Genomic DNA, 72,089 nt, shown 5'->3' with positions numbered 1-72,089 from the left:
GTGCGAAAGAATAAAAAACGTTTGAGAAAGAAAGGGATATGAATTTTGATTTCATGAAATTTTCTGGATCTAAAAGGTGTACCGGGGCCATTACTCCCAAAATCTGACTCACCATGAAATTGTACAATTTTCTTTGCCTTTTTTCCAATTTTTTTTCAATTGGATATTCAAATAAAGAATTCTCAGATGGAAATGAAACTTAATAATAAATTAATAAGAATAATAATAATAAATATTATATAATTATTAATCATTCAGTTTTTTATTTATAAAGTTGTCAACAGAATTTAAATCGTACTTGTTTATATAGGGCATTGAATAAATGAGCAGTAAAAAGTTAAAATTGATCAGTAACAAAAAAATTTGAAACAGTGATATTATCGTCCAAATTTTGGCAAAGGGAAAATAAAGGGCTTTTCACTCTATATGGAACAATTTTAAATGTTAAATATGTAAATTAGGCCCATTTTTGTAAAGATTTAAGTTTTTTACTGACCATAATTAGATATTTTACTGATCATTTTTAATATTTTACTGCCCATTTAAAATTTTTTACTGATCGTTTGTTTTTTGCCTTTATATAGCAAATTGAATCTTGAGTTATGCGCCTGTAAATTTGAATAAGAGATTTCAGAAAGAAAAGGAATCATAAGGATCTTACTAATTTTTTTCTATTGTTTTTCAGATGGATCATCACTGTCGTAAGTTTTGAAATTTTTCGTTCTTATTTTCTTAATTTACATAATACTTATGAAAGTTCATTATAAGTTTTTTTTTATAAAAAAGAAATGTCTTGCAAACTTCTAGTTTGTTGTTGTTGATAGGCATCAGCGATGGCAATTCTGATTTAAAGGGGCGTCTTGAATGATAATCTGAAAAAATCGATTTTTTTTCTTAAATCGATAGATAAACTATTTAAGACTTTACTATAAGAATTTCAATATGGGAGAGTCTTGTAGATGTTGTACACTTATGGAAAACTTGCAAAAATCTTAAATTTTTACCTAAAACAGATTTCGAAAAATCACAAAATTGTTAATCACATGTCTTTTATGTAAAAATTTAAGTTTTTTTGCATATTATCCATAAGTCTATATAGCTAATTCGAACTATTTTCGAAGATACAGAGATACAAACAAAGGAGTTCTGACCCCGAGTAAGCTTACGCCCCCTCAAATCCCTCAAATAATCATCCAAAACTTTGAAGTCCAGTTTTTCAACATTTCAATTTTATGATTTTGTCGAATTGGCTCTAAAGATAACTAAAAAAAACTTAATTGGCCGGTTAAAATTAATAAAGGCTTATTCTCTTCAGACTTAAAATATTGTTCTAATTGACCTAAAAGAGTTTTTAAAAATGTTTTCTATTTCCCTAAATCGGTTTTCAGACTAGAGGTTTAGCCCAGTTCCCATAGGTTTCAAAATCATAAATAGCAACTAATTTTATTACTTTTTCAGAATTTAATAAGTCATTTGTCCTTAATGTCCTTAATAATCCAATAACTAAGTTAAATTTTTCCAAAAATTTTGATTGTTGAAAAATTAGAGCACTTAAGCCATATGGCTAAGTCTCAGGTCTAAAGCCAGTATAACTGAAAATAGGATTGCCCCCTTTACAATCAGTGTTAAACTCAATATTTCTTCCCTGAAAATGTCTCTTCAAAAAACTGTAATAAAAATTCTAATTTCACGAATTGGTTCACTTTTTAATAATTTAATTATGAAATAACATTTATGAAAATTAGAATTATTTTCCTGAAATTAGTTTCACACAAGAGCAATACTAGCTGCATTTATCCCATCGATTAATTAGAGCCTTCTGTGGCAAGGCGCTCCAGTGAACACTTTAGTCCGCTATTATATGACATTTTTTTTTTTACGAAAAAATGTAGTACCTTCAGAATGTATAAAAATAGGGTAAAGTGGTACAAGTTGGACAGTGGTACAATTTGGACAGGGCTTTTTGCCTTGATAAATTTAGTACTTCATTTTTATTTGTATATTTTTAATGCTTTAGTTTTATAATTTGGTTCCTTGTGCTTAAAAACAAATTTTGTACTGTATTTATCAAGAAAAAAGACATGTCAAACTTGTACCGGCGAATTGTCCAACTTGTAACACTAATTCCAAATTATATCACTTTACCCTATACAAAAAGTTTTAAGAAGTTTGGTAATTTATTTTTCTTCGAAGAAAAAAAAAACACGAAAACAGCTAATTTCTGGCCTTCTAGTTCAGGAAACCCCCTTGCGCTTTTAATAAAAAAGAGCTTTAAAATTCTTATCTGAAATGGTAATAACAGGAGTAATAAAAAGAACTTACAGGAAAGGCATCAAAACTCCTTTTGGTACTTTAATTTTGCTATCAAATTGTACATTAAAAATTTAATGATAATACAAACAAATTATCGATAAAATACGCTTTTAGACACATTATGTTGGATTTTTATTATTATTTATATGGTAACTTTATGAGAAACCATTCTTGTGATTATTTAAATCTAGTTTAAACAACATTTTGTAGGCCGAATCCGGCTTTTTCACATTGATTAAATCAAAGTTTTAAAGTTAACAATAATAACCGTCAAAAAATATTTGAGTATTTAAATAGGTGTGAAAGCAAGGATAAGATTGACAAGGTATATATTTCTGTGTGTGTAAAAAATTAGAATAAATTAGGTCGATCAACAGATTTATTTTTCAACAAAATCAAAATATTGCGCCTCATATTGACTTGACTTTGAGAAAATATAGTATTTTTTTAATTTTTTCCTTCGAGAAATTTACTTAAAGTGCAAGAGACATAGCCAAAATTTTATTAAGAAAGTGGCAAACTGAATAATTTTATCAATCAAATAAATATTTTACAAGTGCAAAAAGGACAATAATTTTTTTCGAAAAATAGCAATGAATCATTTCTGCACCGATTTAACGATTTTAATGGATTAGGATTAGACAAAGGTACAAAAACGTTCTCACGGATCTGAATAGCTTTTGATTGAAGAAAATTGCATTTTTAGGTTTGAAATGTTACAAAAGAAAATTCTTAGCCTAATGTAAACCTTTACTTAGTTAAATCACCATAAATCAGATTTTTGACCGATTTTCATAACTTTTAATTTGCTCAAATATCTGATAAACGTTTTTCGTTAGTATAGTTTTTAAATAGAGAATAATAGCTTTGTTTTTAGTTTTAAGAAAAAGGGATCAAAAGTAGTATTTTTCTAACCAAGAAAATAAGAAAATTGATTTAAAATTTAATGGAAAATGTTCTTTGTGTGCCACCAAAACGTTTTTGCAGTTTTTCAAAAAATCTACTTTGACGATTTTGGAAATATATAGAAATCTTGTAAATTTATCAAATTTATACAAATGTAGATTTATCACATTTTTTTTGGGGGGGGGGGGGGTGATATGCGCAGAGCCGTAGCTAGAGTTGAATCTAAGGTAAGGGCATTTGCAGTTAAATAGAACATTAATCAAAATTTTTGATTGATCTTTTTTGGTTAGTCGATTTCCATCCACTTCACTTAACCCTCTAACGGTGTTTTCTTTAATATGCGAAAAAAAGTTCTAAAACAATGTTTTCTGGGATAATTATGATCCAATAAAGTCGAAAAAACCATCCATTCTTCAATATCTCTTTTAGTTTAGGCGCTAGGTGAGAAAATAAAAAAAAATTTTGAAACTCTTTGCTTCTAAAATTCACATTTTTAGTTTTTTCAATTTTTTTAAATAAAATATACAAAGTAGAATGACATATCTTTCAGTAAAAAATAAATTTATTTAAGTCAGATAACTTTAAATCTGTATTTTTATGGAAATTGAAAATGAGTTTTTTTGCACAAATATTTTTGTTGCTTTTTCTCTGACCTGTCACACAAAACTGGGAATAGCTATAAAACGAAGAGACAAAATCAGTTCAAACTTTCAAGAGATGTTTATAAGACTATTACCGAGGACACTATAGCACTTTTAAATAAATAAAACCTTTATTGTCGCTGTAAATGTGATTTTTGTGAACACCGCCTGGAGGCGGTCTTACCCGTTAGAGGGTTAAATGTAAGTGAATGAGGTAAAAGAAAAATATTCAAAAAGACAAATTAAACAATATACATTATTCTAATTCTTCGATACATTATACTTACGGAGTTACGTGGGTCAAAATTGACAAAATTGATAGCAGGTTTTCATCTAATTTCTTTTCAGTATAATAAAAAAAATATAATTAATTAAAGCTCTTAGGCATATAAAAGTACAACATTCAAACTATAGGGTAAAGTTTTCGGTAGATAAGATTTCTCGGAATTGGTTCATCCGGAAACCAAAAACCAAATATTTCCTGCCACCTGATGAGTTAAACTAGTCTTTGAACGAAGAAATTTTTAAAAAATTAAATTTGAATTTTTAAGAAAATTTCATACACAAAAATATCACTTTTGACGTGTTTTACACTATGTTTCGTCTTGTAGAATGTAGAATACGTTTTGATCAAGTGAACATAAAATCTTTCGTTCAAGGATTAGATACTTTCACTTATCAACTAACAGGAAATATTTGTTTTTTGGACTTTAGATGGACAAATTCCGAGAAAACTTCTTCATCGAAAAGTATGTCTTTTTTTCAAAAAAAAAATCTCCAAAAAAAGGTTGTAGGGTAAATTAGGCTAATTCAAAACCTGCTACAAATGGAAATTTTTCGCTATTTCAAATGAAAACGTCATTGTTTTTACGATAAATACAGTACTAAATTATTATATTTATATATTTTCCATACCTCAGTCGTCATGATTTAGTTAAATTTGCTCCAAATAAAGCGAAAATCCATTCATATTCACAAATTTTAATTTGTTAATTTCTTAGAAAAATTAACAGTGTACCTTTTCACCATCGAATTTTTCATCGATCGACCATGTTTTCCAATGAAAAACACAATGAGGTGACTGTTGTTTGTTCGTTTTGCTTATTATTTATGTCATATTTCTGGCTAGTTTTAGTTAAATTAAGTGCTAATCTTTATTGTTAACGGTACGTGAAGATTTCAAATGAAATAATTACCTATTTCGTGAAAAAAAAAGGGTTTTTCTGAAGTGTCTGCAAATGCTTCAATAGGAAACCCCGGAAATATGATATTTTTGGAGAGATTTTCTTATTGTTTTAGATGAGAAAGGCGAAAAGACCAGGAATAAGAACAAATCCTGCACTCAGAGCAAATCAACAAGGTTTTGGAAGCCTTTCGTCGCGGTGTCACTTACACTGTTTGTCTCCAATTAGAAACTTTCCATTGTCTCCATTTGGATTAAAATGTTTCCAATAGAAGCATTTTACGGTCGCGTATTTTTCTTGTATTTAAGGTATTTAAGAAGTTTTCAAATTATATTTAAAGAATGTTCACTAAACAGTAACATTCTAGAAGAGTCAAGGAGCAAATTTACGTAATTTTCTTCAGAAAAAATATGAACTTAATGTGTTGAATCTTCTGACAAACTTAAAGCGTCAGGAAATGGTTTTGAATTAGGACAATTACCCTAATGACTAAATTTTTAAAAATTTGAAATGAAAAATTTAGAAAATTTAGCTTATGTTAATGTATTACTTTTATATGCCCAAGAGCTTAAATTAAATTTTTTTTTAATATGCTGAAAAAATTGAGAAATTATTATATTTTTACAGTCTTCTTGATCTACGTAACCCCTTAACTATCTTGAGAATGCGTAAATGAGAAAAGGAAATATATTGAGTTTTTTATGTAAGAAATGTAAGAATCTTTACGCTCGTTTTGCTCAGAACCATTGAAAAACGTTATTTCATTTAATTAATATCAAATAATTGCAATTTCAGCTCATTTATAACAATGCAAAATTGATGTATAAATATTTTTTTTTTTTTTAAAGATGTTTGAGAAAATATTTAAATTTTTCTCGAAATTATCGTTTGACTTAACATACGATTTTAACCAATTGCATTAAGCACTTCAATCGATAACTCTATGAGATTAGATGTATCAGGCCATTTAATAGGAGATTAATTTCTTCTCTACCATATCATACTACGGACAGTCTACTTAGAGCATTATCTTAGTTTCTGGTTTTTAAGGTAGGGCATTGCAAGTTTTAAGGTAGGGCATTGGAAGTTTTAAGGTAGGGAATTACCCCCTCAATGCCCTCCCAGCGCTACGGTCGTAGATATGCATTCACTAAAAGAGCATTACATGAGTTATCTTCGAAACTTTCTCGTGTAAATAAATTCAAGAACTAATAGATAATAAGAAAAAACTATCTACATAATTCCTGAATAGCTCTGCCTCAGGGAATCCCTTTGGCACTATTGACTATTGGAAAGATTTTAAAAATAGGAAACAATTATTTTTCAGCTTGGATCAATAATTGCGTAGGTTGGGCGAATCACGCATATTTTTGCTGTTTTCTGGGTTTCGCCGTGATCGGCTGCCTACATGCCACTGTTCTTCTCAGTGGATCTCTATATCGAGGATTGAACCGGCATTGGTACATAATGCATGGACGAGAGTCCCTAGCCACAGTTCACCTGACACTGTGGTCACTGGTGTGGTGTGTCTTTAGCTTGGGTCTTGCCATTGGGGTAGTGATTGCAGTGGGTATGCTCCTGGGATTCCAGATACGAGCAATTGTGCGAAATCGTACAGGAATCGAGGATTGGATTGTCGAAAAGGCCAAATATCGACGTGAGGGTACTGATGAGACCTTCCGCTTCCCCTACGATCTGGGCATTCGCCGGAACATTGAGCAAGTGGCCAGGTGGTCATGTGAAGCCGTTGGTGATGGAATTGTGTGGGAGGTGGCAGAAGGATGTGACCAGTATACTTTAACTAGGGAACAACTTTCCCAGAAGGCAGATAAGAGAGCTCGAACCAGACGATACAGTATCGTCAAGAGGGCAACAGGCAGTTGGATTCCTCTTTGGTCTCAGGGCTTTTGTGTTGCAGTTCAGCCACCCTGCACAGATGAACCAAGAATTCAATTGGACGTTGGGGATATTGTCAACGTGACGAGATGGAGGAAGTAAGATCGAAATTTATATTTTCCTGAATTTTTTTTAATTTGCAATCTCGTAAACATTTCAGATACTGGCTTTTTGGCGAGAAAGCCAATTCAACGAGTAAATCAGCCAAAAACGGTTCCGAGAAGGCGGTCAGGGGATGGTTCCCCAGGCGGTGCGCCATGGAATTGGTGGAGAGTGAAGACAATATTGAGATGTACATTAACAAGAAGAGTAAATAGTGACAATGTCCAACCCAAAGAGACTTTCATGTATGAAACATCTTTTTAAGCTTTTTAACAAAAAAAAAATGAAGAAGAAAAAAACAATCAGGAATATTGATTTTATCTCTCAGGTGTCACAATTTCATCATCATGTAACTATTTTACCGAGTCGTGTTGGATATGATTAAGCCGAAAATAAATGTTATCCGAGAGTATTCTTTTTTCAAATTCACTGTTTTGCTCAAGGGCGTAACCACATTTCAGGAGAATATTTTTGAATACCCCATGAAAACGTTTCTTGAACTGAAATAAAAAGTCATCTTGAAGCATTGCAAAGAAACTAATTTTAAAGTTCAAAAAAATCCTCTATTAGAACCTTAAATCTTTAGAAAACGACTTAGAAAACGTGTTAACGAATTTAGGCGAAGGCACAAGAATGTTCTTTTGGATCTGAGTAGCTTTTTTTGGAGGAAATTGCGCTTTTAGCTTGAGAATAATATCTCAAAACAAGGCCTTTTAGATTAAAAAAAAACCCTTTATACCCAACGCACAATCACTTGTTTTGAAAACATGTTTTTGACAGGGCGAAGCATTCTAATACATTTTATGTATAAAAGTATGGTATCTTTTTTCTTAAGTGATTTTTTAGTTTTAGTATAAAACCAAATGCAATCATTTTAAAACTTTTACCAAATGATTGCACGAGGATAACAGTTCCTAAAACCCTTATGAAAAAGACGTAAAATTCGTAATTTTTTGAATATTTATGTCAAATTTTCTATTTGTAACACCAGTAACATTTTAAATTCAATAAAAATATTCTCTGTACATGTGCCTACCATTTCGCGTTATATTTATTTTTTTGGGATCTAAGACTTAAAAATTATAAAGAATTTAAGAAAAATATACCATTTCTGAATTAAAATGCTCGTTAGTTAATCATCCTAGGTTTTTGACAATTCAGTTAGAGTGAATGAAACCAAGATCTATAGTTATATCGCTCTCTCTCATAGGAAATTTTGAAAACAAGTTTACAAATAAAAATTATTGTGTGCTGGGTATTTAGATAGACTTAAAAATCGTCATTCGGGTAAACTGTTAAAATTTTTCATTAGTTTATTAGCTTTTTTTGGTTTAAAAAAAGGCATATCAAAATAGCTTAAATTTCCATTTGAAACATTCTTCCAGAAGAATATTATAAACCTTTCGTTCAAAATTTACCACTATCAAAAATTAATTTTTTTTGTAAAGACGTGAACATTTCCACATAAAATTCTCTAAAACATTTCTCATTGATGAGCTTTTTTTCTTGCTTGAAATACCGATAAAAATGTTCTTTCAAGTGTTTTCTTCTTGTAAACTAATTCAAATCTAATCTTAAAGAAATCTTGTGGATTTCGTCAGCTGAAAGCTTGCTAAATACACCAAAGACATTTTTTTTAAAAGAAAATTAGAGTTCCATGCTTTACTGTAAAAGTTTCTTTTAGAAAATTACCAAAAAAAAAGTTTAATATTGCACCGATTCGATTTTGATTATTTTGGGACAGACGTGGAAAGTTTGAGCGATTCCATAAGAGGTGTTTTTCAGACAACATTGCAGCTGTTTTTGCGAAAAGCTGATCAAAAGCTTCTCCAAAGTCCCAAAAATCCACTTTGATTTTCTTAATGTAACATTTTGTGCAACGCCTCTTTAAGAAATTCAACATAAATTTATTTTCAATACAAATTAAATGATTTTGAACTTTTTAAAGAATTTCTAAGATTTAACAAAAGGCGCTTTTCTTCGGTGAAAATGCACTTAGACAGAGTGAGCTAAAAGTTAATGTTCTTAAAGTGTTGAGCTTCTCTTTTTTAATTTATTGAATATCGTTTAGGACAAGGGGTAACTCATTCCCATTTTTTCTGACATAGGTTTCTGGTTTCTCGGGTTTCGCGATGCAGAAATTGGGTTTCTCGGGTTTTGCGATGCAGACACTGGGTTTCTCGGGTCTCGCGATACAAAAAGTGGGTTTCTCGGGTTTCGCGAAACGTTTCTCGGACAATTGACGAGGGTTTTTCAATATGAGTTACCCCTTGGTTTAGGAGCACAGTGTGGTGATGGCATTGCTACCCGTTCCTGGCTGCGTTCTTGGTTTTGCTAAGAGCATATTTTGACGCCTTTTCACAAGAAAGATCAAGACTAAATGGTAAGTATTTTAATGAAAATTTGCAAAACAAAAAAATGCTATGGGATCCTTCTTTAAACTTCATTCCGCACCCCTGTGCCGCTGTGCCATTACGTTAGTTTGAAATCAATCATTTTGTAAAAATAATATTGTATGTAATATGTAGCCAATGCTTATACAGCCAGTGAAGAAGCATTTCCGATGTTTGGCTTCGGAGGTTGGTCACCAAAGCTGAGACGGCAGTGGAAGCATTGTACGGGGGGTTATGCGAAGTTTAATTTAAAGCGACCTGGGGCAAAATGTGACAAGTCGAAAATTTCAAAATTCGTTGTTTTTAGCTAACAGAGACTAATGTCCTAGGGCTTAGACACACGACTTAAGCAGAGAGACGGCTTAACGTAATAATAATCAAAATAATGATTAGACTATATTTCCATTAGTTTCGCACTAACTAAGCTGTTTCTTGGCTTAAGCCAAGAGACGAATTAGTCAGAAACTTAAGGCGTCTCTCGGCTTAAATCGTAAGTGTGCCTAGGGCCTAAAGACCCAAATAGACTCAGACTCATCCTCGATAATATTTGAAGCGCAATTTGGCAATAAATAAGTAAAGTAAATTAATGTAAATAACCTCTAATCGATGATTCAATCTGTGTGTGACAGTTTAGAAATAAATTTAACCTATAAAATTTTAAAGGCTAAATTGAAGATTAGCTGGAGTCTATTTGGGCCTTACAGCTTAATTTTTCTTTACATAGTCTTTATAAACATCGGCAATCTTTCACAAAAGAGGACTTTGCAAGGAAAAATTTTGTAAAATTATTTGAAAAGCACATTTTTCATGATTTATTGAATGTAGGTACAGTAGACTCTCGCTCAATCGGCTCTTTTCAATCGGGCGAAAAATTTTGTTGACAATTTTCACATTTAATTATGAAACTGATTTGCTCAAATTCACTGTAGTTCTTCCTATTTTATCGTGATTCTTTATAATTGAGCGCTTTTTGCAGAATTTACAAAGGCTTTGACGCCCAAATCTATCGATAAACCGGATGACATTTCGCCCCAAATGCCCATTTGTGAGAGAGTCTACTGTATTAGAAACTGGTGTAGTAGTATACATGGGGTATTTTTAAACAACGCAATTTTTGTAATTTAGATATTAGACTTCAAAGACCGGGGCCAATATAAATTCACAGAAAGCATAGGGATCCTTATTCACTGAAGAAATGATCGCTAAGACTCTGAATAATAGACACATAAAAATCAGTGTTTACAACTACCCCATGTGTGCTACTGCCGTATTTTTCCCTACTGATTAGAAATCTCTCAGGTTTCCTTGGGTTAATGTGAAAAAATATCTGTTTTATCACATCTGACCCATCATTAAATTTGATAATTAGGTAAGATTATCAAATTTAATTATTTTATAATCACCCGTCACTTTATCTAATTGGTCAGAACTTGAGGCATTCAATATTTTATAAGTGTTATAGTAATTATTATGCGATGATTTAAATAACGAATAAACGATTTGAACACAAAAATGTTATGTTGTTTCTCATTTTTAGACGTTAGGATTCACAAAACTGAATTAACAACAATATAGAAAATATTACCGGTTGGATCAAATTCGAAATAGTTTTTTCATAGTGGAATAAATAAAAGTATAATGGTTCCATATTTTCCTGAATATGAGGAGCTGAGAGCAAAAAATCGCTATTTTAATAGGGAAATGCATATATACGACTTAGAGTTTTTTGCTCTGAACGCCTCATATATTCCAAAAATTTAAAATTATCAATAAGCGCATAAAACTGAAATGGGAAGAAAACTACGTATCCGTGTTACAGGAATTCTTGGATGTATTTCCGTCGTTTTAGAAGCGTTTACGGGCCAGATGTGTTGTGTATTGTATTTCTATTAATATTCTCAGTTTATTTTGTCATTTTATTTAGTATTATTATTATTAATCGTATCGAGATATATATTACAAGGTAATCATTTTTTTTTTTTACAATGCGTTATATCCCGTGTTGGAAGAATCTGCGAAGTCCATTGTAGACCGCCCAGGAGCGCCTTCCCGTAGTATGGTGAATGCTTCTTCCATGCTCCCGGAGTTGTTGGGCGAGGCGGTGCATTTTTATTACGTTATATCACAGTGAAAATGTCTTTTTCTAAACATTCAGATCTTTGCACCGGGCGGGACTCGAACTCACAACAGTGAATCGAGCCAGGGAATCGATCCGCCCAAGAGTCAACGGTCTTGCCTATTGCGCCACTGATTCCCCCATTTTATTTAGTATATTAACGTAAAAAACCTATTCCGTAAGATCCTAAATATCTGATTTATATAAAATGTTATTTTAGAATTTTGGAAAATCAATTTGTTTTTCCCCTAGAAAGCATATAAATGGTACTAGTATGTTCTATAAAAAAAGCACTTAAGATTAAAAAAAATCAAATTTTACAATAAAATTCATTTTATGTAAAAGTATTTTTAGAAGTAGGGTAAAATAATTACTTTAAAAGACTTTTACTACCTTGAAAATAGAGAATCGGTAAAGCATCGGTATAATTTTTTAAAGTTAATTTAAATGTTAATGATTTATAAAAAATACTCTGTTTTTGATCAATTTTCAAGTTTAAGATGGTTTTATTATGATTTTTAGACAAATTGAAATAGTCATTAATTTTATATTCACAAAAAAAAAATTGCGAAAAAGGATATATCTAATTTATAGGCAGAGCTTCGTCATGGGAGTTCGAGTAGCTCACAAAGTCTCGGACGCTTGGCAACCCCTTTAATTTTAAATTATTATAATAATTGTAATAATTATTTTTCAAGGTCAAAATTTTAAAAGGCTCTAGAGAGCGCATTTCTCAATCGAATGTTATCATATTTGGGCTTGTTGGAAAGGCCTTGGAATTTCTGACAAGACTGAACTGGTTCCAATCGGGTTTGAACTGGTACCTAATTTAAATCCTAAAATAAATTTTAATACTCTGAAATGTATTTTGTGAGATCTTTTCAGTGATTTATGAATCCGTTCAAATTCAAATCGATTGAGAACCAGTAAATGATAAATGATGCGCGAAAGAACTTTTGGGGTATAGACATCTAAGTCATAAGTCCGAGCACTTCGCGAAGCCTGCGTTGCTTTGGCACCCCTTTTACAGCTCATAAATTTTTTGACCATATTTTCTGCATAAGAATATCGTATAAATATTGAAAATATTTAATTATTACGGTAATTTCATGATCACTTACAAAATTGTAAATCTTTTATTAATGAAAAGTGATTTTGGTGAGTTGTCTGCCCCTTTGTAAATAAAATTTCTTTTTTAAAGGGATCTTCATGATTTTGTGGTAAACTCAACGGTATAATAAAGTAAAAAATCTTACTGCAATTTTTTATTATTATTTATTCAAACCAGTTAAACTAATAAAAACCATTAAAATGCTTTATTTCAGCATTTTAAATATCAATAAAAAACACAACTCTAAATTATTTCTTAATTACAGTTACTAGGAAACGTCTTGAGTGAATGTTGGTCCCACTAGAAAGAATAAAAGATAGGAAACGATTTACCTTTAGATGGATTTAATTACGGGTTTGCTGTGCGGAATCGTTGTTTGTCCCTCGAGAGTCTTTCGTTGTAAATTCTGAAAGTAATATGCTTTCAATTGCCCATTAAAAAAAAGATTTTCAATGCCTTTTGCGCACCTTATTGAACATCATCTGGATCATTTTGATATTTTCCTTATACGTTTTGGTCTTCTGAAGTTCCCTCTTTTTCACCTGCTCAGCCAGATTGTTATACTTTCGCCTGGTTCTCTGTTTGTACACAACAGATGAATTGCTTTTTGGGGAATGCCGCTGAGGTTCTACGGGGGCGATAAAGGAAGAAAGAAAAGAAAAAAAGAAAACGAAAGTTGAGTGGGCACGTCAGATGACACAAGAAGAGCGTCTGTGATTTACTTAATAGCGAATGTAATTTGTGCATAGGAAGAGTTTTGGCTTTCAGCAACTTTTCCCTCTCATCATTTTTCCTCTGTCGCTCCTGCCTCTGTAATTCAATTTGATTTTTCCTTTCATTGGCACTCCACACAAACTCCGGTCGATTCTCCTCCAAGTACTCTTGTACATGCTTCACCCTGTCATGCCCTTTGTCCAGGGTTATTATGTAGGCGATTGATTCGAGCTTCGTCTGCTGCTGCTTATTCATTACTGCATTATTGATACTGCCAATTGAATCATATGTCTGGGTTTGGGCACTCTTTAGAGTGCTCCTGGTGGGTCTGCTGCGGACAACTGGAGAGCCAGAGAGGAGGCTGGAGAAGGTGCTTGAAGTATTTTTGGAGTTTGACGCTACTTTTCCCTGATAATTCAATTCAACTGGTTCTGAATAGTATTTTCCGCTCGAAGTACTAGACAAATTATTGCTGACCGGAATGTTTCCTTGGCCTTCTGTGGAGCGGTCAGATGGGGTCTTGAGTTTGGAACGATTCTTCACAAATTGCTTCATATTGCAGTGAGAGTTCCAGGAAGAAGTTCCAGCAATGGAAATTTGAGAAATTTCATCAATTGGAGACTCCTTAGGAGTTTCTTCAGCAACAGGTTTCTTCGAGCGTTCCTCCACAATCATCCTTTTAATCTCCTTGAGATGCTTAATCTCCTGGTCTATCCTCAATAGCTGCAACTCTTTAGCCAAACTCTCCTTCGATACTCCTTCATCAGCTGCATTTCCACTGAATTTCGCTGAAGATTTCCGGGAGATTCTACTTTCATGAGATACCCCAGATGTCTCAGATACTGGCCTGGAGTGCTCCTGACTCTGGACAATTGAAGCATTTTCCGGAGCCTTGTACTCTCCACTGGAATGAGTCAGAGGTTTTAGCCACTCTTTCAGGAATTCCGACTTCTGAAACTCATCCACGTAGAATCTCCGGGAGTGTTCGGAATTAGACTTAGTTTGCCCAGAACTCGTTGAGATCTCACTCCTGGAATTTGAGCGACTTTTCTTGTAACTCTTTTCCAATTTGTCAAAAATCTTCTTCACCAGGTCCTTCTTCGTTCCCGCCGAAATTGACTTGGAGTCCATCAGTAGAGTAATTAAAGAAGTTGCCCGATGGAGGCTCCTCTGGAAGTCATCTCCGTCAGATCTCAGAGAATCATCCAAGTAGTTGGAAATGTGAGCTCTCAATTCCTCTCCAGTACTATTCTTACTTGCTGAGCTCTTGACAGTGGACGATGGGGAAATATTTTCCTTGTTTCTCTGGATTTGAGGTGGAGCAAAAAACTCAAAACTTCCTCGAGTTTCCTGCAATCCCGTACGCTGCTGGGCTGTCTTCTCTTGCTTCTCAGACAATTCTTCTGAGTTTTGCTCATGCAGGGCAGATTTTTCAGCCTGAATGGATTTGCTAATGCACTCCTTTCCAGTTGTCTGAGACGATTTTTCCAGTAGAGTTGTTGGCTTCCGGAGGGGAGTACTCTGAACAAAATCCCCTTCAGTGAAATTAATTCTCGAAACAGCTTTCTGTGGCTTCTCCTTCTGCTCTTGCTCATTGTCATCCTTTTTCTTGGATGCCCCAATATTTGGAGAAAGCAGTATCAGAGGATGATTGAGCTGCAAGCCCCTCTCAGTGAAGAATTTCCTAAGTACTGCCTTCTCTTGTGCACTCATTTGTGCCTCTGTCAGATTGCAGAACTCATACCCCACATCCGCCAGGGAATCCCACTCCAGGCGCTGTTTATTGGAAATAACACTACTCGTGGGTGACGTGGAAACGGCCTGTTTTCTCTCCAATGGCATCTCCTGCATAGGAACACTCACAATTGGTTGGCGACTCGTACTCGGCAGAGGTTCTGGCTGTTCTTTGGATTCCACAGTGGCAGGGGGATTGAAAGGAATTGTGATATTCACATTGGAATCAATGACAAATTGATATTTTCCTTTCTTGCGTCCCGATTCATCTCCCTTGTCTTTGGGCTTCTCCTCTGCCTCTGGGACTTTTTCCTCTTCACCCTCACTTCCAGACTTACCCTCCTTATCCTCCTTATCACTCGAATTGTGCAGCACATTGAGATTCTCCAGAGATTTAGTCAACTGGCTAATGTATTTGTTTGTAGCAACGGAAAGGCTTCCTTCGCTTGAAGATTTTGAACGGGCTGGTTTGAGATACTTCTCTAAATTCCTATTCTGACCATATTTGAAGTAATAATTGAGAATCTGGGTGCTCAGTGGGTACTTCTCTTTATCAATAGGACAATGGTGGCTCATATTTCACGGAAGAATTGGATTTCAAGGCACTTTTTTTTTTTGGAAAAAAATTTTTTACTCCGTTTACTCCCACTGTGACATTTAAACTTTTGTTTACAGCGGCTGGATGGGCGTTTTTTCATTTTTCTAGCAGTTTTAAATTAACGGATTTTGTAAAATTTTGAAAGTTGAAATATCATTTTTCTTTTTTATTTAAGAAAAAAAAGAAAAAAAAAATAAGGATTTGTAGTGTGTATCTGAATATTGAACTTAGAACATCATTCAATATATTTAAATGAATAAAATTTAACTATTTTATTTTACTACTTTCTCAAAAATCTCAAAAAGAACTATACTATACCCAAGAAGCAAAGAAACAAAGAAATGTTAGTCATTTGACGATGCAATCGATGCTATATTTTTTTAAAATGATTTTAATGTTATTTTATGAAGGATTATTACGAGGACATATGACCATGTTTCCCAAGAATTATTATGTCATATTATTATATTATGCTTTAACTTAACTCTTTCGCGTCATTAGGGTCATATATGACCCGGGGAAAAAACAAATTTTTTGACTATTTACATTAATTGAAATCTATCGGTTTGTGCACGACATCATAATAGAAGTATGTAAGATTCTTGGCTAATTTTCTCAAGACTCCAGATATTCAGGAAAAGAAAATATTTGAGAGCAAAAATCACGAATTTCGAACTTTGTGAAATGACTTTTCTTTTTCAAAATTTTTTATATTAATTTATTTTTTTCAGCAAAAAGTTCTCTAGAAATAAAATATGCAATATACAATCTTTGGATATTCTATTTTGTGATATAATAAACTATTCTTAATTTTCCAGAAAAGCATGTAGAATTTTCCGGGTATGACCCTATTGTCGGCAAGGGTAACAGTGTTTTCGTCCCAAACCTATAGCGAAATGTAGTTAGGACATTGTTTTTCTTTGTAAAATGCAGGTGGAACATCTTGCTCCTGGACATTTCATCTTATATCTGATGAATTATAACATATTTTGCAATAATTTAGAGTATTCTGCAAGCGTCTCATATTGTGTAATTGTATTGGGTGTGAATAAATATGTGGATAAGTTTTTTTTGCCAAATACCACTCAAAATATTGTGACAGTGACAGTTCAAGGGATTACCAGGAAGATTCCTTGAACACCAGGAGTACAGTGTTCATCAAGACAATCCAGTTTTCCATGGTTTTGGCCAAATTAATAACTTCAAGCAAAAAAAAACTCTTAAAAAGCCCGTAATATAGATTTTAAAAATGGTATGTACACTTCCCTTGAGGACAATAGGGTCATATATGACCCGGGGGTGTTCCGAGTTTTCACGCAATGGAATTTTTTTTTTCCTCTCTGAACTATTATATTTGATCATAAAGCATTAGGAAAAACTACATTTTGCATGAATTCATCTGCTGAATAAAAGTGTGACGCGAAAGAGTTAAAGCTCTAAAGTATTCAGTTCAGTTGTAAGGTTTACAATAAAAGACCTTGCGGTAATGTCTTAATTCAAAACCATTTCTAGACACTTTAACTTTGACAGAAGATTCAACACAAAAGTTCAATTTTTTCTGAGGAAAATTACATAAATTTGCTCCTTCGCTCTTCTAGAATGCTACTGTTTAGTGAAAATTATTTAAATATAATTTGAAAACTTCCTAAATACAAGACAAATACACATGTGCAAAATGCTTCTATTGGAAACAAATTAATCCAAATGGAGGCAAGGGAAATTTTCTAATTGAAGACAAACAGTGTAAGTGGAACCACGACGAAAGGTTTCCAAAATATTGTTGAGTTGCTCTTGAGTGTAGGATTTGTTCTTACTCCTGGTCTTTCCTCCTTTCCTATCTGAGATAATAAGAAAACCTCTAAAAAAAATTGTATTTCCAGTGTTTCTTATTGAAGCATTTGGAGACACTTCAGAAAAACCCTTTTTGTTCACGAAATAGGTGATTATTTCATTTGAAAACTTCACGTACTGTTGCCAAAAAAATTGACACTTAATTTAACTAAAATTATTCAGAAATAATATTACATAAATGTAAGAAAAAAACGAATAAACAACAGTCATACTTTATTGTGTTTTTCATAGAAAAACATGGTCGATCGATGAAAAATTGGATGATGAAAAGGTACACTTTTAATTTTTTTTAAAGAAATTAACAAATTAAAATTTATGAATATGAATGGATTTCTGCTTTATTTGGAGCAAAATTAACTAAATCGACGGCTCCAAAAAAAAAAAAAACGACTGTCGGGAGAAAAACGAGTACAAAATAAAATTTTAATACTGTATTTGTCATGGAAAAAATGATGTTTCCATTTGGAGTAGCGAAAAATTTCCATTTGAAACAGGTTTTGAATTAGCTTAATTTACCCTAATAAATTATTCTTAAAGAAGAAAATTGTAATGGATAGTGGGCAGTATTTTCCGTGTTCTACAGTAGTAGATTATCAGCGAATAAAAGTGTACCCAGGAATAATGCGACTTGATGCTCAAAAATTAAATGCAGTATCTGGAAGGCTTTCTTAGTCAAAAATATTTAGAAGGAGAATGAGGAGTCTTTGGGATGTATAGGACAATAATTATTGTCCGCTTAGATCGCTATGATAGTAAAAGACAGTAAAAAAATTCAAATTTTTTGAGAATGAGGTTTTTCTGAAAAATTATCGAAAAATTAATTTCCAAAATCGAATATATCGTTTCAAAGAAAATAAAATCTCCTTTCAAATAAAAGAGAAATAAAAAAATCTCAATCCACTTTTGAGATACAACAATTTTAAAATTTTCGTCAAAAATCGAAAGTGAGAAATGAAGCATGAGACGCCATCTTTGATACCTTGTATCTGGAGTCAGGAATCTTTTTTTTGGCAAAAAAGAAAATTCGTGTATACTATTTTTGTGTGTGTTTTATCATTATGTAAAATTCAAAAACATGTAAAATCATGAACACAAAATAATAAATATATAGTTACCTCTTACCGTGTCTAGTTTGTTAGTAAATTAGACACGTTAAAAAAATTGAGAAAATCGACATAATATAAATCCGTATCTCAAAGATTCTACGACAATGGTCAGAAATTCAATTCTGAAGCTATATTCTAGTCACAAATAGTAGGGGAAAGCGCGCTACCTTCGGACGATTTGTGCTTCGCACAAATCATTTTTTTCATTGTGTTATAAATGAATTTGCCCCATTATAATATTATATTTCAATAGCTAATTCAATGCCTCATATTTTCAGAAAAGAGCTATGAGTGAAATCCATAAGGAACATAGAGAAAAAATTGAATTGTCCGAAGCTTGAGTCGTCCGAAGGTAGCGCGCTTTCCCCTAATTCTAGTTTCACTACTAGAGGAAGGCTTTCAGGATTTGCATATACTCTGGCTTCAAACACTAATTTACTATTTTTCCCGTTTTGTTTTAATGATTCTGACTTAATTTTTTTCAGGAAATTTGTGATCCTAGTAGATTAGTTACAGTAGACTTTCTCAATTTCGGGCATTTGTGACCGAAATGTCACCCGAATTAGAGAGAAATTCGGACATCAAAGGCTTTGAAATGCAACGATTTTTTGTTCACTTGCATACTCATATTAAGTTTATATGCTCATAATAATTCTAAATTTCATGAAAGCCCCTCAATAATACAAAATCACATCACAACTGAGACAAAGCATGGCAAATTTGAGCATATTGCTTCATTCGATAATCATAATCGAACTTGAAAAATGTCGACAAACTTTCTTCAAATTTAACTGCTGCCCGAATTAAAAAGTAGCTCGATGTTAAAGGAAGCCGAATTAGCGAGAGTCTACTGTTTAAAAAATATATTGCCATAGGTAAGATTCATCAAAGGAATTTGAGAAAAATACGAAGTGTTCGAAACCGGAATGTGTACGTTAATCCCTACACTGGTAAACATTTTTAGGAAAAATAGTAATATTTAATTCTATTGAAAAATATAACTTTGAAGAAATGTAATTGTTGTACTGGAAATACTGAAATATTCTTATTTATCTTAAAAATGTACAGCTGATAACGAGATTAGAGCTAGTTATGACTAGAAGCGCACCAGAAAGAATTGGACCCCAGAATGAAAATGTTTCTTGGGTAAGCAACGTGGTAGCGGTTTAGTAGACAATAAAGGCAGCGATCAGAGCAATCACGGCAATCACTACTATTTCTTTTTGTATTTTCTATATTGTAATTACGCAAGAAATTTTAATATTGGGATCCAAAGTTACCTAATCTCGACAATAATTAATTTTACATCAAAACTAAATTTTTGAATTTTGTGTACTTACTTATCTAACGGTTTTCTAGCACTTTTCACACATAAACAAAAAAGGCCTATTCGTACGATCCTATTCGATATTTTGCTGTCGCCTGCAAAGAGATCGTCTTCATTCAACTCCAGTGTTTTGTTTCACGCGTCTCGTGTCTGCTTTTCTGGAAATTTGGCCTGTAAAAAACTCAGAAAAAGCCCTACTTTTCTGTGAAATTTAACTAAATCCGATTCTCTTACGTATTTCTTATTATAATACATTAGTGCAAACATTATTTGTCTATCAGATTTTGGCCTAATTTTGTGCAAAAAGTGGGCGATCGTGTTGGAGAATGTTAGAAAGAAGTTGCTGAAAAAATTTTGCTATCGACGATTGCTGTGATTCACAAAGTTGGTGTCACTTGTGTTATCTAGTCTGCGACTATAAATACCCTATGATAAGGTTGATGAAAATAATGACAAAAGGTGTGATAAAAGAATATCATCAGTGATTCCATCAAAAAAAAAATAAATTTTAAAAATTTTGCGCAAAAATATCTTGTTTTTGTTGCCATCGCGGTGTATTGTGTTTGCATTTCAAGTAAATTCTCATTCACATTTAGTGTGTCCGATATCTATTGCTAAAAAAAAGTGTATTTGAGAAAAGAGTGTCAATCATGTTAAAAGGCAAATCATTTGAGGAAAAAACGAACTTGACGACGCTCTTGTCGACCCAGCAGTTGCCAATAATTGATTTGGCACACATGGGTGAGTAAATTATCTTGCGGATATTCACAGAAAATCTTCCCCAAGTCACTTTGATGGCTAAATTGATCGATCGTCACAATCAAGATCATCACATGATCGAACTTTTGGCGGATTCCGCAACTGATAAACGATAGACGCACGAATAGGAATTTAGTCAATATGATCTGACCGGCCTAGAATTAGCAATTGCTCTGGGATTGTTCTTTGAGAGACAGGGGAAAAACACCCAGGAGATTAGAGATTGATGATCGGAGGTATAGAATGACGTAGGGAATTCTCGGCATTGCTTAGCTCTCAACTTGCCTGAGATATCACTCTAATCTCAGTTACTTACCCTTGGTGAATTTCCCGAGAATATAGGAGGTATTATGATTAGTTGAGAGCTGAGATCGTAAATTGTTGAGATTTTTGTAAATGTTTTGTTTGCGATTGTAATTTCGTTGGAATTTGTAAACAAAAACCCCACAATTAGTGTATTTAAAATTTCCTTTCATTTTTTTTCTTCTTTGAAGAGGAAAAGCTTAAAATTTCAGTTGATTCAAGACTTTCTCTGTTGCTGAATTTTTATAACAAACTTTCATGATCAACCTAATGGTTATCTGGACAAGTTTACTAACATTATACATTTTCATTGAGAAAGAGGTTAAATTATTTGTAAGAAGTGGCCGAAATGTCTATCCCAAAAATAGTTGTTATGCGAAGGGATTAGAATCTAATTATAAATATTCAAAAACGGAAGTCTATTTATATCGATTAAACGATAGGAGTGCACACACCTAGTTTGTGCACTTGAAGTTCTTTGCCTGATAAACAATTTTAAAAGAGAGCTTCTTAAATGCAATCATATTTCAGCATTTTTTTTTTAAAAGATTTTTCAATGCTAATTAGTAAAATGTTGTTGATTATTTTTTTATTCAGGCTTATGAATGAGAATGAAGATTAAAGTTAAAGCCACAAATGAGAAAAAAGACCAAAGCAAATTGAGATAACATTTAATGTAAGTCGTGTAAAGTGCAATATTGCTAATAAGACTAATAAAAAACAATAAATACAATATATAATTAAATAAAAATAAAAATAAAATAAAATTAAATTAAATTTGCTTGCAATCATGTTAGATGTAATTTTATAAATTAATTATACACATTTTTGTAAAGATTTAAATTTTTAATGACCGAATATAATTTTTATTGCCATTTTTTGTCTTAATTGATGAGCAATTAAGGAGTTATGTAGGTCAATAAGACTAAGAAAAAAACACAGTATTTTCTCTAAATTGTTTCTCAGCATAAAAAAATATTTAATTCAAGCTTTTAGGCATACAAAACTACAACATTTAAACCAGGGGCCCATCAAGCATAATAAAAAGTGAAGATATTTTTCACTTTTCCTTGTAAAAGCTTTGCAGATTTGCACCGCGACTTAAACAAATTTGTCCGTAGTTCTTGTATTATTTTGATGAACATTATTAAATATGCATTCTTAAATAGCTTTTAATGCACGATTTCGAAATATATCAGACTGATAAGTCAATTTTCTTTAGGAAAAGACTTGCCAATAGTCTTCAGTGTCTCTATGCAAAAACGTATGGAAAAATGAAATGTCGAGAGGCCCCTGTTTTTAACTATTTTCTGAAATTTCCATTTATTTATTTATTTTTTTAATTCAGCCATTGAGGGCTGATTTTTGGAGATTATTTTTTGAAAAATAAACATTCTTTTCGGGGTACAATATTTCTCGGAATTGGTTCATCTGAAATCCAGAAACCAAAAATTTCCTGTTAGCTGATGATATAAACTAGTCCTTAAACGAAGTATTTAATGTTTACTTCGTTTACTTTATTACAACTTATTATACAAGACGAAACGTGGTGTAAAATACATCAGAAATGGAATTTTTGTGTATGAAATTCTCCAAAAATTTAAAATTTCTTTCTTTTCAAAAATCCTTGCAAGAAACTGAGGTGGAATGATAACTTTTCGACACTATCGAATCGATAGTATCGATAAATCTATATCTGTTAGATTAAGTGAATGTCGACTTTTTACGCATTGCTGAGCCATTCATTGTGACATTCTTAAAAGAATGTGACTGTTTATAAATATCTGTATTCGTTACAGGAAGTTCTGCTATCGTATAATTTTTTCAGAATCGTCATACGGTAGTATCGAAAATAAATTATCATGTCACTCCTAGTTCATTACCGGTTCAGAATATTGCAGTGCTATAAATATTTATATCATATACTAAATTGAAATACATCTTAAGGAAGGTTTGCGTTACAATTTGAGCTAAATTATTGTACCAATTTTCTTATTTTATTTTAAATGTATTTTTATGGTCGATTTAGAAAATATATCTCTAAATTTCAATTACATTTTTGGCTGAGAAATTCGTTTTTTAAATAAATGAAAAAGGGTCTTATCTTTTGTTATGTCCCAGAGGTTGAAAATAATCCTAAGACGGCGGTAGATGCATGGAAAGGAAATTTTAAAACCTCGAAGTGTGATTTAAATAATTAATGATTAAAACTTATTTTGTTCCATTTAATTGATTTTATATTATTTTAAAGAGACTTTTTTTACAAATAGAAACCATTTCTCTATAGGTATTGGGATTCGATACAATGTATTTTTAAAGAGAAATAAATTATACTCCTTCTGTTCCGAAATAAGTCGTACGTTTGGGGAAAAACTAGGTATTAAGGAATAGTTTCAGAGCATGTTTTTGTTATTTGCAGATATCCTATGTATGAACTATCCTCCATGTTCAGGAATAATATGGGGATCCTACGTCTATGGTAAATTGAGGAATCCATATGTTGAAGTTCTCCATTTTTTGCGTTTTTTTTTTCAAAGAGCTCCGGTAGATAGTTAATTACTAAAAAATGGACTGTGATTAACATTACAGGCTAGAATTTGTTCTAAATTTTTAGTATGCATAAGTAGAACTCTACAGCTATTACCGATATGACATTTTTTATTGCTCAAATTTTGCAAAATGAGCAATAAAAAGAACATCCTTTTTTATGTGTTCGAATTTCGAATATCTGGGTGCTAAGTGGTTAGAGATAGGAACTTGGGACCTTCGGCGGACCCCCCCCCCCCCATAAATTGACCCTGGGACCATTAATATATCCTTCATTTTCCCCCACCCCTCCCCTTGTCCTCCAAAACCATGTTTTTTTTGGGATAGGTCGAAAACATGTTGTGCGATTTTTTCAGAGGAAGGGGAGGGGCAGGTCAACTTATGGGGGGTCACCCAAAGGTCCCAAGTCTCAATCTCTAACCATTTTGCACCTAATTTAGATTGATAATAAAACGCAAAAAATAAGACATTTTTAAGACATTCGTTCGTTCCACAACTTACCCTCGAGACTGGACCCCAATTTTTGTTCTGAAAATTGACAATAGTTCTTTACAAGAGATAATTGTTGATACACAAAACATTTACCAACAATTCCGATTTTTTTCCAAACGTATGACTTATTTCGGAACAAGATTTTTTTCCAAACGTACTAACTTATTTCGGAACGGATGGTGTAATTATTTAATCTCAGTTAGACATTTTTAAGAGATGAGACTGTCTTAGAAACAAACAACTTTTTAGAACCAAATATCTTTATAATTCAGTAAAAATAATAAATTACAAATATAAATTACAAATAAATTTTCAGTAACAAAAATACTGAAGATTGCTACTAAAAATTTGTAATATTGGAGGAAATGGAGCTTCTTTGAATTAGGCACCTTTAAAATATCGTTTTTTTCTCCTATTTTTAAATAGAACTGGATCTTACTACGATATTAATCTAACTAATTGTAAAGCTTAAATTACATCATGATAAGGCTCACTTCCATTTAAAAATAGTAGAAAAAATCCCGGTTTTAGAAGTGCCTTAATTCAAAAGTACTCCACTTCTCCCTGCACTGAGAAAAAAGAGAGGATGCGATTAACTTTTTTTCCTCATAACTTTAACACTTTTAAGGTGTAAAAATATATCAACATTTTTTAATGTTAATTTTACACCTTTTTAAGAGTAAAATTAACATGAAAAAGGGTAACTTTAACCCCTAATACACCTAAAAAGGGTAATATTTACACCGATTTCGGATCAATACTGCAGGGTAAAATTAACATTTCAGGAATGTTATTTTAACTTTTTCGGATTTCTCTCAGTGTGGAAAAGATTTATTTTATAAAGTGATGGTATTTTGAAAGTCTATTCGTTATTAGTTTCTTGTTAGAAAAAAATCCTTGTAAGAAAGATAAAATAAATTTCTTAAACTTTCATATTTACACCTGGAAGTTATATTTTGTGTTTTTTAATGAAAGTTTTGGAATAGCGTATTAAATTATCAGAAAGTTTTATATGGTGGAATTTCCCAGAAAATTTCCTTTCAGGCAAAAATTTCTATCAATAACTTCGCAGTTAAATGATATTGGTTTGCAATAAAATGTTTCTGAGTCACTTATTTCTGTATTATTTTATCGTGCAAATTCAATTAAATTTTATGCCAATTCCAGGTTTTAAATATTTCTTTTTAAAACCTATGGCGGTATTGTTCCAATCTTGAAAGTTGTCTGTGAGCAAAATAAGGAGACAGCGTAAACACGATTTAATACAGAAGCAGAAAAGTGAAATATTTATATAGTTAATTTGTTCTTTCAGATTACAAATTGAACAACAAAATTATGTTTTGCCCCAGTGTGTCTCAGTTATCTCAAACGTCATAATTTACTGTCTTTAGTGCTATTTGTGAAGAATTTTACGCTTCACTTATAATAGAAATATCACATTTGGATTACAACATATAGTTTTAATTAATTGACGAGAGTTGTTTATCAATAACTATAATTGGTATTACGAAGTTTAATTGCAGACGTGTTTATGTTAATATACACAAATTGCTTTTCAATTGATAGATTATGTGTTTTGTATTAAATGTTTTGATAACCTGGCAACAATATTTATTATGGAGGAGATTGAGGAATTTTTTTGACCATTATTGAGATATTTCTGGAGGCATATCTTTATTTATTTTTTTCATGAAGATACATCAATTGTGAACTTGTGCGATAAACCTATTCTCTTGTATTCTGAGATCCTTCATAAATATTTACTTAAAGAGGATATTTCTCAATCAATCAAATCGAACGACAAATTAAACGGTTGAGTGGATTTTGGTTATTGATTGAACATCTTCATCATTCTTCAAATGGTCAATTGCGCAAGAATATGAATAGAAAAAGAATGTTAGCAATTTGCTATTCAATCCAAATACCCCAACACTTCTTTTTATTATATTAATAAACTTGTTCTTTTATTCCCATTTAAATCATAATGTCCATTATACTTACCTTTAATGTGCCATTTTTCCTTGACAAGAATAATAATTGTTTGACTCTCTTATAATGGATAATGTTGAGCAATTATTCTAATGTAGTTCTCTTGTGTGATTCAATCACTGACCCACCAGGCACAGAGGAGGTTCCAGTTAAATCAGTGGTGAACCGTGTTGCAAGTCAACTTCACAGAGCAATGTCAGAGCGTGGCTTGGCCGTTCTGGTAAATCATGGAATTCCGGAGGAGAAGGTGAGAAAATGCTTTTCCCCCTTTAAATGGGTCAGCAATTAGTGGTATTTGAGGTATTCCATTTCAATTAAACCTTTTTCATTTCCTTGTGTAGCTGAATACAGCATGGAAGTATCTCGATACATTCTGTGAGTTACCGACAGAGATTAAGGATGTTTATTTGCGAAAGAGGGACGGTGTCAATCATGGCTATGTGAAACCGGGTCAGGAGAAATTTGATGGGAAGAAGAAGGAATTGAGACATGCTTTCAATATTTGTATGCTCAGTGGTGCATCCCTGCCAGAAGATCCACTTCCTGGTTTCAGGGATCACATTGCCGATCTCACTAAGGACTTTAAGAATTTGTCCTCATTACTCCTACAGGCTCTGGCTGTTGCCCTAGGTAAATATTTGCTTCAATCTTTCCTTAGATAGTGCTGAATTTCTGTAATTACGAGATTAGTGTTCCATTGTTTCGTTTATCTCTGGGATTAGCAATGTTCTTAGGAAAATTTCCGAATGTTCTTTCTGATTAACTTTTTTATTTCCTCAATTTTATTGCTGTCTTTCTTGTAGATAAAATCTGCAATTTCTTATCACAATTGAGAAAAGTGAACATAATTGAAGTTTTTCTTGATAAAAATATCAATCTTTTAACTTAAGAGATTAGGAATATTTAAGACATTAGTGTTTCAATTTACTCTCAAGTATCTTTAATTTTTACGTTAGTTTATATGAAGTTTTTTTTAATTAACTTCTTATTGTGAATTTAACTGTAACAAGAGAAATGCAGGAAAAATTCTGCTTGAAACTTCCGGAATTTATAACCTTCGAAATAATTGAAAACAACAGCTACCCTTTAGAAAAAATTCAGACTGAGATTAATAATAATGATAATAATAATAATAATATATTTCTGATTCATGTCCCTGTACAAGGATTAGTACAATAATGGGGCTGTACATTATTGTAAATTATTGTTGTTTAAATTTTAAAAATCAAAAATTCAGATTATTTCCAATGAAAAGTCGTACAAGGGGAGAGCTTTGGCGTATTCTCTCTGTTAAAATCTTGCTTAAGACTGAATCAAGTACAGTAGACTCTCTGTCAATTGGACATTTGGGCAAAATGTTATCCGAATCGAGTGATTTAGGCGTCAAAGTCATTGTAAATTCCACAAAAAGTGCTGAATTATAAAGAATCACGATAAAATAAGAGGAACTACAGCGAATTTGAGCAAATTTGCTTCAAAATCAAGCGTGAAAATTGTCAACAAAATTTTTCGCCCGATTGAAAAAGAGCCGATTGAGCGAGAGTTTAATGTAATTTATACAATTAAAACGAAATTTTTGGTGCTTTCAAAAGGAGCTCAGCATGAGGAATAAAACTTGCAATAACTACATTAAATTCCCTATTATTTTAAAATTTACATTTTTCAGAGAGTTAGTATTAAAGTTCTTGATAAACTTTGTTAAAAATAGATTTTGGTGATGCTCTTCTTAAGAGTTATAACAATATTAATTATTTTATTTATTTATTTTTTGTTTTTGATAAGGATCTCTTACGTGCTTCGCGTTTGGGTGATACACATAAACTTGCGCCAACAAAAAACTGAACCACGCCCTAATAATACTTACTGAAAGGCTTTCAAACTTCGCACACAGTTTAGTTTCAAAACTTATCTATCTATATGACAATATTTTTTAATAGCTAGTCTGAAGTCGCACATTTCCAGAAACAATGGATTACGTTCATTAAAAAATATGAGAAAAATATAAAGTGGTCGAAGCTAGAGTGCGTGTGAAGCTTGAAACACTTCCCTTATATACAAAATAAAAAAGGGGAGGCAAAGCGTCCCAGGCTTTGCGAATTGCTCGAACTCGTGACTTAGATGCTATACCGCAAAAGAACTTTCGCATCATTTACCGTTTACCAGTTCTTAACCGATTTGAACCGATTCATAAATCACTCAAAAGATACCCCAAAACAGTTTTAAAAATAATAAAATTAATTTTTTCATAAAAATTAGTTATCGGTTATGAATCGGTCCATTACCGGTTCAAAACCGATTGGAACCGGTTTAGTTTTCGACTTTTTTGTTGCGAAAAGTGGTCTCCGGGGGGTGGAAGGTGGAAATTGGGGAGTGGGGGTGAAAAAATCGAGGGAATATATAATATACTGCTCTCTCCGTAGAGTTCGAGAAGTAATTTATATATTTCACAGAATATTTTGAAAATTTTGATTCTTTGTTTTTAAGTGGATAAAATTAGAAGTATTTTACTGCTCGAACTTATTGAGAGAGCAGTTATATAATCCACTTTTTTCAACTTGTGACACGGTTAGAGGCCAAACAGTAAGAGATATCGACTTCCGGTCTTCGTCGACCCCCCCCCCCCCCCCAGGCAACGTTATTTACTCTATATTCTTTTTGTTAAACGAGCATATAGATCTTGTTCACATTTTGCCAAAAGGATGTTGTTAACCTGTTTGACAAAACTTTTCTTACATTTTATATGGAAAACCTCTTTTTGACAAATTTTTAACAAAATTTATTTGGCCGCCGATTTAACAAAACTTTTCCATATTCTGTATGAAAAAATAGCCTTTATCAAACTTTGTTTATTAATCGAACAAGACATTTTTTGCAGGACAGTCTGTTTTCTTTTTCCTCTATTCTCCTTCTTTCCTTCCAAAACCATGTTTTTGCTTTATTTTGGAAACGGCTCCTAGATTTTTTTTTCATTTTCGAATATGTTTTGGAGGTAGTCAAAGTGAATATTTCGTCTTGGAGGGGAATTCTGTAACGCTCTGGCAATGCCATATGACAAATTTGGTTCGAATCTTAGGAGAGCTTTTTTCGAAAATGCGATTCTGTAGCCGTGACATTGCCATTTCAGCTCACGTGGCATTGTTAAAAGTCACATATTTGAGATTTCTGGCAATTCAAATGACAATGAATTTTGTTAAAATCATTTTCATAAAATCACTAAGTAAAGGGATTTCATTAAAATAATCAGTGAATTGCATTTTCGAACTCATATGATATAGCAAAAAAAAGCTCGAATGGCATTGTCAGGTTTCGAACACACGCGTGATAATGCCACGAAAATTACAGAATTCCCTTCCTGGCAATTCCATATGACAAATTGGGTTCGAATCTTAGGAGAGCTTTTTCGAAAATGTGATTCTGTAGCCGTGACATTGCCATTTCAGCTCATGTGGCATTGTCAAAAGTCACATATTTGAGATTTCAGGTAATTCAAATGACAATGAATTTTGTTAAAATCATTTTCATAAAATCATCAAGTAAAGGGATTTCATTAAAAATTCAATGAATTGAATTTTCGAACTCATATGATATGACAAAAAAGCTCGAATAGCATTGTCAGGTTTCGAACTCACGCGTGACAATGCCAAGAAAATTACAGAATTCCCCTATTGATATACCTATTATGTTCGAAAACGTTTCGATATCGAATTGTCGAAGGTCAGTTCACATTGGAAGGCCTATTTTTCAACCGATTTACTTGAATTGGGATACTTTTTTGAAAGATCTTGAAATTTCTAACCCAGCTACATCGGATTTAATCGGTAATGAAACGATAATGTATTCGTAAGTGATATAACCTTTCTCGGATTTACTTTTTTATTTGTCCGTTTACTTGCCACTCATGCTAAAATGTTCTCAAATGCGCATTTCTTAAGCATTTTTTATCTGAGATCTTGTTAATCTCAGTTTATTTTGGAATATAGTTTTTAAATTTATGAATCAATTTAATAGGAAGTAAACCGGTATGCACCCAAAAAACATGCGAAAAAATAATACACAGAGAGTTCTTTCTTGTGAGTTTGAGCACTCTGCAAAGCTGGGACGCTTTGCCATCTCATTAGAAACATTTTTCATGAGTAGGCGGGACTTCTGTGATGGGCGTGGCAATACAAATTTATTTCTTTTCCTCGTATACCATCAAATTATTTAAAATAATTTTCAACATACCCAGAAGCTTTTTCATTTACCTTGCTCCTAAAATTTGATGTTCCGTTTCTCAATAGATACTAAACTGATCGGGGCGTGGCCTATTTTTTAGGAATTATAATTCATTCGTTTTTCGCACAATTCAATTCGAGGGGATGATTTTTAGAGTATCAACTAAGAAGTACAAAATACTGGGGAAAATATTGCTTAACATTATTATTTTTAAGTAAAGCTTACACAGCAAAATCCCTAAAACAATGCCAATAATTTAAGGATTAGGATAAAGTGATTTGGAATTAGTGTTACAAGTTGGACAATTCGTCGGTACAAGTTGGATATGGCTTTTTTCTTGATAAATACAGTACAAAATTTGTTTTTAAACACAAGGAACCAAATTATAAAACTAAAGCATTAAAAATATACAAATAAAAATGAAGTACTAAGTTCATCAAGACAAAAAACCCTGTCCAAATTGTACCACTTTACCCTATAAGGATATAATATACATAGAGTGGCCCAGTTGAATTGTGTCTTTTCAGAACACAATTTTTTTTCTATTTGAAATGTAATTTAACACTCAACACTGAATTTTTTACATTGCTAATCATTTGATTAATTTGCGTTCAGTGACCGTGGAGGTCAGTAGAATATTTTTTTTAATCTATTATGAATTTTCGGTCAATTATTTTTAATTTAATTGTTGTATTACTGAAATGGAAAAATATTACGTGTATTTGAAAAAAAATTCCTAATCCCTGAATTGTAACATTTTTTCGTTCTGCTATAAGGCTATAACAAATGCTTATTGTTTATTGTTCAAATTGTGTCAAATTCTGTCCATATGACGCAGATTTTGCTGTTTTTGAATTACTCTTTGACTAATTTATGAAGCACATGATTCACGAAAACTTTGCCGTAATTTGTCGTGATGTCAAGCTACAAACGCGACTCACTAGCTAATTAAATAAAAATTTAAATGTTTTAGTAAATTATAGATGAGAAGAAGAGAGCATTGAATTATCTAAAATGAAGTAGAATTAGATGAAGCAGTAAGAAGGGAATATTCAAAATCCAATCGATTCTTTTACTTTTAGAATATATTTTAGCAAATAGTAAATTCTTCTAAATTATCTTGTTCTCTTGTCTTTCGACTTGGGTGAAAGAATGCAAGAAGAATGTTATTTTATAGCTGAAGCATTTGCAAATCTCTGAATGGATTTCCATTTGTAGAGTTGCCAATAAACTATTTCCTGGATAAACATGCCCACATGCTGTCGGGAACGAATGAGAATGAGACAACACTCCGATTGCTATACTATCCGCCAATTGTGGAGGATGACAATAAATGTGAATTGGTGAAGGGGAATGTGAGCTATCGCTATCAAAAGTGCGCAAGTGATCAGCTAAATCTTGAGAATTTGACTGATAAGAATGACGTGGACGAGGATGACAATGATAAAGATGATGCCAGTGGCTTGGAGAAACATCGCGGTTTCACACGATGTGGTGCACATTGCGATTATGGCACATTTACCCTCCTGGCGCAAGATTCCGAAGGTGGACTCGAATGTAAATTGCCACAGACGGAGCGTTGGCAGCGTGTTGGTCATTTACCTGGATCAATTCTCATCAACACGGGAGAATTGCTGAGTATGTGGACCGACAATAAATATCCAGCTTTGGTAGGTTAAAAGAATAAGAAATAAAAAAAAAAAAAAACAGAGAAAAATAATTGAGGAAGGGCAGTTTGGGGAATTATTCATGCCTAAAAATGCTATTTAAGTGTGAATGGGGGTATATTCTCTGAAATTTTATGCTTTTCCCAATAGCCCCATCGTGTTGTTGTGCCAGATGATCAATACTGTAGCTCAAAGGGGAGACACTCAATGGCCTTCTTTTGCCATCCAGACAATTCTACCGTCATTGCTCCCATTGAATCGAAAATTTTACAGCCGATCGATTCTGAAGAGGACTTGCAGAAGAAGAAGAAAAAGAAAAACATGTAAAAATTGCTTTATCTTCCCCCTCCCACAAAAAAAAATCAATTTTCACCATTATTATTAATGCCTCTATCCATTTTCCAGACTCATCACAGCTTATCAGGTTGTCCAGAATAAGTTTAAACAAACTTACAGTGCTTGAAGATTTAATTTGGACTCATTCACGAAACTCCATCGCGGTGCACATTGCGCCAGCATCAATTTAGGTATACATAATATATATGCGTCCAAAATTAGTTTATAAAGTGCATTCGTCGGTTGGGAGGTCGTGAAATGCAATTGGAACATCTTTTTCACATGAATTGAGAAAGAGGGTTTATATCCATCCATATCTGGGCAGAAATTATTCGTGAGTATCAAGAACCCGCCAATAAATACTCCGGAATGGGAAAAGTCACGAAAAAAGAGCTTATAATGTTTAAATCCTTTTTTGTAGCAATTTGCAGCCATTTTACTGGTATTTTTTTTTAGAACTTATTCATATACACTAGCCCTTTAATAAAAATCAAAAATGTACTCCAAATTACAGTAATGCTGTAATAATTATGTACTTAGTATTTTCTTAATATATGTGTACTTGATTTTATTATTTCTGTGGTTTGATTTTTAACTCGACAAATAGCAACAATAAAAACTTTTACCCTTACAAATTGCCAAAGAATTTGATGAAAAAGGCTTTTTATCGTATAAAACTGATATTTTTTCAGAACTTTTTTCTTTAAATACGGGAGAATTACTTTGAAAGGTTTTACAGCCATGAAGTTGAAGTGTTTATATTCTATATTTCTTATGTAATACCCTAGACACACTTACGACTAAGCCAAGAGACGGATTAACGTAATTATAATCAAAATAATGATTTGACTAAATTCCCACCAGGTTCCCACTAACTAAGCCGTTACTCGGCTTAAGCCGATAGACGGATTAGTCAGAAACTGATGGAAATGTAATCTGATCATTATTTTGATTATATACGTTAAACCGTCTCTTGGCTTAAGTCGTAAGTGTGTCTAGGGCTTAATTATATCGTCAGTTAAATCAGCATTTGTCGTAACTTCCTTTTAACAACATTTCAGGAGACGAAATTTTCAGTTCAGCTTTATTTTTCTTAATAATGAGCCACGAATGCGATACTTTTGAGTCAAAATAATAAACGTTGCACTAATAAACTGTAAGTTAACTCGAGAAAAACTTTATAAAATGATTTAAAAGCTGAGATATTGAGATTTATGTTAGGAGAAACACAATAAGATTTTATGGTAACTTTTATCGTTTATAAAGCCGTAACTTTCAATGTATGGAGATCTTGGAAATTACGACAATTTTCTAAAATGCATTGTATCAATTTGAATTATTCTAGTGATAATAAGCGTCTTTATTTGACTAAATTAAACAATTAAACTCTTATCCCTGTTCCTAAAAGCTTTTATTTCATAAATTTTATTGAATGAATTTTGTGCGCCGTGTCGCTTGTTTTGTTTTGAATTAATGACAAATGAATCATATTGAATTAAAATGATTTATTGTTGCATTATTCGCACTGTCTTTGGATATTTGGTAGAGTTTGTGAACGTTTTATTGAAAAATATTACATTTCTGCTGCAAATTACAAGCCACGCAAGTGAGTAAAAGAAGATACGGCAAATGCTGATTACTGAAAATTTTGTATGGAAATTTGTCGTAACTTCCAAAAAATGGAAGTTACGACAAATTCTGATAAATTTTTCTTAATTAAGAACACGATAATTTTTGTTTAAAATAATTTTTATTGGAATTATAAAAGTTTCTGTTTCTCAAATGCGTTTAATAAACAAAATTACGCCGAGTCTAAATACGTATAGGGTAAGTGTGCCAAATTTCGGCATAGTTGCATGCAAGCGTCAAAGTCTCAAGTTTGAAATGTAATATTTTAAATACAAATTGATTTTTTTATTCTTTCTTCTGAAAGAGTGTTGCATGGAACCTTGTAAAGAGTTTACCGTCTTTATTTACTCTAAAATCATTCTTAATACATTTTAATATGAATAAAAATGTAGACATAGCTTTGGTACCCTATTTCGGCCACCTTCATTCTCATAGTTCCTTGCCCTTCGGGAATTCTTCCAATATCTTTTTCACGTCATCTCGTTTGTCGTAGCTACATTTTTTGTTATTCTTTTGCATTGTATAATCTTTAGAGTACGTAAAATCTAAAAGTCCATGGAAATTCGAGGAACAAAAAGGTGGCCGAAATTGCAAGCTGGCCGGAATTAGGCACACTTACCCTATATCTCAAAATCGCAAAAATTAAGTTACGATAAATGCTGATTTAACTGACGATATTTCTACAGGGGCGGGATTCTGGAGGGGAATTCTGTAACGCTGTGGCAATGCCATATGACAAATTTGGTTTGAATCTCAGGAGAGCTTTTTCGATATTGTGATTCTGTAGCCGTGACATTCTCATTTCAGCTCACGTGACGTCAGAAGTCACATATTTAAGATTCCTGGCAATTCAAATGACAATGAATTTTGTTAAACAAATCAACGAAGACAGACTGTATTTGCATAACATCACTAAGTAAAGGGATTTCATTAAAATAATCAGTGAATTGCATTTTCGAACTCATATGATATGACAAAAAAGCTTGAATGGCATTGTCATTTTTCGAACTCACGCGTGATGTTGCCACGAAAATTACAGAATTCCCCTTACTGGTCTGATTTTCTTTTTTTTTATTTTTGCCATCGTTTCGATCCCCATTACAAACTTCCTCATGACTTGACTCAGTCTTTTATTGGATATGGATCAGAACGTCATAAGTTTAAAATTTGTAGAAGTGTCCTTTGTGATTTGACATTATTCTTTTATTATTATTATTTTTTTGGAAGGTCTTTTCTTTCTGGGAGATCCTCTAGGTGTCCGATTTATACCCGAAGAAGCTCTTAATTACACGTAGATTTCAGGCAGTTCATTTCTTGATTGCCTCATTTATCAATTAATGAGAGAGAAAATATTAGACCGAAAATTCTTCTCTGTCCTAAATAATTTTCAATAAATTAGCATTATTAGTTTTGAATTTTATGGGAATGTTTAAAGGTTTTCTTTTGGTAATTTTTAGTTTTCATGCGACTATATAAGACACGGAAACTTACGAATATGATTTTGAGACAAAACAAACTAAGGCAACTATCGTTTTACAATCAAATTTTGGCGGAGACGTCGTTTTTTTCCACTGAAAAGCAACACTGTTAGAGGCAAAAAGTTCTTTTGGCCTCTAACAACAGAAGATTTTCGGCTCTTGGAGTACCTTAAGTGGCATGTATGACGGATATATTTTCAAATTTGTCAATTATATAATAGGACCTAGTCATTTTTCTTAGTTCTTAAGATCCATTGCCATAAATACTTTAGTTTTTCCTATATTTTTGTTCATCAAACATTTTTTCCACACTTTTTCCGAAAAAAATTATGTAAAACTCAATGAAATGGAACTTAATTTATTAATTGCAAATAAAAATACAATTATTAAATGATATTAACCATAAATTGGTCAAAAATAAATACCCTAGCGCTAAATTTATTGAGTGGTATTATTTCCAGCCTAAAGAGAAAAAGTTCTAATTTAATTCTAAAAATATTTAGTAATTAAAATTAAAAGGTTGATTTTTTAAGTTGGCATCAAAGGACGTTATGATCTACGTATGACTTTTTTTCGAGACTTCCTTTTTTGTTGAGTTTTTTAAGGATAATGTGGTGGAATTATACATATTTCCACCACTGTATATCATTATTAAGAAGTTCTTACGTCATTTAAGTACAAAAAATATATATAATATATAAATAGCCAAGAAAAGAATTTCAGGTGGATGTATCATATTCATTTAATTAATTTTAAATTAGTAAGAAAAATTTCAGGTATGCGAATTTGCATTTCTTTACGTTGCCGACCTTAATGCCTCTACATCAAAGCTTAGCATTTAAAACGATTTACTTCAAGATGCTAAATTTTTAAGTATAATTCGTCACAATGTGAAAGGTAAAGGCCTTTACTCAATAAACCCGTAAATAGGATGTTACGTAAAAATAACAAAATATAAAAGTAGTACTGTAAGTGGGGGTGACTTTGACACCCGCGTTCTAATATTTGAGAACGGTTCTCACCGATCAGACATGGTAGATCGGATCGGTAAAGACCATCCTTAACTTCTAGAAGTAAAGAAAAACTTACGAATAGGAGAGTGTTAAAGCCACCCCCAATTACAGTACATTGCATTTTTTCACTGATGAGTTCTAATAATTTTATAATTTCTTAGCAAAATATTTTACTTAATATTTAAAATGTCTTTGTGACCATCTTAGAAATTAAAAACAATCTAAAGAATTCATAAAAGAAATATTTTGAATACCGTTGATGGGGGTGACTTTGCACCCCTATTTATCGTATAAGATTTTCTTGAATTCTTGGCTTTAACAATAGTCTATCCCATATCGTTAAGTGCCCTTGTGGTCTTTAGACTATTCTTAAGCATTAGAATTAAAGAAAGTGAAGCAGAGATCTGAAGTCACCCCCAGAATGAAAAATAAGCCACACACCTACGTTATCAGTAGTGCGACAGAATATATACTAAGAATCCTATTCAACTTTAAAAGGTCTATTTTAAAGTTTAGGGCAGAATCACATTGACAATCAAAGGCTTACCGTATTTCGTTAATTTACGCATTTTCATTGCAATTCTTAAGTAAATTCTGAATTACCGAATTACCTTATCTCATACTCGGTGGCACTAGGTGAAAATATTATATGAAAATTGAAGAAATAAAACGAAAATACGATAAACTGTGAGAGAAATTAATCGTACAGTTTTTTTGCTCACCGTTTATCCTATTATCGTTTTATTTATTCAATTTTCTTATATTATTTTCACCTAGAGCCATCGAGTATGAGATAAGGTAATACAGTAATTGAGAATTTACCTAACAATTACAATGAAAATGCGTAAATTAACGAAATACGGTGAGGATTTGACGGTGACGGTGAGCATTTTACTGTCAATGTGATTCTGCCCTTATGATAACAATTTGGAGTGATTTATTTTATATTCAAGATGAGGAATTTTTTTTTATATATATTTAGTATAATTATTTATTTCATCATGAACAAATAAATTTATTTTGCAAATTTGTAAAAAAAAAAAATTAAGTAGGAAAAACCTTAAATGTTTACAGAAATTAATCGAATCCATGCACAATTAGGATCTTTATTTTATTTTAATAAGAATCCCATGCGAATGTATTACCTACTCTTCAAACTATATTGTTGTGAACTTTAAGTAAATTTTTTACTTGTTGAATTAATAAAACTCAAAAAGTGTGTTAACAAATTTCATATTTCTTTAAAATAAATCGTCGGTTGCGTCTACTTCTGTCGTATCTGCATTTCTTTTGTGTCAGCATTTCACGCAAGAGGGGATGTCTATATTGTAGCTTGTACCAAATGCAGATGCGACAGAGGTAGACGCAACCGACGAAATGCTTAAGATTTTGAACTTTTCTTTTAGAGCATAATTGAGGATTTATGGAGTAATGCTAATTTTTTTAATAATAAATAACCGTCTCTACGTTGGTAATGCAATTAGAATAAATTAGTACCCATAAATACTAGTCAAACTTTAACGTGTAAGAGTTAAAAATTAAGTTTTCGTGTCACGTCGTCGCTTCATTGGAGCAGAGCCTAAAGCTCTTAATATTCAATTTACACCTAAATTTACTGCTTGAAATATACGTACATGGCAAAACATCGATATGTGTAATTTAAAGATCACAAACTGAATTAAAGGCACCATTGAGCAAGAAATTTATACTAATGACAAGAATTTGTAGTGATTTTTAATGTTCTGGACTCTATACAATCAATTATCACGTGATGAATTTTTCCTATAAATTACGCCATAGAATTTTCTGATAAATCATTTTGCTATTTTTTCAATGGAAAATGCGTAGTATATTATGAGGGAAAAATGAATGACAAATTTTTCATTAACAAAAAAATATGTAAAAATTGAAAGACCAGAGATTTTTCATTTTATTTATTTTTGCCTAAAAATAAAATTAATTAAAAGGTTTCTGGTTCATAATGGTAGATGTTCGATCTGTAGTTTATTACATTACTAATTTTATGGATGCAGTCTGACATAATTATTCTTTGGAATTATTACAAAACACATTCATTTTATTTGGTTGGTAAATACTTAACTTTAAACTTTATGTTACATACACACACAAATTATTTCATATCCGTAGTTTAACATCTGTCTTCACAATAAATGATTTAAAAAAAAATGTCGTCAATTAATTGAGACTTTTAAGTATACCAGAAGAGCAATTGTGATCGCCGTCACGTTATTTATCATAGTATGATAAAAATGACGCTCAGTTTCGCTCAGATGGTGTCCGAATATTACCGAATCTCCACGATGTGAATTAAATTTTTATTTGCTAGTAGGGGCGTAAAAGACACCCTTTTTTGCAGTTTAGCTGTTTAGCGATTTCATTCTATTTCCTTTCCTCAAGTTTGTAATAATTCCAACAATTCTTGTAGCAAAAAGTTTATTTTTAGTGCAAAGTTGAATTTTATAACTATTATCGTTGGAATATTTTACCTTGAATATATAACAATTATTCTTTTATTTTTTGGACTTCGAATAGAAAATTTTAAGAAGTTTTTTTTTTTAAATATTGTTATAAGAGTCTTCTTTCGGTTGTAAAATGAATTTTCTGCAATGAAAAATCGCTTGCAATATTACTACCCTAATCACTCCAATTACATAAGATATCTTACACGGTATACCTAAAATAATTAAAATAATCGCTATTATCTCATTTATTATTGAAAAAATAGTTTTTACAATAGTAAAATCATTTATCTATCGTGACGCGAGCATATGCTAATATATCATACTGATAAAATGACTGAGCGACTCAAGGCTGCCAACTTCGATTTTTGTCGCTTAGCGCCAAAACCGAAGATTGACATTTTCAATATGGCGGGAAGTGTTCTATGATAAAAAGTACTGCTAAAACGTACGATAAAGCGCGTGACGGCGATCACAATTGCTCTTCAGATTAAGTGGGATATAATGCAGATATCTCTAAATTGGAAATCTTCCCATACAAAATAATTTTCAAATATCGGTACAAAATTTAACTATACTCAGTTTTATGAAGCTCATCCTGATTCAAGTATACTTTTTTTTATTCGAAGCAATTACCCCGTGTTTTTTTTACTCTAAAAAAACAACAGTTCACACACTATCTAGGTTATAGTTTCATTTAAACTTATTATCTAAATATTAATTTAGCGGCAGTTGCAATTAAATATTCTCAATAGTCAATTGAGAATCTCTTGGATGTTTTTTTTTAATGTAGTGGTTTTATGTCTTTATTACCGCCTAATTGAAGTGATGCTGTTGACCCATTTGTTCGTGCAATAACATTCAATTTTATAAAAATTTATTGCACTCATTGATAGTAATCAAAATATGATACTGATTCATGCTCATTTATCACTCCGTGACGTCTTCATATAAGGCGTCATCTACTTTACAACTACATTTTTTTACTCCTCTCACATATTTCTATTAGATTTATCTACTCAATTTTGCAAAATTATTTTAGTGGTTTCCTTATTACGGTTATAACTTATGTACACTGACACACATGATTATTGATAGTGATATTTTTTGCCAGTGTAATATGCATTTTTACGTCTGTCGTGTTGAACAATTCAAAGAATAAATTGTTCAAGAAGTTATTTGTGCAATTTCTAAAAAATATTTTTTAATTGTTCTAGTTATTGACGTTGAACTAATTAATATTTATTTATTGCAATTTAAAAACATTATCAGTTCCGAGATGGAATATTTGCTATTTTCCTGAACGGTTGAACAAGTATTTAATAATTTTCCGCAATTGGAAACATGTATTTTTTATCTAGACTATTATATCATTATTTAGAATTTCTGTGGCGGTTGATTACTTCAATGTCTTGGCTAATTTAAGATACGTGAAATAATTTTTGAAATATAAAAAAGACCCTCATTTTTTTTAAATACTGCGTCTTTGATAATTAATACAAGGTTGAGACTAAAGTTTAAACCTTGGTCCTGAAGATCTTCAATTTCTAAACAGTAATCAAAAGATCCTAATTAAAAATTAAAGAAGTCCAATTGCACTTAGGGGAAAGTACTCTCTCTTCGAACGTTCATAACTTCGAATAATGTGAATATTTTTAAGTTTTCCTAAGCGACTTAAACATTTCTATTAAATATTAGCTAGTTTATTATCAATTATTGATAATTAGGATAATTATGTTAAAATCATATGGAAATCTCTTATGAAAAGTAAAATAAATTCACATTATTCGAAGACATGAACGTTCAAATGGAGAGTACTTTCCCCTAACTGTACGCTGGTCAATTGTTTATAATAATTTCACCCGCAATGAACTTATTAAACCATATATGACTATATACTTCAGGTTTGAAGATGCCTAGACTTCTAAGCATTCAAGTAAATTCGAGTAAAGCGGTCTTTAGACTGAAGATATACCTAAATTCCGAAGGTTTTGAATTTCAAAACAAAAACAAAATAAATCAAATTGCTGTTATACTGTATAATCTTATGTAAAATATTTCTCAAAATTTTGGCTTGTTAAGGAATTAGAGCAGATCCTCCATATGGGTAAACCAGGTTTGAAACTTTGAATAACATTAACAATATTGAGTTACAAACTCATTGAAAAATCAGATCAATAAATAGCCCAAAATCAAGCTCGAAAATTGAATATTGTATTTACTGCTTTTTCAGATTGTTATTCATATTTTCACGGTTATTTGACTAAGTTTCAAACGTTTCAAACATCAAATAAGTTTTAATGAAAACTTCTTATGAATTACCTACTTTTGAATCGATGGAAGATAGGATTAGGTGCTTCATTCAGAGAGAAGCTCTTAAGTTTGAAACGTACCTACAATTGGTTAGAGTAGAATTTTTTATCAATTATAGGGGAATGTAGGCAGCCTTCGAACATTTTTTCTTGCTACATATTCAGGACTTTTTTCTGACTAAACTGTAAAATGGGCAGTGAATCGCACTACACTAAAAAGTTCTCTGATCTTTTAGGTTTCTGTACATGCCTAGTTCACTATCACAGAATTGTTGGTTTTTCCTGGACAGGAAAATGAAAAAAAATATGACGATTTGTGCGATTCTTGCCCCCGGGGGGCTGCGTTCACACGATGGGGGTTTGGGTTCGTCATTGTTTTTTTCTCGAAATAAATTTTATCTACAATTAAAAATTATTTTCCGATTGTTATACTGTATCCCCATGAACCCGCGGAAACTATCACTGCACTAAAAGAAGATCTTTAAAACACCTTTTCACATTTTCTGGAGCACTGTTTTTTTCTTCCAAATGAATATCGAAAAATCGACTATGAACATGTTCACACGGTTCACACTGTCAATAACCGTCGTCTCATGGAGATGGGAAGGAGACTATACGCCTGGTCGAAGAGGAAATGACCACGAATGTCTCACTGTGGCTTATGAGGCTTTAGTGAGGTTATGATTTTCACGCTGGAGTTGTCTGATGGATGTGCGAACGCTCACACATTCAGTGTTTGAAACCAAACGCAGTGTAGTACTTGCGAATTTTCCGCCGTGAAAATAATTTCCCTCCGATGCAAAAAATTATTACGTAAATATTATCTCAAGTATACTCTTCATCCACTGTGTAAGTGATTTTTTTTAGAAATGAGTGTAACTATGAGAAATCAAATGAAATGTGCGCCATCAAAATTACCCATTTTAGGCCAATTTTCTACTTGTGATCCTAGCACCTAGGAAAGAAGGGCTTGGCTGCCTATTTTTATAATTAAGATAAGGTTCATAAATACTTAACTTATGGCTAAGAAATGCGGAACCAACTCTTTGGAAATAAAGAGAAAATTCGCATCGTTCGAAAGCTCACACGTGCGAAGCCTGACTACATTCCCCTAACTGACTAAAACAAATTTAGTAGAAAATTGACAAGAAATGTTGACAGTCCTACACGACTTTACAAGGACTTATCTCTTTTCCATCTTAGGTTTTGAATTAGGCTGAAAAATACATGCAAACAGAAAAATATTAGTCTTAATTTGATGTAGATTATGATAGTACATGCTATTTTTTAATCAGTGGCAACCAAAATCCTGAAATCCAAAATCCCGAACGCCAAAATCCCGAAAAGGCCAAAATCCCGAAAGCCAAAATCCCGAATTTTCAAAATCCTGAAAGGGGTGAAATTATATGGAGGAAAATGTTTAGAAAAATTTCCTAAGACACAGAAGATTTCCCTTTGCCTCCAGCAAGCGGGAGTGCAATCGTGAGAGTAGCTATGACACTTTTAAGAATTCGGGATTTTGGCCCATTCGGGATTTTGACTTTCGGGATTATGGCGTTCGGGATTATGGGCGTTCGGGATGTTGGCGTTCGGGATCCTTTTTATTATTCATGTTCAATTCAATATCTAATAACAGAATCAATCCTTGAAGGACCGTGAAGTGTTAAAACAGAAAAAATTGAGGAAGATGAATTTTCCGTCCATTTCCTTCTAACATCCTAATAGACGGTCTTTTAAACACATCATATTACCCCCTTGAAAACGTTTATCTGTTTACGGTGTTTACGTGTAATCTGTTCTTTTTACACGGTATTGTATAACCCTTTAAAGACGAGAAGGTCAAAAATTGTGGGTCAGAAAAAATCATTTTTTTACCTTTTTTTAGAGCAAAATATAATTTTAAATTGCCGTAGGAAAAATTTCATTTTTCGGCCACAATGACGGCGACCCACTCATCCCTAAAGGGATGAATAAGCAGTGAAAAAAAATTAAAATCGGTCAGCGAAAAATCAAATTTGAACAGTTAATCAATTTCGAACTTTAAAAGCAGTAGAGTTGGTAAATTTAAAGAAATTTCATGAATTTCCGCCTAAAGTAGGTGGTGACTGGTGACTGATGTGAAATTTCTGAAATTTTACCATCTCTAAAGAGCAGTAAAATTGTAATGTAAGTTTTGGCAAAAGGAAAATGTTCTTGTATTACCTGCAATTATCTCTTTGATGTTAATTATATAAATTTGATTGATTTTTCTAGAGATTTAGGTATTTTACAGACCCAAAATTTAATACTACCTTTGAATACTCCCTAATATAATATTTCTGATTTATGATGCTTAAATTAATCCTCACGTTAATGGAAAATGCAGGTAAATTACTGGACCAGGTCGCTAAAATCCCGAAAACCAAAATTAATATTCAAAATCCTGAAAGGGATGAAATTATATGTAGGATAATGTTTAGAATCATTTATCAAGATACAGAAAATGTCCATTTTGCCTCCAGCAAACGCGGGTGCAATCATATGGGAGTACCTATGACACTTTTAAGAATTCGGGATTTTGACTTTCGGGATTTTGTTGTTCGGGATTTTATCTTCCGGGATTTTGACCGAGACCCTTACTAGGCCTTTCATTATTGGATTTTCTTTTACTCAATTTCATTCAATGGATAAATTTGAAATTTATTTTTAATTATGTATTTGAAAAATATGAAAAACGACTTGACTTTTGGCATCCAATTCCCATATGAGGGCATGTAGGGATGCAAAGTAATGTGTAGGTGTTTTGTAGGGATCAATATTGTTGATGAAATATCTAAATAAGGTATTATCTGTCTATTTTATTTATTTTTGTCTCTGTTTTACTGAAATGTGCTTTATTTTAAATGTCTCTTGCCAGAAATCTTACAAATTTGCGATGTTTCGAAAATTAGTTTAATATCAATATCTACATTTTTTAAGTATTTAAATTTATGATTATAAAGATATTTTCTTTTTATGTCAATTTTGAAACCAGACGCAATTTGGTACAAAGTTAATTTAGTTATTATAGAGCTTAATTTTGTTCTTTTGTGGTGGGAAAATTGACTACATAATGAAGGAAGAATTCTCAAGTTTATTTTTAGCAAGTAAAATTGAGGGTTTCCGTATTAGTTCATCCGAAATTTATAAACTTAACTTGAATCGTGCACAATTTTATTGAACTCCAGACGCAAAAATGCTTATTACGAGTATTGATACTTAACTTTCTATACAGAATGTATGAATTTATCCTTATTTGTATCTAAATTTACCTTTTATGTTACCCCATCCCCTTCTTATTTTATAAATTCACTTATAAGGACAATAGTGTCTCAAATGAGCTTGCCTTATCATCAATAGCGGAAAATTCTCTATAGACTCTATGTCGTCTTTTAAATATTTCTAGTCATTTTTGGCGCGAAATATTTTTATTGTCCTCTTTTATTCTCTCCTCAATTGGCTTCTTCATTACTTTATTGTTTAAATGCATTGTACTATTCCTGGTGAAATCTTTGGGATAAATTATAGAGTGTGAAAAAATCCTTAATTGAAGTTGATTACTGAAGAAAGAGATGAATAAGTTAGAAGAACTATTGAGTGTCACGGAGTAATTGACGATATTTTTGGAAAGAGGGGTGAATGATGGTCCTCTACACAAAACTCTCTTTCTTGAGTCTCTGCAGTGCTTCAAAGTCAAACTGCACTTGAGCTTCGTCAATTCCGTTGCACTGTGGAATGAGGGTTTCTTTCTCACGCTCTTCGGCATCGTGACTGGAATCCTTGTCTTGGGGACCGTCTTTAAATTTAACACGGGATTCGTGGGGATGGTTATTCAACAGGTTGCCACTACATTCATGTTGTCCTTCACTCCCATGCGAATCGACCCTGTGTTTGTGCTGGGAAGTGGTCACATTCACTGTCACCACATTGGGTGGTCCAGCTGACCTAAATAGATCCACATCAATCTCCGTTTGGCCGTAATTCGATTGTCCTTTTGCCTCGAAATTTGTGAGAGTTGCCACTTTAGCACCCACCGCCGTCCCAGACGCACCTCCCGCGGCGGATTCCTTCTCCGTCTGCTGTCTCTTGTGCTTATCACCACTGTTTGAAGTGCTAAGATTCGTAGAGGTGGTGTGAAAAGTACCCTTGCGTGCGCTCGTCAGCAATTTGTTGCGCACCAATCGATGGCAACCGAGGAGGGAGAAGAATCCCTGACGGAACTTTGATGACATGAGATTGTAGAGGACAGGATTGATGGCTGAATTGAGGTAGAGCATAATTCGGCAGAAGTAGAGGAGATTGTAGTAAGCCTCAAAACCCAGGGACATTATGGCCTCAGGAGGCACCACAATAATCCACAGTGTGAAGGCACGGAAGGGCGAGAGGCAGACGAAGAAGGAGAATATCACGGCGGACAGCATAAGAATCACCTGCTTGCGATACTTGAGTACATGCCGATGGCCATATGATATCAGTCCGGGATTATTCATAAGGTGGCGAGCAATCACTGAGTACAGTACCACAAGTATCAGGAAGGGAACTACGAAGAACAGCACGATGCTACCGACGAAGAAGAAGGCTGGCCACAGCTTGTCAGCAGCCGTCACGCATACGGCCACGTCACTTCCGTCCACGTACGTCTCGTTAGTATAGGTCGCTATGGAAAGTATCGGACTGGAAGGGGGAAATACAAGGTAGATTAGGATGGTACTTCCTGAACCTCTATCCTATTATTAAACATAAAGGACATATTTAGAAAAAAAAATCTTTGAAGAGTACTCTAAATTATAAGGGATATATTCTTAAACTTTTCAATAGGGATAATTTCCTTTCTTGGGAGAGTTTTATTGAGAGAAATTTTCAGAATGTCCATCATAGCGATAGAGAAGGTTGAAAATAAGGATTATTCTTTCCTTATTTTTATGAACAGCATTACATGTCTTACAAATCTAGGAATGGCTTAACAAGGGCTATATAAGAAGCGTAATCTCGAAGTTATGTCTCTTGCATCAGTAATTACTCTAACTACATTTCGACTACTTTTACAAATTACTATTTGTAAAAAAATATATACTGATAAAATAGTATCGTTAAAAATATTGTGATCGAATCCTGTACGTTGTTTGATTTCATTCAGGTTAATAGTTTGAATTGAAAAAAATCCAAGATTGAATTAAAGAAAAGTCTCGCGAACTTCCGCTATATATCGTAAATTATTTTAATCAATAAGTATTGCTTCTTCAAACATAAAATAGAAAGAAATTATATAAAATTATGACGAAAAATACCATTAAATTATTTATTTTAAAAATATAATAATTAAACAAATTTCTCGTAGAAATAATTATTCTGCTTTTTGTTGAAAAACTGTTTGGAGGTCAGGTCTTTTAAAGAGGTAAGATTTTTTTTCAATTTTTTTTGAACACTCAAAAACGTTTAAAAATTAGATATTAGATTTTTTGCAATCCTTAAAGCCGTTAGTTCTTAACTCAGCACTTTTTTAAAGCAAAGAGTATTAATGGCATCAGGTTTTTTTTTTAAATCAGTCTTCAAATATTTAAAGCTCTAGCAATTTCTTCCTTGCAATACTCTAAAAGAACAATTTACAAAACGGATGTAGCATTGGCTCTTATGTACAAATTTAGTAAAAAGGTTTCTAGGACCAATAGGACTTATAATTTTTTTTTGTATTTTGTTGAGTTACAAATATACAGCCTGTGAACCATTCTCCGTATACTTTTAGGTTTAGACCTAAGACAATTGTAGAATTACAAATTGTATGGCAGATGGTATAATCTTTATTAACAATGATTACAAATAGAAGAGGAAAACAAACATTTTGCAACCATTTAGTGCAATTTGAATAACCGACATTTCGTTGTATTTGCATAATAGACCTCCTCTTGACTTTCGGCATATCACTAAGAGGGAGATTTTCTTTATCTGAAGAAATATATCTCATGATGTTTTACCTAATCACAAGCCCTACCTGACTTCTTGTGATAATTTTCCGCACATTCCCTTGTGCATTAGATAAACATGAGAATATATTAGAAGCATGTGCTTTGGAATAAAAAAAAGGTACAAACTGGATAAGACTTTGCTAAATACTTGAATTTGAGACTTTGGTGATATTCCTTTTAAAGTTGATTTTGAAATTGTCAATCAAAGTAAATCAAAGTGATGAGAGACATAACTAGTTTTACTTAAATTTTGTAAATTCATAGAAATATCAAAAAATAATTGGAAAAATAAATTGACTTGAAAAAATTATTTTTAAGTTGAATATATTTTTAAAATGTTTTAAAAAATGCTTTAGACTACCGTAGATCCGTGATTTTCATAATCTAGCAGTTAAGTTTAATTCTAGCATTTAAAGTTGGTCTTTACTGATCCGATTTTCTATATCCGATTAGTAATGCCCTAGACACATTTACGACTCAACCCAAGAGACGACTTAACGTAATTATAATCAAAATAATGATTAGACTAAATTTCCATCAGTTTCCCATATAATTAAGCCGTTTCTCGACTTAAGTCGAGAGACGGGTTGTCAAAAACTGATGAAAATGGAATCTTATCGTTATTTTGATTATAATTACGATAAGTCGTCTCTCGGCTTACGTAGTGAGTGTGCCTAGGGCATAAAGACCCTCCTTAAGTGCTAGAATTAAGGAAAAGCAGGGGTACAGATTCATCCCCGCAGGGTCAAGTCACTCGCATCTATGATAAGTAAAATCTGGAGGAATCACTAGTTCTAGGTCAGAGGTGTGCAAGAAACCGTTGAAACCGAATTAACGTCAAAATAAGTTTGTTATAGTAGCGTTTTGACCATTGACGTACATGTTTCATTTGACGTTAATTCGGTTTCAACGGTTTCTTACACACCTCTGTTCTAGGTTATTGAAATTTATGAAAAAATTCTATTTAGAATCTTTAAAATATACCGTAGATGCGGGGTGATTTGTCCTCGGTGGGTAACTTTGACCCCTTCCTCTTCGTAAGCTTTTCTTTAATTCTAGCACTTAATGATGGTCTTCAGCGATCTGATATACCATGTCTAATCGGTGAGAACCATTTTTAAACATTTGAATTAAAGAAAAGTTTACGAACAGTAGGGGGTCAAAGTCATCCATGGAGAACAAAGTCATCCGCATCTATGATAGTCAAAAACGAAAATGAGAAGGAACTCATTGTCATATTCGTTATACGTAAATTACTGTCTGTATCTATCACCGCTTGGATTTAAATTGACAAAAAGAAAAAAAAAAGTATATTTTTATCGAGATACACATTAACTATTAATATATTTTGGTTTCTTTAAGTGTGAGCAATGTAAATAAGAACTTACCTGATGTTCAAAAATGTGTTACGCGCCTCTGGAATACCATGTATTTGGCCTATATTTACATATCTTTTTTTTATTTCTCTATCTCACAGCACATGACTCAATGTAATATTTACAGCGCATCTCCCTTTAACTTCTTTCTCTATACACAGCAACTGGAATTTTTTATGTATACAGAAATCACATGCACCATTTTTAGGGATTCTCTAACAACTTGTGTACAGAATTTATTTGGTGACCCAAACGCAAATTTGCCAAATCAACCAATTCTTGTTATCTACGGCAGAGAAATAAAGAGAAAAAGTCGATAAAGAGAAGACTTTATCATCTACTGCATATAACAAGTATATTATCACAATTAAATGCCAATACTACACATATACACTTTCTATTTAACAATTCCACTAGAGGTTAAACAGGTTTAATTAAATGATACTAAATATAGGTTGACAATTTACAAGATAACTCCATAATTTTATAAACATTGGGAATTCACAATAATTCATCTACTGTGCAGAATGTTTTGTGAAAATATACAGGTGCATTCAACTTTTGAGATTTTATTTTATGAAATAAAATAATATAGTATATTTACTATTTTTGGACAGAAATGCCATTACCTTTCAACCCTCTTTTAGCAAACCTTAATAACTGAAGGATATTGAAATTTTTCCAATTTGAAAAACCCACTTACACATCAATTGTTTTTTTTTTTTAAGTTAAGAGTTTTCATTCTGATGGAAATGATACTTAAGAGAAAAATCTGGAAAACGATCCTCAATAACGGAATTGAATTATTTGTTTTATAATTTTCAGACAATAAAACATAGTTGAATTTAATACAGTTTCAATTGACTTGCCAAGAGTCGTAAAAATGTTAATGTGCAAGAAAATGCCCCAACTTTCCAGAAGAAGCCCATTATGGGTGGAGCTTACCTATGTTTTCTTTCAATTTTAATGTTTTGAAAAAAAAAAATACAAATTTAAGGGAAATTGGGGCACCACCGAACGTGGGGTAGCACCTAACATTACCATTTCTTCCAGTGGACAAACATCCCTTTAGCATCTACGAATTCATACAGGTCTCGTCCTCTGAGGTCTAATATATAAAAAAAAAACAAATCGCAGTGTTCGGTGGTGCCCCAGATTCTTCAATTCTAAATGAAGAAAAACTAAATGGTATTTACAGTGAATAAACTAAGAATTATAAAAATGAAAACACTCCAAGGTGAATGCTCGAATGGCAAAACTTATTTTATAAAATAATATCAAAAGTTGCATTGCATCAGTTATACATTTATCATTAATTTTCTGAAAATATTTTTTATGATTTAAAAAAACTGTTTCATGGAGATTTCATGAAATTTTGTACTCAGAGAAATTCTGCGAGATTTTGTCGGGAAAATGGTGTTGCTGTGAAATTTTTGATACATCAAATGCTATTTTGATAAGGTGTTAACTGACAAAGATGAAAATTATTTCTTAAAAACTTTCTCTAGTGTTTCGAATTTCCTGTAAGAGAACTTTTAATGAAGAACACAAAAGCTAGAGGGAAAATGAGAAAAATAAGGTGTTTCCCTAATTTTATACAGTAGGATGAGAAAGGTCTTGGGATACTTTGGTTGACATGGCATCAGAAGTACCCACAGCATTGTCTTGTGGTATAAATTGATAATTTTTGCGCATCACTTGATGCACTTTGCCATTGAGTCCTTTCGTGTCATCGTCATTGGTTCTGGACATGGTACCGTGATGCCTTATGCTCTTTATCACAATCGTCTCCCTGACTTCTGCGGCATCACTGAGAAAGGGAGTGGATGACTGTCGTGTGACTCTTTTTTCATGGTATACATCATCATTTGTAGCATTGTCATTTGGCCCCTCATTGCCCCATCTACAGATGTTTGCACCCCCATTTCGTATTCTCACGTCGTCCATGGACAAGGTCGTCCTGTAGCAACTGCTGCTCTTCCGGCTGTTGACGCTGTGCGTTAAGAAACTCGATGTTGTGGTGGTATTGAGGGGTGTCTGCTGCTTCTGGCGTGTACACCACATTTTGGCACTTGTACAGTGACAATACCAGTAGCAGAGGCGTGTGAACCCCTTGCGAAACTTGGACGACATTAAATTATACAGAATAGGATTTATGGCTGAGTTGAGATAGAGCATTATGCGAGAGAAGAACAAGACATTGTAGTACCTCTCTGCACTCACACCTTTCACGTGTTCATCTGGTGCTATCACGATCCATAGCGTGAGAATACGAAAAGGCAGCAAACAGCTAAAATGGGCAATCACCACCGTGGCAATGATCATCACCACCTTTTTCCTTGCCTTATGGCTCAATTCGGATTTTGTGGGTCGCAGCCTTAGCATTGATATGTCATTCGATATAAGATTTTTGGCAATAATCGAGTAAAGTATGATGAGGACCATGAGTGGTACGATGAAAAACACGGATATTATCATAAGAAAGAAGGAAATTGTCCATACGTTTGATGCCTGTGTCAGACATACTGCCACGCGACTTCCATCCACATAATCCATATTCTTGTATTCGGCCACCAAAAGAATTGGGCTGCAAAATGTGTAATTTATCGTTTTTTTATGCGTGCACCAACAGAAACAAATACAACATAGTGTGATAAAACAAATATCGCAACATGGAAGAAGAAAAGATTTATAGAGACAGCTTGGACGTGATTATATTGAGAAACCACTTAAGCATATCTGAAATATAGATTACCTTTTCCCTAACAATTCGGTATAGGTTTCCAAAGGGTCTAACTAATGTCTGGTTTATGTTAGAAAATTATTTTATATTGTCCCTAAGAGTAACCGGGAATGAAATTTTTTTTTTTAAATTGAATATTTATTCTAAATATTCAATGTATAACCGTACGATATTCGTGATTACGGCACTATATGAGCAAATTGTAAAATTTTAGGGCAAGTGGAGATCAATCAAAAGTATTTATAGATTAGTATCTTGTAAGATTTATATTAAATAAAGGATTAATAGAGGATGTGGTTGATAGAGAAACAAAAGTTGATTCCATTACGATCGGTTAAGGAGTTACGTGGGTCACGCAGACTAAAAAAACAGCATATTTTGTTGACATCTTTTTACAAGATAATAAACATTTAAAATAATAATAATAATAAAATAAAAAATAAGCTTTTAAACTATGTTTTATGAAATTTCTATGTCAAAATTTTAAAAATTTTGGCGTAAGGACCTGATTTTTGAAGATGGGTTTGAAAAAAAAGAAACATACTTTTTGGGTGGACAAGATTTCTCAGAGTATATTCAACTGATGTCAAAAAACTAAACATTTCCTAACACCTGATGAGTTAAACTCGTATTTGAACGGTAGAATTTTTTTTACCTTGATCACAAATTATTTTACAAGACTAAACTTGGTGTGAAATACGCAGAAAATTGTATTTTTTTGTATAAAATTGTGCCAAAAATCCGAATTTCATTAAGAAAATTCTACAGTTCAAGTACAAGTTTAACTCATGAGCTAAAAGGAAATATATAATCTTTTTTTTAATTCTGATGAATACACTCTGAGAAATCTTGTCCACGGAAATGCATGTTTTTTTTTTCAAAATAAGTCTCCGAAAATCAGGTCCCAGCGGCTGAATTTTTAAGATTTTTAAAGGAACATTTTAAAAAATATAGTTTAAATGTTGTATTTTTATATGCTTAATTTAGAGCTTGAAATAAATATTCTTTTTGTTATGCTGAAAAGAATGTTTAAAAAATATTGCGGTTTTTAATCTTCTTGACCTATGTAACCCCTTAATACGTCCACTATAACCTACTCATTAATATCCGTTGTTATTTCCAAAGTTCCTTGATTTTTTTTGAAGTCCATTAAGAGTTTTGGAATTGTTGATGGAAAATTAAAATGTTTTGAATTACAGTGAAAATTATTTTTCTTATTTCCTATAGCTAGCTATAGCTAGCTAGTTTGTTTAACAGATGTAGTATCATTTTAAAAACCGTTGAAAAACTGAAAAATTGAATATATACCGCCGTTGTTGCGAAAGGTGTGGCTAAAATTCTTTGAAGGTGGAGCTTATTAAGAAATTCAAAATTACCTCCTTACGAGTACAAACTTTGTTTTTTTTTCTGGAAATTGTAAGAATACATTGTGATATTTTTCACTAATTACCCAAAACTTTTTTTGAGTGTATTTCGAGGTAAATTGCATTATAAAGCGCTTATTAAAATATCAAATGTTCGTTTAGTAAACACGCGTACACTATTTTGCTGTGTATTCAACTAAATTGTTTATTTGAGTAATAATTCGTTAAAGTCAGTGTGGTCAATATAGCGCAATCAAAGATATGAAGCCATCCAAAATAATTTCGAGTTATAGTTGATACTTTATTGCCAATAATAATCTTTATAAATATCATTGCATTTCATTTTAGTGCGAAATAAGACGATAATCTTGACGAAATAAATCAAGGATTGATCCTTCTATTGCATTTTTATTATTTCTATATGTGCGCCATTCTGAAGGCTTTTCGCAAGAATGCACTCTGTCTCTTAATTGACATCAAAGACATCAATTTCTAAGAAGGTTTTTTTCCAAGAAGTATATCCTAAAAGCCCTGTGAAGTGGAAAGATGGACATTATTCTTTTTTATGTGCAAGAGGGGAAAATGTAGAATGACTTGTAGTTAATGATGTCCTCTATATTCCCTTTGTTTTCCGGGTCCATAAAAATAGTTAATAAACCTATTGAGATGTCATCTATGCGTTGTCTGTATTAGATCCCTGTAATAGCTTTTCTTGGCTTAACTTAGATGGAGGAGGTGGTTTTAATGAAAAATTTGCTCTACTATTTTTGGTGGGAAAATCAATAAAAAATCAGCCTCTTCATAAGTTATCAAAAGACTTTTCATATTCAAATCAAAGTAAATTATTTACACAAATTTTTCACAAGACCAAACACCATGTGAAGATATATAAAACCCTCAATATTACATCACAATCTGCATACATATGATCTACAAAACCTGACTGAAATTTTTATATGTCGCCATGTAGGGAAAAACTTTTCGGTATGTGGAAACATGCAACGTTGGACACAACGACTTGTAATATTTTATCCAAAAATTTCCTCATTGTTGCTATATACACATGAATTTCTCAATTTTTGCTATACTACTTGAGCGATTTAATAAATTCCTGAATTTCCTGTAGGCAAACATCCTTCTTAAATATCGCCCTATTTGTCGTGAATGAAAATGACGATGGAAATTGAATACTTGAAATATTTCTCGGCTATATTCTTTAACGAATCACAAAGTTTTTTATATGAATGGATATAAAAATTTAAGCATAAATTGGACACAAATCAATATTTCTGAACGTGTTGATTTCCGCCGGCAATATTGATGAGAATATTAAACATGATACCATTTATTTGAACACTAAATTCTCTAATGGACATTTTTAGTCCACCAGAAACCCTAATTTACTGTAAAACATGCAAAAGGAATTAACTGTTTCAATCAATTTTAAAATTGATGAAACATTGTGTCTGGTTTAGTAAAAATCAAGGGTATATCCTCCAGACACAAAAGTTCTCAAATTCATGAGACAAAGAGACGCAGAAAAAGCAAAAAGATGAACTGATGGTCAAAACAGAAAAAAAAAGTTTCAAGTTCCTCAATCTGAATTGAATAGAGAAATACTTGAAGAGAGAAAATTTTCTGCCGAGAATAGCAAAAGTAATTTATAACAGCGATAAGCTTTCGATAATAGTCCGTTTGTTGAAAAAGATGGACAAAATACTAATATATATATTTTTTGGGGTGCTCCATAGACCAAAGTTATTACGGCATCCGTGGCCCCATACACAATAGATAGAATTGCATAAACTTTATGAAACGTAAAAACGAAAACATTTTGTGTGGAATGCGTCCTTTCCACATGGAGAAGATGGGGTTTGTGTGACAAAGAAATAAGACACCAGCTATTGTCCCCAACACAAGAATAAGGAGGATGTTTGAGGAGACTTTATATGGTAAGGCATGTCAACAGATATTGCATGTGAAAAGGAACTTTTATTCTTACAAAAAGCATTATGGGACTTACTATTAAATCAATTGACAAATTTTATACTTGACATGACGCTGTAATAAGCCATAATTCACACCCTCTTGTCACTCTATGTACAACCCAATAAAATCTACAAAAATCCATATTTATGTTTTACAACTACATAAATTTTCCTATAAAGACCCTTTATGAAAAATTATTGGTGTTGCAAGCGAAATGAGCTTGTAAGCTCTGAAGTAACACTAAACCAGCTAAATCTTGCCACTTCAGTACATTTAATCACACCAAAATGATTATGCATAAAAATATACTTAATGCAGGTCGTTATCAATTAATGAGATAATTTATCCACTCGATAGAAGTTACCCAAAGACTCGCATGAATGCTTCAATATTTTGACTACGGTGCCACCATAAATTGATGGAAGAAAAAAAATTACTTCCTTAAGTACTCATATAGACGGAAAGCAAACAAATTTCTCCTTTATTTGTATATCCATTGAAGTTCTATCAGGCTTCCTATATAGCAATACCGAATGGTTCTTTCATAAATACATGGCTTTTTAGGTAAAACAATATTGGGTCAGTAGGATTTTCAATGATTAAAGTACACCGGACATTTTTTATTATACTGCTTTAAGAACACAAAAAATAATGAAGATACTTTAACACATCTACGTGAATACAATTATAATTTAATGATGAATTTTGGAGGAAATTGTTATTTAAAGATTCTTAGTACCAATGAGTAATGGTTAGTAAGTAATTAGAATTACAATGTAATAGAACTTAAATACTGAAGCTTTTAAAGTCAATCCGAAAATTAGAATAAATTTCGTGAAAGAATCTAATCCTTTCTTTAGTAGAGACAAAAAATAGCACAACCAACAGAAAGCAAAGTATCTTATATAAGTGTTTTACAACACAAAATTTTTTTTGTCGATTATAAACATTTCAAATACATATAAAAGAACAATGTTGGGTAAAAAATTCTTGTAATCCTAGAACTTTTTTTTATCAATGTGCCATTGATAAAAAGGTTTTACTTCAAATTAGGAAAATATCAAAACTAAAATATTTTTAAATTGTTGATATTTTTTGCGAATAGGACTTAACTTTCATGTAAATTATATTACTGTGTTATCACAATTGCACATTAAAATTTTAATATGATTCACATTAATTGTCGTTGGTGAGAGTCCAAATGTGTAATTTGTGTATTTGAATCATTTTATATTCAAAATTTGATCTATTTGTTGATAAAAAGGTAGACTTGGCCCGCAAAACTTGATATGAAATAAATTAATTTATGGCATTAATGCGAAAAATTAATGCGATTTTCTCTTTAATTTTTGAATGTGAAAAATATTTATGCTTTAGGTAAATTTAAACTTATTTTTGCAGGCCAAGTCCACTTCTTTATCAATAAATAGAAAAACCTGCAATATTAAGTGACTCAAAGACACAAATAACATATTTGGACGCTCACAAGCGACAATTAATGTGAATTACATTAAAATTTTAATGTGCAAGTGTGATAACGCCGTTTTGATTCTTATATTCATGGAATATTTTAAGTTATTAATTGTTGTAGTTACTATTTCACTCATTAAAAATTGTCTCTGATTCTTACTTAACAAAATTTGTTTAAAAATTTAGCATGAAACCTGGAATTTTATATAATTTTTCACGGTATTTAAAATTTTCAGGGGTTGACTCTATCGGAGTCGTACTGTAATTATAATAATATTGGACTGATAAAAATCTTCATTTAAAAATTTTAAAAGCATAAAAGCTTTAAGAGGTTACGTGGGTCAAAAAGACTAGAAAATACCATATTTTCTCTGATTTTTTTCAACATAATAAATTTTTGGTTTAATTTAAGTTCTTAAGCATATAAAAGTACAAAATTTAAACTGTATATTTTGATTTAAAAAGAAATACAATTTTGACGTATTTTGCAACACATTTTGTCTTGTGAAATAAGTTGTAATCAGCGTAAAAACAATTATACCGTTCAAGTGCGAGTTTATTTTATCCAGCTATCAGGAAATATTTAGTTTTTTGACATCAGATGAATATACACTGAGAAATTTTGTTCACCGAAAAGTATGGGTTTTCAAAAAAAAAAATTTAAGATTTTTAAAGAAAATTTCAGAAAACATACTTAAAATTTAAATTAAATATATTTTTTCATTATTTTGAAATATTCTGTATTTGTAAAAGAAATATGCTGTTCTTTTTATAGTTTGTGTGACCCACGTAATCCCTTAAAAGCATGTTGGAAAACAAATTATATACCAAATGACAAAAATGAAAAGTTAGTAAGAAATTTGGTGTTAGAAAGTTAATTACTTAATGCGAAAGCACTAAGATTCATTTCTATCACCAACTTCATGTAAATGTCTTGACTTTCTTATTAACATTATAGGGTAAGTGTGCCAAATTTCGGTATAGTTGCATGCAAGCGCCAAAGTCTCAAGTTTGAAATGTAATATCTTAAATAGAAATTGATTTTTTTATTCCTTCTACTTAAGAAGTGTTGCTTAGAACCTTGTAGACAATTTATCGTCTTTATTTACTCTGAAAATCATTCTTAATACATTTTAAAATGAATAAAAATGTAGACATAGCTTTGGTGCCTTATTTCGGCCACCTCCATTCTCATAGTTCCTTGCCCATTAGGAATTCTTCCAATGCCTTTTTCACGTCATTTCGTTTGTCGAAGCTACATTTTTGTCATTCTTTTGCATTGTATAATCTCTAGACTCTAGAGTATGTAAAAACTAAAAATTCATGGAAATTCGAGGAACAAAAAAGGTGGCCGAAATTGCAAGCTGGGCGGAATTTGGCACACTTACCCTATCTGTATTATAAATTTTGTAAATTCGTATTTGAATTTTATTCTAGGTACTAGTGGTAAAAAATATAAAACTCTTTAGGATTTCCTTTTGATGTTGAAAATTACTGCACAATATTTCTAAGATTCTTTTCTAGGTCTTCGTGAAATTATATTATATGTATCATTATAAATCATACGCCTTTTTTCGTAAGATATGATGTTATAGGTAAAGTTACAAAAACTTTTTCATTTTTTGTACAAAATATATTCCAATATCCAATAAAAGTTTGAAAGAAATCTATTAGGACTTAATGGTCATAAAATTACTCGATAAACAGGAGCTCAACAAAAAATAATGTTGTCTTAAGGAAAGAAATAACATTGAAATATGGCATGGACCTGACATTTTACTATTGTATATTTTTGCTCCTGAATTTCACGACATTTGTCCCTCCTTTAAATCCTTAAAATTTTGAGATTGTTTTTAAAAGGAATATTTTACCTTAAGATTTTAACTCTGAATATGAAATATATTTTATTTTTACACTTTGAATGTTTATCCAAAATTAGTCCATTTCATATAAAATTTATTATATCGATTGAAAATACTTCAGCAAGTCTATTTATCACTTAGGGTTATACAAGCTCGCGAACTTTTATTGTCATGTCGTTTAGCGTGTGAGATGTTGATTAAATAGCGGCATTTAATATTTTTTTTCCAGAGATTGTCGATATAATCAATGACAAATATGATAAATGAGAGCCGATGCATAAATATGTTTTTATTATTCCTCCAGTACCGACACAATCCTCTTACTATCATTAGACTACGAAAGAAAGAAGAATCACATGAGGACTCATCAATATTGAAGAGGATTTATCGCACAATCCCCGCAAAATCCTTGTGTGCGCTTTTAAAAATGACATCAATTATTGACGATTTTTATCGAATCAATCAAGTGATGAGGTCAACTTTGGGTCAATTTGAAGTAACTGACAAAAAAGTGAAAGTTAAGCGGATTTTCCAGTGAAAAAAAATCAATATTACAACAAAATTAAATTGGCACAATGTTTTTCTCTGGTTGATGGATACATTTGTTTGTTTTGACATCCTAAAATCATAATGTTATTGAATGGTAGGATATGCGCGGATGGTGAAGGTATATAAAAACCTTAAACGAATTTATCTCTTCTGTTCATTTTTATCTCTTTTTCTTGTCGTGGTTTAGGCATCAAACAAAAAAAGGATGAACTTATGGATATAGTGTTTAAGGCAATTTTCCTATGTATCCCATAAATGAGGAAATTTCTTTGACTGATGTCAGGATATTGAATTAACCTATATATAGGTATAAGTTCATTGATTTGTGCAAAACCGTATGAATAAAGTGAGGAAGTGACCTAAACAGTGATGAAATGTGTCAATAGATTAGGGAATAGCATAAGACGCATAATAGAATTTCGTTTTGATAAATATCCTTTTTATAAGCATATCCTCTGCCAGATTGTCTTCACGCCTGTAAAATAATATTGGTTTGCCATAATTCAAAATATAGCCAAATATAAAAGCTTATTAAATCATCTTAGGCATTCATGTTTAAAAAGATAAGATTGTCGTAAAAGTTGAAAAAAGAAATTGCATGATAAATATGTCACGAGGCATATTTTTTCGTTACACCAAATCGCGTGTTTTTTCAGATTTTAAAATATTATCTGAGGGAATTGTGGTTAAACTTTTCTAAATATTGAATTTTTTTCAGAGGTCTGTGTTTTCTTTTTTCTGAAGAAGATTTATGGACTCTTATTCTGTCAATGTTTTAGAAGCAGGTTGATGGAAAAGTACTTCGAGAGGAGCTTGGGAGAAGATTATAGGCTTTTGGGTTTGTTCTAAATTTCCACTAAAGAAAGAAGAGAGATGTATAGCATATAAATAGTTCATTTCCTCCCTCTGTTTATGCATGTAATACATAAAATAACCATTCTCATTAGTGGTTATAAATTAGTTGGAAAATTATTGAACTTGACTCAAGCTATGACATAGTCTTGTAACTTCAAAAGGCATCAAATATTTGAGGTCAGGGAGGGAAGTCCAAATGATTTAAGTCTATTTTTTTCATATGCTGAAAAAATGTAAATTCGTCATCAAAGGTTTTTATGAGTACTTTTGCCTGAAAAAAGTTTGTGTATACTTATTAGACCTTTTATATTTTATATTCAAACATCTCCAACTGTGTTTAATAAAATTCCCAGCATATTGGCAATTAATTCAAGTGAAATAGCATCGAATGATATTTACATGAGTTTATAGCACTAAATAGTAGATATGATTTGGTGAATCATAAAAATCGTCAACTTTCTTTCTTGTCTGTAAAACACTTGGTGCTGAAGGTGAAGACTTGTCTGAGAATGCTATATACAATTTCATCTAATAATCCTTTTTTCATTCTCAATGATGTCTATCTTACTATATTAAAAGTTTATTTGTACAATACATTAGAGATAGTAAAACGATGATACACAAATTTCTCATGGAACATAAATCAGAAAACTTTGCTACATTAGTTACGCATATAGCGGAAAATATATTTACACGCATTTCATTTCATAAGAACACGACTGGGAAAATTCTGTGTCTCCAGAGAATTATGCCCTGAATAAAAAAAAATACAAACTCAACAACTATTTAGAATAGGAGCGACTAAAATTCCCTACACGAAATACCTATACGCTTACCATGCAATCAATGTAAAATGATGAAACTTATGTTCAAGATGAATTGAAGCTTCAAAAGATCAACTAAGTCTTCACTAAGAGCATTTGGAACATTTTACACAAACCTAAAATATTATGCTATTGTATTATATATGTACCAAATGTCCCTATATAGAACTCTCTATCTGCCTGCAACAGATATTTCCGGGATCAATATAGAAATTTTCATTTCACGTTTACCAAATGTACAAATCATTGTAATAGAATTTGAGCCAATTTACACAAAACTTTACTAACGCTAAAGGAGGTAATAACAAGCTTCACTATATATACAAATTCTAATTATGCATGCTGGTCCCTTTTGCTCTTTATTTTCGTGAAAAACAAAATAAAAGTGCTGAGCAAAATATTTGCCTCCACCAGGGAGTACACCATCTATTTGCCAACTGTTGTATAACATTTCACAGCTTTCACAGTGATTAAGCAATTGAAAGGGAAATTTAACACTACGGATACAGAAATTAAGCAAAAAAGGAAGCAAATGGTTTGAATTTGTCAAAATGGTCCTACCTTGTGAAAAGTGCAGCAACTATCCATGCTGCAATACATATAAGGATAGCTCGAGCCTTGGTGCATACGTAGCCTGCTTTCAGGGGTTCGCAAATGGCGTAGTAGCGTTCAAAGGAAATGGCTAGGATGGTCAGGACACTCGCATGAGCAACGGTAAGTTCTACAAATGGTACGGCTTTGCCTGCAAGAGACATTGTAGTAGTTAGTGATTTTCGGGGATTTCCATTTAAAATATATGTAGGGGAAAGCGCGCTACCTTCGGACGACTCAAGTTTCGGACAATTCAATTTTTCCTCTATGTTCCTTATGGATTTCACCCATAGCTCTTTTCTGAAAATTTAAGGCATTGGACTATCTACTAAAATATTATATTATAATGGGCCAAATTCATTTATAACACATTGAAAAAAAAATGATTTGTGCGAAGCATAAAACGTTCGAAGGTAGCGTGCTTTCCCCTAAATGTTCGTAAAGTTTATTGGAAATTTACGAAATGTTTGTGATTCATCTAACCAAAAGTTCGTAAAAATTTGTGATTTTTAGAGACATTTTTTTTTAAGGATTGATTAACATATCGACGACTCAGAATATAAAACGAATAGGGGAAAGCGCGCTACCTTCCAACGTATTAAGCCTCGCACAATTCATTTTTTTTCAATGCGTTATAAATGAATTTAACCCATTATATTATAATAGCTAGTTGAATGCCTTAAATTTTCAAAAAAGTGCTATGGATGAAATCCATAAGGAACGTAGAAAAAAATTGAATTGTCCGAATCTTAAATCGTCCGATGGTAGCGTGCTTTCCCTTAAGTCGGGAATGTCCAACTTTATAGGAAAGCGATTTCAAGCTGAGATTTTACATGCTAAGTCAAGGATTTTGAAGATTTGAAACTCCTATAACTGTGGGAATAATTAACTTTCCGGTATAATATTCACAGAAAGGTACTTACACTGTAAAAAAAGATTGCAAGGATAATCGTTGGTTTGCTTTTTTATCACGATTATTCTTGTAAAGTTACTCAAATATGTATTTCAATAAAACGCGTAATCTGAAAATGTGTAATTTAAATTTTATGTAATCGTAAACTATGTAACCAACTGCGAATGATTACACATTTATGTACATTTTCTTACATATTTCGTGTAAAATTACACAGTTTTCAGGCAGAATGTGTACAAAAACACAAATGTGTATCAGTATACACGATTACATGTTTATGTAAAATTTACCATGAAAATCATCGTAAAGTAGCTGAACAGTTTTTACTCTCTATAGAGAATGTCAAAGAGTACCTTAAAAGCGAAAAAAACGCATTTTGCAAAAAAAAAAAAAATCGATTTATTCGACTTATATTCTGACTTATATTTATTATTTTCCAAATAAAATTTCACTAGTGCTCATATAAAATTAGTCATTTATCGTGAATCAGTTCAATTTGATACGTTTGATAAATCAAATATTCAGTAGTATAGAATTCTAAATTATGACAAAAAATGTGACATTTTGCTCAAAAAAAATTATTTGACGCAGAATTACACTTTATCAGGTAAATAAAAAAAGTACGGTATCGTAAAATAAGATAATAAACTTCCTTATATAAAAATGCCTATTTTTATCTTTGTTTTATATCATGGATTCTAAAAGTACGGCTTAACGTTGTATTTACATTTTATACACTCTTAGAAAAATTTAGTCTCAACTACCTTATATACAGTTATGGAAACTATAAAATATAAAGCATAGGCTCATCCATATATTTAGCTAGGGTAACTAAATGAAATAGTTGACCAATATTATTTACAGTGTGTTTTTCATTTAGTTATCATAACTAAATTAGATTAGTAAGGGGTACTATAACATATTAGTTCCAATAACTAAATAAATGTGGTTGATACTCATCTTATTTGCTATAATAACTATATCACACTAGTTGTGGTTACTATATAGCTCGAAAAAGCTTCAACACATAAGTAAAAATCCATTCTTTACTATTCAAAAAGTTGTCAGAACTTTATGAAAATATAGGCCCATTTATTTGCATTAGTTGTGAGAACTAAAAAGAATTAGTGACCAATATTAGTTGGGATATCGATTTCATTTAATTAACACAAGCAAATATAATTATATGAAACCATTGTGAAATAATTGTCGTAACTTATCCACGGAAATATTGCCTTATGTTCTCACTACTAATAAATTTATTATGAGTAAAATGTTTTAAGATTATAAGAACTATTTTAAATGGATTTGATAATAATCACCCGATCAACTAATTTTCATTAGAAATGATGTCTAAACTTTTCTAAGAGGGTGAAAATAAAAAAAAATATTAATAAATAATTTGAATTGAATTATTTAATCTAAGAATTGTAACTGTAATCAGTCATTCAATTGCCAGCCCTCTATATAACGATTAATAAAATTATTAATAAATATCAAGATAAAAAAAATACATTCCTTGTTTTCAATTTTATGTTTGGCTTATCACATTATATGCTTCTTTAAAGTAAATTCAATTCAACTTGATTTTTTTTTATTTGTTTTATTTGATATAACTATCCTATTTCGTCTCAAAATTATTCACTAACAAGAATAGTATTTAGCAAAGCTGTAAAAACAATCCAAATCTCTCTAAGAAATTTAATTTAAAAATCTTATCTGGAATCTTTCATTTCATGAAAAATAATGTGATAAGTATGAAATCGATGATATCCATCCATTATCAGAGCTCTCTCAATAATACGGAAATTTGACTTTTTTATGCAGACCTCAATTTCCCCAAGATATTGTAAGTAAAAAACAAACAAACCTTGGCGAATCTATTCTTAAATATGAAGCTTTTCATGAACTCTCTAAGATTAACCTCATACCAACAATTTTCCAAGAAACTCTTTATGAATAAGCGCTGTAAAAAAGATTGTCTCCATAACAAGTTTCAATACTTTATTTCTAAAAATATCATTTCTTTTTAATTTTATATGTCAGCTCATCTGAAAAGTCATTTTCTTTTGAAGATCTTGTGCTCAATTGTGATGTATTGTAAGTTGTATAAATTTTCTATAGAAAGAGAATTTAATATCGCCGCATGTCGAGAAACTTAAGATGAAATTTTAAGGTTTTTTTTTTATTGTTGACGAATGAAAGTATTGCTTTTCATGGGAAAATCCTTTTAATACACAATATACACACTATATTAGTTTTCACATTTTTGTGGCAAGTCAAAAGGTTGTTCCTTAAATTTCATCTCTGACTTTTCTTATAGCTTTCACACGCGGTCTCCCATGGTACATAATGTACATAAGGATAATTCTTATGTGCGGCAGAGTACACAAGAAGAGCACACACTTAATATTCAGTAATTGTATTTAATTAGTTAGAAGGAAATTTCGAGCATTTGTTTCTCCATCCAACGGACACAAGTCAATATTATTGTTTGGTGCAGAAGAAGCAGTGTCGTGGAAGATTTTTGGTCATTTCTTGTACATCCAAATGGAATATTTTCATTTGAGAGAGTGAGACCGATGAGTCTCTTATAGTATTTTCAGTGTCGCGACTTTTTATTTTCCCATTCGACAGATTTATTACTATTTTCATATTTTCCGGATAATGTGGTAGAAAAGCTGTTCAATGGAGAAGAGAAATTTAGCGATGAAGTTTTCTATATAAAATTCTAATCAGGGAAAATCTTTGATCCGGGTCGTTTACACGATTGCTTAAGTGTGTAAATGCACCACTCAATAAAATGATACACAAGAAGTTAATGGAAAATAAATTGACTGTAGATGTTAAGAAATATGATACAATTAAAGTGGTTGAACATAAATAATGATATACAAACATGAAGCGTGTGTCGCTTGAAGACTGTATATCGCCTTTAAACATATGTAGGGAACTAAAATTTTGCTCATACAGAGTGAGTTAATTGAATTGCAATCCTTCCAGGCATAAGGGTGTTTTGCTATTGTTGTCCCAAAAGTCGTTGACTTAGTAAATATCCTTGCAATTCAATTGCTTCAACCACTAATGTGTAGGAATATCTCTATCTAGTGAATCCAAACACTATCAACTTTTAACTGTAATATTTTTGCAATCACAGCTAGTGTAATGCTGCGGATAAGCTAATTATCACGGAAGGAGCTCACTTTTACTGTGTAGAAATTATGAGTATCCCTCATAGTGAAAATTTACACTGAACTAACAAAATTTCAAAAAGAATAAATATATAAATTCGACCGAAATTCGAACGAAAAAATAAATATATTATTCGATCGTAATACGCTATAAGGCTATTAAAAAAAATTGTAGGCTTATTTGAAACTTTAGCAAAACTGTGCTAAATTCAAAAATTAATAGAATAACTTTATTAACTTAAAAAAAAATTAAGTCTGAATAACTATAAATGTATATTATAAATTATAGGAATATCTGCTTTTAAATTAATTACCTTGTTCGAAAAATAAAATGGTTTGTTTACACCGTTTTATTTTTTTAGTATTCCTTCACGATGTTTCGCAAAGTAAACCACAATTATAAATTTATTGTAGACATTGTAGATCAAGTCAAAGCTATTCGAAAAGGTACCTTATTTGATAGTCGGTATAATTGTTTTCAGTGAGAAATTTCGGACGGCTTGAAATATCGGACATTTTGTTTCTTAAAATTCCATAAATTGTTTGTTTTTCTCTCGATTTTGACAAACTTGACGTCTGATAGCACAAAAAGTAATATCTATTTTTTCAATATTAAATACAAAATTACGAATTATTTTAAGAAAATTAAGACAAACTAAATGTCAACGTCTTATATAACACACCAGAAAAAGAAGTAATAATAAATAAAAATTTATATTGAAAATATTACATTTTAAACTTAGGACTTTCACAGTAAAATTCGTATTATTCATATTCTTAGAAAAAAAATCGATCGCTAATTGGAATAAAATACAATTTTAATTTTAAAAACGATAACTTAATAAATTTTTTAAAACATAATTTTAATAAACTTTTCGTATTTTCGAATATTATCAAATATATATATTTTTTTAATTTTAGTTTTTTTTATGTTAAGATTCACTTTAGTATCGCTCTGCTTATTTTAAATATATGATTATTTTTTAAAAAAATATTTTCTTTATAATTTTTAAATAAATATTTGGATATAGTACTCTACATCCCCATTTAAAAAACATATGTCTTGATTTGTTTAAAAAAAACTTTTATTTGGTCTAACGCGGTTGGTGTCTTTTAACAATATTATTTTACACTAACCATTTGTGACCTTAATTAAATCTTTAATTATTATTTAAAAAAAATTATATTAGTTTTATTTCGTTGTCTGCAATCCGTAGGCGTAAATAAGGCTGTTCTAAAATAGAATCATACTTAAAATCTTCTTTCTTTTGGAGTCTGACGGGGAACTTTATGCTCTCAATTCTTCCGGTGTTCGTCAGAAGGGTATTCCTCTTTTCAAATTAAAAGAATCTGTTTTTTTCTCCAAAGCTTTCAACCCTTGGTATTCAGAGAATTCAGTAGACAAAGCGACAGTGAAAGATCAACACGGAGAATACCAACAATTTTCAAAAGAAAAATTAAATAAAATAGTTTAAAATTAATAAAACAGTGAGAATCCCCGGGAAAAAGTTAGAGTGAATGTGGCGATGCATAAAGTTAGTCAGCCGTTAGACGTTTTTCAAATATTTAAAAGTTTCTAAATTGACCCACTGAAGAAGACCCATACCAAGGGTTGAAAGCTTTGGAGAAAAAACAGATTCTTTTAATTTGAAAAGAGGAATACCCTTCTGACGAACACCGGAAGAATTGAGAGCACATACTTAAAATCCATTGAGATGTTTGCGAGACATAAATAATTTTGGTTTTTTAAAGGTTTTATGGCTAATTTTAGTACGTTGTAAGTTTAGTCAGGCCGAAAGATATCCCGACTATCTTTATTTTTTTAACTTGGAAATTTTACGATCTTTGAGGATGAACTCTTTGTAACTTGAAGATTTTCCCGTTCACAACTTCTTTTTCGAGACAAAATTTGATGTAAATTTTATTGAACATTGGCTCACAAGCTATAGATCATTTAAAAGAATCACAAGTTCCGCAAGTAAAACTAAGCTTATCCACTAACTTTCCAAATACTTTATCTCTCCTACGCTACATTATTAGATAGTCTGTATTCTTTTCCATGTGATTCTTTCTTTCTAGATTTTCCTCTGTAACTTGCTGGGTGTATAAGTTTAATATCTGACACTCTGATGTATGAAGATGTATGTAAGAAAATAACACACGCGAAAATATAAGAAAATGCTTTCATGAAAATACATTAAATATTATCCCAAAAATTCACTAATTTCTTCATCTCTGGAGGTGAATAATGTTTGGAATAAAATTTTTCTCATTCCCTCTGAAAGCATTCATGTTTATATTTCTAAGAAAGATCATCAAATTCACCACCCACCCACACAATAGACCTTCAGATATGAGGTAATTTTTCCACGGAAATTATAATGATTTTCCTTTATAGAGAGAAAAGTTGAAAAGACATTGAACTCATCAAATGCCAATCCACTAAGAAAGATTTTATATCTGGAAAAATTTTTATAAACTCTCAGTACCGGTAGATAAGTTTCGCATTTCAGCACAAAATAATAAATATTAAGCTATTATAGCTCTGTTGAGAGACACCAAGTTTCGAACAAGTGTTGAGATTTACACTGAGATTAGAGAATCTCAAGAGACAGTAATTAGAACTTATATGGTTAGGAGAATTGGATTTACATAAAATAACAGATGTTTAGTCAAAATAATAGGGTGGAAAAAATCTTAAAGAACTCTTAAAGTAAATCAGAAATTGTTGCACTAAATTAAATATTTTGGGAAACATTATTTTGATGTCTAAATTTTGTTTGTGAATTCAATAGAAAAAAACTATCAACAGATGACCTTCATTATGTTCATTATATCATGAGGTGAAAGGTATAATGAAGATGGTCCTTTGGAGGGATATAATTGACTATACTTACACATTTCTTGACCGAGGACCCATGTTTCCGGTGGAGTATTGACTTCAACGAGAACAGTCGGTGTGCAAACGAGGAGTACCAATAAATCGGCAATACTGAGATTGGTGAGAAAGATGTTGGTGGAGTTTCGCATGTCTTTCGTCTTCAGAATGACGATGGGAACCTTTTTGTATCCCGTGGTGTCATTGTAAATGAAAAGAAGAAATCAATATTTAGTAGATGATAGTTTCATGGTGGAAAACATGAAAATATAATCACAAACACTGTTCACACTCTGTAGCTGCGCAAAAAGAATTCAGCATGGTCATGATTTTTCTCAAAATTATAGGCATAAAATAGCAGTTGCTTTAATAAATGCTATGTAGAGATTTGAAAATTATTATTTCGCCGCAAGAATTTTCCAACTTATCAATATAAATTGATTGAATTTTAAAATTAGCGAAACCTGGAACTTTTCAATTGTTCTAAATTATTTTATTAAACGTAGAACAGTTGCGAGAAATTAAAAAGAAAATTAATACGTGATCTTTCGAGGAAAAATAAAGAAAGTTTTACAATGAAAATTTGTAACTTTGGCAGATTATATTTTTGAATAAAAGTTTATTTTAAGAAAAAAGAAGTTGAAAAGCGTCCCAGGCTTTGCGAAATGCTCGAACACATAACTTAGATGGTATACAGCAAAAGTACTTTCGCATCATTTACCTTTTACCGGTTCTCAACCGATTTGAACTGATTCATAAATCACTCAAAGGATCCCCCAAAACAGTTTTAAAAGTAATAGAATTAATTTTCTCATAAAAATTAGTTATCGGTTATGAACCGGTCCATTACAGGTTCAAAACCGATTAGAACCGGCTCAGTTTTGTTGGAAATTCCAAGACCTTTCCAACGACCCCAAACATGACCTCATTCGCTTGATAAATGCGCTCTTTAGTGTCTTTTTAACTTTTGACCTTAAAAAACCGTTATTAGGAATGATTCAACGGTATTTTCGTATATAGACGAAATGTTCGCCTGAGGGGTGATGGGAAAATGAGGGGCATGTTAAAAATCCTTGGGTCGACTTATGGGGGTGGCCCCCTGAAGGTCCCAAGTCTCTAACTCTAACCGTTTGTCCTCTAGAGCTGGCGACAGCCGGACGGACAGACGGACAGACGGACAAACAGTGTAACGACATTTCTCACAGAAATCGTCTGAAACGTGAAGATTTGTTGAGAAAATTGGTCTCCGGGGGGTTGAAGGAGGAAATTTTGGGAGGTGAAAAAAACAAGGAATTATATGTATATACTGCTCTCTCCGTGGAGTTCGAGTAGCAAAATAAATAAATAAAATTGAGAAAAGTTCTACCTTTGCGGAATGCTCGAACTCAGGACATAGAGATCTTTGAATATATTTTTAACACAATTTTTGAGATTTCATATAGGGGGAGGTGGGGCTACTTTGAGCTGTTGGGCTAGATTGTTATACGACTTTTCCACCTATTTCTAAATGAAGCTGGTCCTAACAATTATTTTATTTAGATCCACAATTATTTTGTGTATCCAAATTACATCATGTTAAAACCCAGTTTAAATTAGAAATAAGTGAAAAAATCGTATTATAATATGGCCTCACAGCTCAAAGTAGCCCCACCTCCCCCTATCAATTTATTACCAATTTAAACTGCTTCATGCATAGAATGACTATATAGTCTGCAAAATACTTTAGATTTAAACATTCGACATTCAATTATCGGTATAAGAAATTCGAAGAAATTAATCAAGATCCTTGAATGCCTGGACAAAATGTTGGTCCACATAGTCTGTTTAAATCATATCCGAAAAAATTCTAGAGTCGTTTTCGAAGCCAAAAACTCGATTTTGTTAGATGGTTGAATTTTAACATAGAAAAATTCAAAATGTTAATTTTTCCGAACATAAGTATTTATGGACGAAATATTCGCCTGGACTATTGGCATATCCACAAATAAAAGAAATCGTTACACCTATTTTTAGGAAAAAAAACTTTAATGAGCTTGGGAAGAATCTCAGCTAAAAATATAGGTTTGAAGAGAAAAGGAGAGTTGATTAAGTTGATGATTTTTTATGAGGGATAACTTAAAATCGAAAGTTGATATACCATATCGTCACATCTCTAGCACAGTAATAAGACGAAAAAAAAACAGATTATATAAAATTTTCTTCGAGTTCGAGCAATAAAATACGTTCTATATCATTTATGAATCAGCATAAATAGGGTATAAACTGGGTAAAAACCATATCAATGTAACATATGGAATAGGAAATTGTCGCTCCTTAGTACGTTTTTGTATCATTTACAAAATGTTCAAAGAAACCGTGTCTGTTGCCTCTATTGCTAAACTAACAAGCTCTTATTGGCTTTGAGAATAGGAAATAATATAAAATTGCTGATTTTGAATTTGTTCTGGGACTTAAACAATTTAAAAGTTATTCTTTTTTGTTTTTCCCCTTACCTATCCCCTATTCAAGGTTTTAGGCCTTAAGTCCTATTTTAACCAATATCCTATATTGAAAATCCTTCAAAAAATTAAATACATTCATAGAAATAGATGTCTAAATGATCAGTCTATAAAATTAAATCTTGACAAACGATAAATAACAAAAAGGGGGACCTTAATTTTTTAAAGTGATTATTTTAATACAAATTGTATAGAAATAGGGTACATCCGCCCTATTTAAATTTTAAGTGTTTGTGTTACTCATTTTCAACTTGTTTATCTCTAGTATAGTGTTTGCAATAATTAAAAACTTATAACCTTTTAAATTAAGAGATTCAGTTTTTATTATTATTAAGGATTAAGGTTTGTAATTTTGAAGGCAAACTACCACTGTCTGAACGTAAAATTAGTGTTGGAATTGTGTATTTAATTCAAGTTAAACCCATAACGAGAACGGTTAATGAATAATTAGGCATCTTTCTGTCCAGCATTCTGACATACATAAGCGTCCACAGTGAACAAACATACTGAATAATTGAGAATCTTCTCACCATAATATTCCCGATGACGCCGAGGCAGAGGATGAGGATGCAGAGGACCATCGCTGTGGTGCGAATATAGGCAGGTATCTGTGGTTGGCCAAAATAATCTGTGGCATTGTGTGTGAGGTTGTCGTGGACAACGATGGAATGGATGGAGTTGTTGAAAAGGCGAGCTAAAGTCGAGTTCTCCACTGCCGCAGTCTGGTTAAACGTGGCGAAATCATGAGGTGCCCCACTGTGAATTATTTCCACTGAGTGCACTTGCACCTGTTGCTCCGGAAAATGAATGAATCCGTCGCTCTTCCGTGCTGACGGCCGAAGGAAGTAGTAGGGAAAGTTTGATGATTGTTGATTGAAGGCGCGAATGGATGATGAGATGTTAACTGTACGTAAGCGTTTGTCCACAGCGAAGTAGTTGATCACATTTGGCACAGCAATCACTTCTTGGTGCCGAATGATGGGTTGGAATTCGGATGAGTTTCCGCAGATATTTTAGAAATTCCCAAGAAATCACTTTGACTGCTCTCAAGTGACTTCCGCGTAACTGTTGGAATGCAAGACGAAGTTTGTTGTTATAGTTTTCCCTATTCTGTTGGTGCACTACTATAGGGCAATATAGAGTGGAATGCGTGTTAGACAGTTTTTGTAACAATTTCGAAAAGTGTCGGACAAGAATACACAATGAGATTTGTTTATTTTTATTCCATCACGCGAGAAAACGAACATATTGAGCCATAGCATAAGTAGTAGAAGTGCCCCTGGTATTGTTTCATATGGACCAACTTCGGGATTCTACATGTAGGGGGGTGAGGGCTTCCCCATAGAATATTTCGGCCACATATCCAATGATTGGGGACATATGGTTTTGATTGCTTTATGACTACCACTTTGGCATAGGAAAATGTTTATGTACTGCACTTTTTAACGTACTCCCACATGTAAATTATTGTTTGTCGTAAATTAATTAGCGACTGCCGAATTTTAGCGCTGAACTTTTTATCGCTCCCAGAGACCACTTGAAAGAAAATGTCGGGAACATAGCGAAATATTCAAGTAGAATACTCAGAGCAATATAATACCCCGTGAATCACCCTATACTCCAACTATAAAAGTTCTCACTTTTATTTTGTAGCAAAAATAAATAATGCAAGAATCACCAAATGAGATATCACGACCAAGCCAAAACCTGTGTGTGGGTGGTTGAACTATCAGAAATGCAGTATCTTTTGGAAATGTAACTCGTACCGGAGGTGCGACGATGATAAATTATGA

The 72,089-nt window shown here is 32.0% G+C and overlaps 4 protein-coding genes across 4 annotated transcripts in view; 2 read left to right on the top strand and 2 right to left on the bottom strand.

The window, feature by feature from the left end:
* LOC129807538 (palmitoyltransferase ZDHHC6) overlaps nucleotides 1-7,467 on the top strand; it is a 16,405-nt gene extending 8,938 nt beyond the window's left edge. The window contains exons 4-6 of the mRNA XM_055856884.1: nucleotides 686-701; nucleotides 6,372-7,038; nucleotides 7,101-7,467. Of these exons, the coding sequence (XP_055712859.1) occupies nucleotides 686-701; nucleotides 6,372-7,038; nucleotides 7,101-7,257 (840 nt within the window). The 3' untranslated portion in view covers nucleotides 7,258-7,467. The remainder of the gene's footprint in view (nucleotides 1-685; nucleotides 702-6,371; nucleotides 7,039-7,100) is intronic.
* Nucleotides 7,468-12,807: 5,340 nt separating this feature from the next.
* On the bottom strand, nucleotides 12,808-15,786 carry LOC129807531 (uncharacterized). The gene is made up of 3 exons (XM_055856871.1): nucleotides 13,385-15,786; nucleotides 13,130-13,290; nucleotides 12,808-13,068 (listed from the first exon to the last, which is right to left on the bottom strand). The coding sequence occupies exons 1-3, from the start codon at nucleotides 15,684-15,686 to the stop codon at nucleotides 12,997-12,999; spliced, it is 2,535 nt and encodes an 844-aa protein (XP_055712846.1). The 5' UTR covers nucleotides 15,687-15,786; the 3' UTR covers nucleotides 12,808-12,996.
* A 4,054-nt stretch (nucleotides 15,787-19,840) lies between these two features.
* Nucleotides 19,841-32,874, top strand: LOC129807525 (uncharacterized). The gene is made up of 6 exons (XM_055856858.1): nucleotides 19,841-20,733; nucleotides 26,214-26,329; nucleotides 26,424-26,712; nucleotides 31,516-31,967; nucleotides 32,115-32,287; nucleotides 32,370-32,874. Exons 1-6 carry the CDS (start codon nucleotides 20,643-20,645, stop codon nucleotides 32,425-32,427), a joined length of 1,179 nt encoding a protein of 392 aa, XP_055712833.1. The 5' UTR covers nucleotides 19,841-20,642; the 3' UTR covers nucleotides 32,428-32,874.
* An 11,394-nt stretch (nucleotides 32,875-44,268) lies between these two features.
* Nucleotides 44,269-71,294, bottom strand: LOC129801612 (growth hormone secretagogue receptor type 1; the record flags this gene model as incomplete). Its single annotated transcript, XM_055846873.1, has 4 exons — nucleotides 44,269-45,904; nucleotides 60,787-60,967; nucleotides 67,818-67,980; nucleotides 70,827-71,294. Coding segments are annotated over 4 exons (1,836 nt in total), but the record flags the coding sequence as incomplete, so codon positions are not given.
* Between the last annotated feature and the right edge of the window lie 795 nt (nucleotides 71,295-72,089).

Source organism: Phlebotomus papatasi, chromosome 1 (genome assembly GCF_024763615.1).
Source record: "Phlebotomus papatasi isolate M1 chromosome 1, Ppap_2.1, whole genome shotgun sequence".
Classification (NCBI taxonomy): domain Eukaryota; kingdom Metazoa; phylum Arthropoda; class Insecta; order Diptera; family Psychodidae; genus Phlebotomus; species Phlebotomus papatasi.
The sequence above is the reverse complement of the archived record's forward strand: the minus strand, read 5'-3'. Positions and strand labels throughout refer to the sequence as shown.

Bases quoted from the DNA above. Each gene is read 5' to 3' on its own strand.
- LOC129807531 (XM_055856871.1), bottom strand. From the start codon at position 15,686: ATGAGCCACCATTGTCCTATTGATAAAGAGAAGTACCCACTGAGCACC. The intron at 13,291-13,384 runs GTAAATCACAGA...TCGCCCCCGTAG, and splicing joins CAAATTACATTCGCTATTAA to AACCTCAGCGGCATTCCCCA. The intron at 13,069-13,129 runs GTGCGCAAAAGG...TATTACTTTCAG, and splicing joins TCCAGATGATGTTCAATAAG to AATTTACAACGAAAGACTCT.
- LOC129807525 (XM_055856858.1), top strand. From the start codon at position 20,643: ATGTTAAAAGGCAAATCATTTGAGGAAAAAACGAACTTGACGACGCTC. The intron at 26,713-31,515 runs GTAAATATTTGC...TTCCATTTGTAG, and splicing joins GGCTCTGGCTGTTGCCCTAG to AGTTGCCAATAAACTATTTC. The intron at 32,288-32,369 runs GTAAAAATTGCT...TCCATTTTCCAG, and splicing joins AAGAAGAAAAAGAAAAACAT to ACTCATCACAGCTTATCAGG.